Here is a 70432-nt window from a genome sequence, read left to right on the forward strand (position 1 = left end):
AGAATCTATTCTAAAGCAAATGGCACAACATATATTCTTTGATACTGATAATGAAATCCATCATTTAGCTGGTAATATTGGCTATCAGGGTTCAAGATTGGAGTTTGAAATTTTAGGACAGAATTTGAAATGTTACTCTATCACATAATGCAAGATAATTTTATGAAACCAACATAACTTCTCTTACCAGTCATCAGCAAACCCGTTGTTATTAACTGCAGAAACTTGACCCATTTTACTTTCACTTTTAACATTCATGTAATAAGGTACATACCCAGCAAGAAAGTCTTCATAACTGAACAAGAGATTTTAGCCATTTTTAAGTTTCTCCAAGTAGTTTTGATATATTTAGTGATAACTTGATATTGAAAATACTAAAATTCCAAGGAGAAGGCCCCGCTGGGATTCGAACCCAGGATCTCCTGTTTACTAGACAGGCGCTTTGACCAGCTAAGCCACAGGGCCCCCTCTCATAGCCATATTCAGTTATATCATATATAAATGTAACACTTAGGTAAAATGTACCAATTTGCTAGAACTTTACTTGATTTTGTGTCCAAGAAAATGCAATATGTTTTCAAATTTGTACCAAAAGTAAAAGAACCCCCAGCATTTAAAAACCATTTCTTAAATACAAGGTTTAAAATTGGTTTCAAATTAAAAGCGAAATTTCTGTTATGGTGACTATCGCCCCCTAGAGGAAATAATGTATATTGCCATATACTTTAAACGTAAAAATTCATTTTGTCTTCAAATGTTACTTCTGTGTTTTAGATACTTCTCTAGGTATTGGATATAAAACAGCAAGACACAAAAGCTTTCCTCCACTATAGGGTTTTTGTTCTGCAAGGAAAGAAAAGGCAAGTCAAAAAAATTAGCTATCCCAAGCCCAAACAAAGGGAAACATCCAAGACAAACAAGGAATATAAAAACTCATGTCTTTACACTGGATTATAGAGTACATTGCCCATTTCCCAATTTTCTGTTCTGGAGAAATCTCATCATGCTTTCTTCTATTTTAACTGTTTCTCAAGAACGTAGGTCTAGACCCAGACCCAGGCCCAGTACACACTGCTAAAGAGGCCATCCACAGTCACCCTGATTCCATTTATTCCCACCATGCTTTGTGAGACCCCATCTTTTAAGGACAGCTTTGGCTTCAACAGGAGATCTGCTGCTTAATTAAACTTGGAGTTCCACAGCATAGAATATCTTTATTTTTGTCATAGTCTTGTTCTGCTCTTTGGCCCTCTGGGTTAAATCACACTTCTTGTCAAAACTTGCAAAACTGAGTAAAAATGAAGAGAAAGAAATGAGTGAGGAAAAATGTGATTACTATCACAGCAAGCTGTCGGAACCCCTAATTTGGATATGGTGAAGTAGACATCTTGGGCAATCAGTCACAAGACTGTTAACCTGAGGTTTCATTTTGATTTTATGAATGTAGAAAGGGTGGTGGTATGTTTAGAGGAATGCACTTTAGCTTGTTAGTAGATGAGACCAATATTTTGAAATGCTTAAGTACCTGGCTATGCTTTGATGGAGGAGAATGAAGGTGAATGTTTTTATTGAACACCTACAAAATGCAAGCAAGATAATGAAAGAGGAAACATCACTTAGGAGTTCTTGTGAAAGGTTCTTGGTAGATATGCTTCCTTCTGGTCACTGGCTAGCAATTTCTTCTTACTCTAAACCGTATGTAATCTACTTGCTGTTCATTCTTCCTGCTAACTACTATTAACTCCTCCAGTTATTCCTTTCCTTACTTTTCTAATTTGTTCATTGTGTATCACTTTGATTCTATGTAGTTTTGCAAAGTCAAGATGTGTATATATTTAAAATTTGTACAGATGGCACGTGATATATAACATCTCTTAAAAATACAAGTTGTCATTGTAAGCATTATGCATAATGCTTATAGTCATTACCTGAGTTATGAAATGATAGACCCTGTGCATAATACATTAATAACAATAAAATTATTCAAAAAATACATGTTGAGACCAAGTATGGTGGTCACACCTGTGGTCCCGGCTACTTGGGAAGTGAAGTAGGAGGGTCACTGCTCAAGATCATCTTTGGCAAAGGTAGTGTGACACTCCTGAAAAACTAAAAGCAAAAGGACTCAGGGTGTTGTTCAACTAGAATGGTACTGGTTTAGCACATTTGAGGATTCTATACCTCTTATCCTTGAGCCAGGGTGCCTAAATTTATGCCACTCAGCCAGTAATACCTAGGAAGAGCTGATCTTTTAGGCTTAATACATGTTTGGTTTCTGTCCCTTTGTTTCATGTAAAACCAAACTGAGATTAGACTGTACATCAGAGAAAAGCCTGGGCTAGAATGGGATACAAATGAATGTGAATAATTACTATGGGTGCTGAAAAGCACTGGGAAGCTGTCTTGAGCTTGAGCAACAGTACAAGACATCTCAGCTCACTAACAACATTTTGGAAGCTTTGCTGGCACACATTTCAGAATTTATGTAAAGCAGACTGTTAGAGAAGACACTGGGGCTATTTTAGTCCCCAAAAGGGAAGAAACCTTCAGGTTAAAACTTCGAATAAGTGACTATAAACAAAAACAGAAGCTAGCATTTTTGGAACTCTAACGATCCCCAAGGTTGACAACTGATGAGGCCCCACTTATGTGTTCTCCGGGTGTTATATCACAGAACTGGATTCATGCAAGCTCCTTTGGGATGTTTGTTCTTCCAACCTCACAGTGGTCCCCAGGTAGCACCAACTGTCTACTAGTATTTTCTAGCCACCTCAGGCGGTCTCTCCTCTCTGCCCTCCTCACAGTCTGCTTGTTTGAAACTGAAGGTTCTAAAAATAGGTGCTATTCTTCTCAGTCATGGTGACCCTAACTGCTCCCCCTAAAAAAAAAGTCCTCCAACTTTTTTCCAGGTTTAAGTTTATAATTCCTTCCTTCCTTCCTTCTCTCTTCTTCTTTCTTTCCTTCCCCCTTTCTCTCTCTCTTTCTCTCTCTCCTCTCTTTCTCTCTCTCCTTCCACTCTTCCTTTCTTTCTTTCCTTCCTTCCTTCTTTCTCTCTTTCTCTCCTTCCTTCCTTCTCTCTCCTTTCCTTCCTTCCTTCTCCTCTTTCTTTTTCTTTTTTTCTCTCTTTCTCTCCTTCCTTCCTTCCTTTCTCTTTCTCTTCCTTTTTCTTTCTCTCCTTCCTTCCTTCCTTCCTTTCTCTTTCTCTTCCTTTTTCTTTCTCTCCTTCCTTCCTTCCTTTCTTTCTTTCTTTCTTTCTTTCTTTCTTTCTTTCTTTCTTTCTTTCTTTCCTTCCTTCCTTTCTTTCTTTCTTTCTTTCTTTCTTTCTTTCTTTCTTTCTTTCTTTCTTTCCTTTCTTTCTTTCTTTCTTTCTTTCCTTTCTTTCCTTTCTTTCTTTCTTCCTTTCTTCCTTTCTTCTTTCTTCCTTTTCTTTCCTTCTTTCTTAGGCCAGCCCAGAAATGGGTGACTAATAATCTATCCTCTAGAGCTGGGGGTGTGCTCAAGTAGTAGAACACCCAGCTGGCAAGCATCGGCTCTCTGTGATCATCGAAAATGTACTTAAAACACCAAAAGTATTTCTTGTGTTTTAAGAATAATGCTATGTAAATCTAAATCTGCTTTTGAACAGCCATTTTTTTTCACGTTCGTAGTGTTTAAAGGGAAAATCTCAGCTTTCTTGTTTTGTGCCACCTTGAAATCAGAACCTTGTTTTCGCTTTCACTTCATTGCTTACAGTTGGTGCTGGAGTCATGTCACCAGCTCTGGTAAATTGTTGGTTGATTGAATATAAGTGTCGCTCTCTTCTCAAAAAGGAAAAGCTCCAATAGCCTGACGCTACTGCCGTGACTCGGATTCGAACCGAGGTTGCTGCGGCCACAACGCAGAGTACTAACCACTATACGATCACGGCACGCCACCGGGAGCTACCTGTCTCTGGGACCTTCCTTGGCTTACTTCACAAGAACGCGTCCCGTGTCATTCAAAGAACGGCGCTTTGTCTTGTCAATGACCCCACCGCGGCGCTCCAGCCCCCTCCTCCCCTCGGGAGTTTGCAAGTGAAAGGGCACACGAGTTCAATTGTTACAAGGAATTTTCCGAACCTGCCTGGCTGCTGTCTGATTTGGGAACATTTGAAAACTCCCTGCTCTCCTTTCGGGCGCACACTGCGCATGTCTCTTGCTCTGACTTACAAAGTTACATCTTAAACATATCCAATGATTTCTGATCGCTTTCCTTAAAGTATACTAGAATGAACATTTTTAGAATTAGGTTTTTGTATAGTTCTATTACAAATTAAAATGAGCAAATGTCTATGAATTTCATGTCCACATTATGCAGAGATGTGTTGTCAAACAGGGAAACAATCACAGAAATAAAACATTATTTTTGGTTAAAAAAACAAAGAATTTTGGTAGCTTAATGGAGGGCTCGGCGTGTGTGTGTGTGTGTGTGTGTGTGTGTGTGTGTGTGTGTGTGTGATTTTAGCCAAACTGGTTAGAATCTCCAGTGGCTTGGCGTGAATCTGGCATCTCAACACGAGCTAGAAGTGTCTTTGTTTTCAGGACACGGAGGCTGCCTCCTGGCCAAGAGATCTGTGAGGTGCGGATATGGGGCGTCCGGACTCAGAGGCAGAAAGTGCACGACATCTAGGGGCGCCCAGACCTTGAATTTTCCTTCTCTCTCTCCATCTAGGTTGGTATAAAAGATTTGAAAACATTCTGCGGGTTTATCGACACACCTTCTAGGGCTAAGGTGAGGAACGTCCTTTGCCCTCAATTCAGGACCATTTTGTAAATGCGCGTTACCAGGTGAAACTTGATTCTGCTTCAGGCTCTTGCTCATCAGGGAGGCCTTGTCGGACTCCTTCCCTCCCCATAAAATCCTTTCCGTTCTAGGTCGTATTTCTTTAGTTTCTATCCTCTGCTTACTCTTCTCCCCGCCCCTTAGGTCTTGGGGCGTGACTTGGTGGAGCGACTGCTTAAATGCAAAGCCCTGAAAACTAAGAAGAAAAAACAAGGAAACCCTTCAGATCACAGAGAAATGAAATGTTGCAACAAGTAGGAGGATGTAGGCTGCTTCTCTGTCTCATGTCTGTTCGAAACAAATTTCTTTCCTTCTCTGGCTCCATTTAGAAGGCTGCTATAGGGCTGAGGATATAGAGGTGAATGTTAGAGTGCTTGCCTCCCACAGGTAAGGCTCTAGGTTCAGTCCCCAAGCCTCCTGTGAATAAACTCCATGAACTTCTCTTTAAGAGAGAAAAGCTGCATGTTTGGTGTTCCGCAGGCCTAGAAATAACCTTTTGTGCCTATTTTTGAAGGTCTGAGAATTTTCTCTGACACACTCACTACAGTGATTTTGAGAAGGATGAGAGGTTTCAACCCCCCCCCCCCCCCATGGATTTCTATTTTCAAAATGGTGGAGATTCAACGAATGAGACAAAAGATGAATATAGTTGTAAGGGGTATTTTCATTGCCTCTAAAAGAGTGTTTTTTATTTTTTATTTTATTTTTTAAAGCAATAGAAGAACACTTCATGTGGGGGCAATTTTCTGTTCCTACCACGTATGTCATTCAGAATAACTTTATCCAGCTAATGGTGACAGCTATGTGGATATGCCAAAAAGAAACATTAAAGCGTTTCCACTAAGTGAAAAGGTGAACATTCTCAACTGAAGAAAAAACAATTACATGCTGAGGTTGCTAAGATCTATTGGTAAAAATGAATTTTTTCTATCCAAGAAATTGTAAAGAAGGAATGATGGGCTAACTTTGCTGTAGCATCTCACACTGCAAAAGTGAATGGGCACAGTGTATAAAATGTACTTTGTTAATACGGAACAGGCATTAAGTGTCAGGGCCATTTCAGGTACCCACAGATGGCATATTGAAATATATGCCCTGTGAATCAGGGAGTGACTACTGCATTTTCATAATATAATTGTAACAAGTTTAAGAACCTGATTTATAAAAGTAAATGGCAAGTTTGGGTTGTGGTGGGGTAGATCTGTAATCCCAGAACTGCTTAGGCAGGGACAGGAGCAATGTAAATTTGAGGCCAGACTTAGTTATGTAATGAGAGGCTTTCTCACCTTCTAAATCACGCTATTCCCCCCATCAGAAAAAGAAAAAAAGGTAAATAACATTGGATGGTATAATGGAGGTTAGAAATAAAGGAATATGCTATTGGTAGAAATGAATTATAGAAACTGAAGGATGAATAGGGATTAATCAAGGAATGGTTGGCCAAACAATGTGGGCCAAGGAAATAGCAAATGTAAAGTCACTGGAGTACCATATCAAATCAAGCAAGCTAATTCCTGTATACACTTTTTTTTTTTTTTTTGGGTCCGGTCATGAGGCCTGAACTCTGGGCCTGGGCACTGTCCCTCAGCTCTTCAGCTCAAGGCTAGTGCTCTACCTCTTGAGCCACAGTGTCACTTCCGGCTTTTTTCTTTTTGCTTATGTGGTGCTGAGGAATTGAACCCAGGGCCTCAGGCATGCAAGGCAAGCGCTCTACCACTGAGCCACCTTCCCAGCCCCCCTGTATACACTTTGCTGTTCTAGTCTAATTTTGTTGTTCTAGTCTAATACATACTGCTGTGTGCCCCTTAATCTGCTCTGACAGAGACCAGACCAGGTTTTCAGTACCAGGGGACCTGTAGCCTTCTGGCAGCTTTAGATCCTAAGATTCCATTCATCAAGGTTTTTAGTGGTTGCATATAGGGAAGTATGTGCAGAAAGTAAGGTACAAGCTTCAACAAGTAACAATATTTTGTGTACAAGTGGTAGATGACTTCCTCATCTTGGGATCTAGAGCTAAACAGTAAACAGGTCACAATTTGCATAAATCTTAGCATTCCGCCAGGCTCCGTGGCAGTTTAGGGTGGAATTAGCCCACACCCAGTTTAGAAATCCAAATTCCTGTTGAGTCAGGACTGATTGACCTTTCCAGGAAACTCTCAGCAATTTGAGAATATGTTGGGAGAAGGCCTTCCAAGTTCCCAATCCTTTTGGGTCTCACAGCTTGGCTTTTCAGGCTCTCACAAAGTTTCAAACAAAATGTGAAACAGTACTTTCTTTTAAAATATAAATTCAATAGTTCTACTATGAATGTAGTAAGATTAAATTTTTTTTTTTGGGGGGGACGAGTAAAGTACTGGGGTTTGAATTCAGGGCCTGAGCACTATCCCTTAACTATTTCTCTTAAGGCTGATATAAAATTATATTCTTTGGTCATTAGCTAAGTAAGTACCTCATTGTCATAACCACATATATTTCCCATATTGTCATTACTAAGTACTATAATCTTGAATTTTTCTGGCATATAACCTTTACATACTTTTTTATTGAAGTTTTTAATGATTTTTTTTTCCTTTTCCTTGTTGTTTATGTAGTACTGAGGAATTGAACCTTGGGCCTCGTGTATGCAAGGCAAGCACTCTACCACTAAGCCACATTCCCACCCTAAACTTTCACATATTATATTTTATTTTCATTTGTTTTCTACAACCAATGCATGACAGTGACTCCATCTAGCAATAAATATGAAGATGAGCCTATAAAGGGAGAAAAAGCATGTATGCATTTTAAAATGTGTACATAAAAATTTTTTGTGTTGCTAAACATCTCTATTCTAAGGAATCTTTGGTTGCATTTAGTTATTTTCTACTATTGTAAACAGTTCTTGAATAATTAAATCTAATGTTCTTTCTCACTTGCTATCTTTTAATGCAAATATAACGTGGGAGTGTCCTGCTAAAATTTTATCTGTCTTTAACATTTCCACCCAAGTTCTTATACATCTTAGACCAAAACATGAAACCAGGTAGTTAAGAGAAGGAAAATTATATATGGGATCTATGTTAAGGTAGATTATAACCATTGTATAGGTTTGTCTCGTACAAATTTAGGGTCAGACTGAATAAATAGCACCATATTCCCCCCACCCCCCAAGTTAGAACTGGAACAATATGTACAGAGACTGTGGGAATAGATACACTCATGTTATAAATGTAGCACATAAATAGTAGGAATTTAATATCATTTTCATACTTTGTTTAAAGGCTCACTGTCTTTGAAGTTTAGAGTATGATGTAGAGTATGTTCTGGAGCAGGAAATGAAACTTAGTTGGAAGAGTTTTCCTTTCCTGTCCCTTATAATAGTTTCATACTACTTTGCATTATCAGTGCTTGAGGAATCTAAAAGTTTTTCAGTAATAACGTATTAAAACTTTTTAGAAAGCTTTGTAGGTTTTCTCTGAAAACACATCTTGTTTATTTAAATCCTCAGATAGAAGCAATATTATCTATATATGTTAAGTTCAGTCTCACAGACATCATCATAGACAGGACTCAGAGACAGGACTGTGTTGAATCTATGATGTAGATGTGAAAGTTCACTGCTCAGTTCTCCAAGAAAGAACTTGAGGCCCAGTTGAGAGCAACTTTGCAGATAGGTAACAGCTGTTAGTTCTTTCAGTGTTTGGTTCAGCTGCTAAGCTCCATCTCACCATTACCTTGTTCCCCAGGACTGTTTTAGTCAGTGACCCAGCCAAATGGGAACCAGCAAAAAACGAGTCCAGAACATCTTTGCCTGCCAATAGAGTTGAACATATATGGCTGGTCTGTAGCAGTTTTGCATTTTCTGCCCAATCCTTGTCCTACCTTTCATCTCCCAAACTCTGTCTCAGCATCTACTTAAAGAGAACCCAACACGTGTCACTACACGTGTTTTTCCCAAGGTAGATAACCAAGGCATAGGCTCATCATGTATAGCTATCTCCCTCCAAATTGAGACTCGACTGGGTAACAGCAAGTGCCTTCTTTCAAATTAGAATTGAAGTACCTACTTCAAAGGCTACGAAGGTGTAATACATTTTATTCAACTGAATATGCCTTTGCAAAGAAGGAAATAAACCCGTGCATAGAAGACAAAGCCTTCATAAATAGCTTGCAAATTGCTTAAATGTAGCTTGAACTTCTTAAACTTCAGAGATCTGGGTAGTTACTTTCCCTTATCTTACAGAACCCTGTTATGCCTGACCCTCACTATTATTATAATCTTGCATGCCTTTCAATACTGCTAATCTTATCCAGTTGGCTCCAGCTAGAGCTCCCCCACTGGGAAGCTTGCATTTACCCTTTCCTTCCTTCACCTGAAACCAATTCTCTAGGCTGTTTTAACCTGAGGCACTGGGGAACACCTTACCCAAGTGTAACAACTCTTTTCCTGGGGTGTAAGTGGCTCTGAAAAGAGCCTTTGTTTTTTCAGTACTTCTAACCTTGCTACTTATTTAGCCTTGTGGTGGCTCTCGGTCTTCTTGGGCAGCAGCACCGCCTGGATGTTGGGCAGGACGCCACCCTGAGCAATGGTGACTTTGCCCAGCAGCTTGTTAAGCTCCTCGTCGTTGCGGATGGCCAGCTGCAGGTGTCGCGGGATGATGCGGGTCTTCTTGTTGTCGCGGGCCGCGTTGCCAGCCAGCTCGAGGATCTCGGCCGTCAGGTACTCCAGCACGGCCGCCAGGTACACCGGGGCGCCGGCGCCGACGCGCTCGGCATAGTTACCTTTGCGGAGCAGCCGGTGAACTCGGCCCACAGGAAACTGGAGACCAGCTCGGGAGGAGCGGGTCTTTGCCTTGGCGCGAGCCTTGCCGCCCTGCTTACCACGTCCAGACATAATTGACAAGAGTCCACAAGAAGAAACAGCTGCAAAGGTTTAAGGACCGCAGTCTTTATAGCCTTTGTTGGGCGCGAAAAAGAATGCGTGTTATTGGCTAAAGCTTTAGCTTAATTTTAACCAATAGAAATAAGCCTTTGGCCTCTACGCATTTTGATTGGATAAAACGAACCCGCTTTGACTAACCACCAATCGGACAGAGACTTCACCCTATTTACATACAGAGCTCTATGTATAGACTGTGCTTTGTTGGATCTTACTCTTTTTTTGCCCGCGTTCCTTTTCCTGTTCTTAACATTGTTGTTTTTCACCATGCCTGATCCAGCGAAGTCTGCTCCTGCGCCCAAGAAGGGGTCGAAGAAGGCGGTGACCAAGGCGCAGAAGAAGGACGGCAAGAAGCGCAAGCGCAGCCGCAAGGAGAGCTACTCGGTGTACGTGTACAAGGTGCTGAAGCAGGTCCATCCGGACACCGGCATCTCATCCAAGGCCATGGGCATCATGAACTCGTTCGTGAACGACATCTTCGAGCGCATCGCGGGCGAGGCGTCTCGCCTGGCGCACTACAACAAGCGCTCGACCATCACGTCTCGGGAGATCCAGACGGCCGTGCGCCTGCTGCTGCCCGGGGAGCTGGCCAAGCACGCCGTGTCCGAGGGCACCAAGGCCGTCACCAAGTACACTAGCGCCAAGTAAACCTAAGTGATGATGCAAAATGACTAACCCCAAAGGCTCTTTTGAGAGCCACTTACTTTGTCAGTACTAGAGCTGTAAACAAGCATTTGAGTCCTTTTAGGGTATAGAAATTGCACAAGGAGTAGGCTGCTTTTGTGTCTTGGCTCAGGAGGCCGGAAATGCTAATGTCCGGGTGGACACAAGTGTAAAGTTAAAGCAGCTAAGATTTGGGCAGGTATTTTTGAGCAGTGGATTGGATTCCTGTCTGTCACCTTTTCTCCTTTGGTGCTTTAATAGGCCTTTGTCAGTGAAGTTTGTCTTCACTGACTTCGGAAAGTGCATCCCTGTAACCTGCAATTAGTCTCAACTTTCTATAAAGAATGCTGTGTTAAAAAAAAAAAAGGCCTAGAGTAGTGGCTCAAGTGGTAGGGCACAAGCCAAGCAAGCAAGCTGAGTGAGGGTGAGGCCCTGAGCTCAAATGGAAACAAAACAAAGAAAAGCCTTGGGCAAAGGCGTGAAACCCGGCCAAATTAGGACGCTGTTAGGTCTGGGGGATTCTTGGCAGGTGAAAGAATACAGAGTCAGAATGGCAACCAAGGATGCAAAGGTTTATTTGCTTTCTGTTTAGGCGAGGAAAGGGAGCAGACACTAAACACAGGCTTGGTGGGATAACGGGTCAAGGTGGTGGGGCTTGTGGGCTTTGTATCCTGGTAAGACCTGCATGCAGAACAGGGTATGGTTTGGCCTAGAGACAAAAATGTCAAAGTTTTTAGATATTGGAGGTTCTCAGAAAGGAGCAGGTGAGTTAGGAGCCAGGTGTGAGAAAGATAAGCAAGGTTAGGCTGGAAACCACACAGAATTATAGTAGATACCAAATGAAGTTATTTAGGACTGCTTGTTGGCTTTATATGTAGCCATTTTGCTAGTGTGTCCCCGTCTCCCCTACTTCTCTGCAGCCTTCTGGGTCCAGAAGACGCTAGACTGAAAGTCTAGATAAAAGTCTCCAAGAGAGAAACATCTCTCTTATAGAGAAATGGAAACCAAGGATCACAAAGACTCTGTGACCAGTTCAATTTATCTTTAACGTGCTTTAGTTCAGTGATGTCATATGACAAGCATGGAGTTTATAGGACTTTTAATAGTCCTATAAACAGACTTAACCTATACCATTTATGGATTACATTATTATTATTATTTTTTGCCAATCCTGGGACTTGAACTCAGGCCTGGGCACTGTCCCAGAGCTTTTTTTGCTCAAGGCTAGTGCTCTACCAGATGAGCCACAGTACCACTTCTGAGTTTTTTCTATGTGGTACTGAGGAATTGAACCCAGGGCTTCATGTATACTAGGCAAACACTCTACCACTAAGCCACATTCTCAGCCCTATGTTAATATTTTAAGAAATACAGCAACAAATTATTTTTAACACAGTACTTACCAATATACCAAGCAGTGTTCTATATAGGTGTGAATATTGCTATATATCAAATCACAAAGGTAATTTATAATGCTTATTTTCAAATATGGAAAGTAGCCTAGAAATGGGTAGAAGACATTTTATTTTATTTTATTTTGTTTTTTGGGTCTGGTCATGGGACCTGAACTCTGGGCCTGGATGCTGTCCCTGAGTTCCTCAGCTCAAGGCTAGCACTCTACTACTTGAGCCACAGCTCTGGGCCTGGATGCTATCCCTGAGCTCTTCAGCTCAAGGCTAGCAATCTACTACTTGAGCCACAGCGCCACTCCCGGCTTTTTTCTTTTTGCTTATGTGGTGCTGAGGAATCGAACCCAGGGCCTCAGGCATGCAAGGCAAGCGCTCTACCACTGAGCCACCTTCCCAGCCCAGTAGAAGACATTTTAATAGTTACTTTTTGAAGAAAAAAGAGCAAGGAAGGGCATAGGCAATGGGAGAAACACTACTAAATCAGAAGTGAAGAGAGGGAGTGTATAATTTGAGCTTCCTGTAGTTATTTCCTAAGCAGTACAACTTTAACTTACCTGACCATATACCTCTGACTTCATTAAAATATTTTTTTTAATTATAAAGGTGATGTACAGAGGAGTTATAGTTACATAATTTATGTAGAGTACATTTCTTTTTGGATGTCACCCCTTCCTTTGCTCTCTCCCAGTTTTTCTCTCCTGTCTTAACTATAGTTTATTTTCAACATAGTGTGTAATGAATACCACTGCTGCAATTGCTCACCCTGACTTCATTTGTTATATAGAGCAAAATCTATATAACCCGTAGGCTGATCTCACATAAACAGTAGTAGAAATTTGTTCCAGTATAGTACCACTGCCTATTTAAATTTCTTGGGAAAGAATGAGAAGCTTAAGAAAAACACACTTAACATGCTCTCTCTAATAAGAATTCTAGTATTCCATATGCAAGACTTTATTAATTTGGCTAAAATAAAATATACCACACTAATAACAGATTCTACCTGATTTATCATCATTAGATTTATCTTCACCCTTTTTTTTTTTGCTGCCAATCCTGGGGCTTGAACTCAACCTGGGGGCTGTGGCTGTGTCTCTGAGCTTGCCATCCTGCCTTCCTTCCTTCCCTCCTTCCCTCTTTCCTTCTCTCCTTCTTCTGGCATAAGCCACTGGCACTTGGCTGCCTTGGTACTCTAAATGGTCTGCAGCTGTCATCAATTCCAGACTTATAAACAATTTTTTTTCAAACAGATGTATTTTGTTGATTTTACAAATGTATCTTCAGACTTCATTTTGAAAATGAATTTCATTTTGATAGAAAATCTGGGTTAAGTGTAGTTGTAACTTTCACAACGAGATCACCTTTTCCTCATTCTTTTTTTTTTCTCCCCCCCCCCCTTTTCCTCATTCTTACACCTAGGTACCATTTTGTTTCTCTAGATAGCACAGGATTTAACAACTGAAAGTAACCAGAAAATTAAAATTCATGTTTCTTCATATACAGTCAAACTGATTCACAGCTTAATTATTACAAATATTGGAGGCAGAACTGTTACCCTGACATGCTCTTTTCCCCTTTTGGTGCAGCTGGTACCCCCGTTTCCTCCTCCCTCTCACCTTGAAGTAACATTCAATTTGGTCAGCCACCCATAAATGGTACTAGCAGGTCTTCTTATCAACTATTCATGCAGCAGCCATAACTCCTAGCCAACCATAATGAAATCCTCTGCTCTCCTGTCTGCATGAGGTTAACCCCCCACCCCCCCCTCCCAGGACAGGTGCCATTTCTCTTGAGAGAGATGGCCTTGTCAGCCCCTGTGACAATAAACCTCTTTCTCTGTACATGACTGTATCCATGTGGTCTTCTGGGATGGGTGCTTTGAAGAACAAGATTATAGTGCGCCATTCTTTTTCATTATGTCTTTTTTTCCTCTTTAGCCATGCATGTTGATTTGATTTACTTTTGAATTATTAAGCTAAATGTGCTAAATTAATGTCTTAAAAAGCATTTTGTAATGAGTAGCTCATGCTTTAGAACAATGTCTCGGTTTTGGAACCATAGCAGTTTAGCAGGGCAATCAATAGTCCCCTGAATAACATTTGCATGCAATAGTCACTGCTTCATTCTCTCATCCTGTGGGAAGCTACAGTAGCTTTGAAATTTGAACATGGAGTTTTAATTATAATTAATGAATTAGCAATCATTTATTTGGTCAATTGTTCTTGGGTCTAGAAATAAAAGGTAAGAGGTCTAAAGGCATTTTTTTTTAAAAATTTGGATGAGCTGGGAAAACCTATTGACATACTACTTAAAGGAACAAATTTCACAACTCTATCACATAGTATTTTAGGGAAGGGAGAATATTGTTAGAGTTCATCTTTGATCTTACCTGAGCTATGAATAGGACTTGACTTTAGGAATACTGTATAAGTGAACAAAAGGAACTTGTTCACTTTACTCTTATTCTTCTCTGAAGCAGGATTTCTTTGGCTCTGAACTATTATTGGCATCTGAAAGCTTAAAAGCCAGGTTGGTAGAGTAAGATGTATTTCCCCAAAGAAATACAAGACATATTTTATTTAACTAGCAAACTTTTAAAATAAGGCAAAAACAAGTGAGGTTAATTTCAACTTATTACTCTATACAATATATCAAAACTGTTTTGGCATTTAACCCATGAGATTTATTAAATGGATGTTTTCCAAGTTTTCAAAATCTTGCATGGCCTATCAGAATTCTAAAATTCTAAACTTGTGAGGGAATTGATTTGTATTTAGTTCTTAAATTCACAGTTGGAAGTAATTGATCCATGTACTTAAGTTATAGCACATTCAAATGGAATCTAATAATGGAATCCAGCAAGCATTTACAAACGTAAGCAAAATAACTGAACACTCACTTCCTTAGTCACAGGCCACGTTTTTTAATGCTTAATGGCCATTTCCATCTACAGTTGAGTTCAAATCCACTTATCACAAGGTACTAAACACAAGTTGAGATTCCTTATCACAATTGCTAGTTCCTTTCCTACGAGTGACCAGTATACTGGGCATGGAATTTAAAGAAAAATAGGAATAGACATACAGCATGTTGGCAGATTTAACAGTACAACTGTATGCACTCAACAGAAAAACTGAGACAAACCTACCACATGAACAGGAAGCCTTGTATCCCTCCCGGCCTATTTTCCCCAAGCCTCCCATTAAAGGACTGGAGACTCCGCCCTTTGCCTTTGATGCCTTTTCTATTTATAAAGCAAAAAGGACTTTCTCAGTCTGAATTCTCTACCTCAATGGCATTTGTCCCCGTACCACCTCAGGAATTAAGACTGAACTTGTATTAAAGAACCTAGGCTACAAGCCTCACCTAACTACAGTAAGCCTTGGTGTTAACACCCAAGTAATTGGCCATAAGTCACTGTTGGCAGCCATTGTAGCTCTTTCCTTGACAGAATGGGGGGGCCCTGAAAAGGACCTTTTTGGTTGCTTACAAGATTCCCAAAGAGAAATTAGCCGCCGAAGCCGTACAGGGTGCGCCCTTGCCGCTTCAGCGCGTAGACCACGTCCATGGCGGTGACAGTCTTGCGCTTGGCGTGCTCGGTGTAGGTGACAGCGTCACGGATCACGTTCTCCAGGAACACTTTCAGCACCCCACGGGTCTCCTCGTAGATCAAGCCAGAGATCCGCTTGACTCCACCACGTCGGGCCAAGCGCCTGATAGCCGGCTTAGTAATACCTTGAATGTTGTCGCGCAGAACCTTCCGGTGGCGCTTAGCACCTCCTTTCCCCAAGCCTTTTCCCCCTTTGCCACGACCAGACATCTTTAGAGAACGAAAAGCGAAGAGCAAGTGTCTGGAAGCCGGTAGCAGCTTCCTCTTATATAGGTAGTCTCTGCGGACCGGAGTGAAGACTGCTAGAGCTGCGGCGGGAAGTCTTTGTATGCTGGGGGAGGGGCCCTAAAAGGGAAAGAAGCCTGCTGCGCGGAATTAACTTCTTCCAGTTTTTTAAAATTAAGATCCAAAGCTGTTGTCTTTTCTCATTTAATGTGATTTCTGCCCCAACCACCGTCATTGAACAGAAATGTAATATTATTGGAGAATATTCTGCACATATTCACATGCTTATTTAGCTGTTTTGTTTTTAAAAGTATTAAGGACAGGACGTTGAGACCAGAAATATGTCCAAATAGATCTCATTGTAATTCTTTTCGTTTTCCCAGTTGTGATATTTTCCCACAATTGTTTAACCTAGTATAAAATGTACATTTTGTAAGTTGAGTCAAGTCCTTATGTCACATAAAACAGTTAAGACAGGCCTACTGCTGCACATTTGTAGCCCCAGCATTCAGAAGGCAGAGGCTTGGAAGAAGGCCAGGCTGGGCAACAGTCAATTTGTTCTTCCCTTGTTAATCTGCCTTATAATTATTTGGCTCAGTCAAAAACCCTAGGCTGGTAGAATAAAACGTTATCCTTTTCCACACTGGCTGTTTTGTCACTCATTCTTGAAATTCATAGTGCTTTAAAAAACACAAAGTGGGGCTGGGAAGGTGGCTCAGTGGTAGAGCGCTTGCCTTGCATGCATGAGGCCCTGGGTTTGATTCCTCAGCACCACATAAGCAAAAAGAAAAAAACCGGAAGTGGTGCTGTGGCTCAGGTGGTAGAGCCCTAGCCTTAGAGCTGAAGAGCTGAGGGACAGCGCCCAGGCCGAGTTCAGGCCCCACGACCGGACACCCCCCCACACACAAAAAAAGTATAAACAATGTGATGAATTAAGGCTCTCCGAACTCTTAGGCTTTGTCCAGGTCAAGCTATTTCACTTAACTGCTGTTATGCTTGCAGAATATATCCGATATTGATACTTGCATTTAGATTTATTGAGCTAAATTGGAAGACATTAAGGACAGAGCAATTTATCAACCACCTACCAAAATAAACTAGGATCATTATAGTTAGTATATACCAGTTGCACTAGGATGCCAAGTAGCTGTACTCAGTACAAGAAACAGGAAGATGTGGACAACTGTTTAACTATTAAGCTGACACTGCAGGGAGGAATCGCAAACACTTCATTGTGTATGTCCTACTTAGTGGCTGGGCATTTGAACGATCCTGTTAAATGTTTCCACAGCAGCTTAGTGGCTAATCTCCAGAATTCACTGGAGCTTTCTCTTCTAAATATCCCACTTGAGCTTCAGAGCTTTTCAGCCAGTACTTTTTGGCCTACCGCACACTAGACAATTGTTGGACTCTTTTAAGAGAAAAGATAGGTGGCCCTGAAAAGAGCCTTTGGTTTCTTGTTATGGTTGCAAATAAATTTGCTCATTTGCCCTTAGCCTTGTGGTGGCTCTCGGTCTTCTTGGGCAGCAGCACGGCCTGGATGTTGGGCAGGACGCCGCCCTGGGCAATGGTGACTTTGCCCAGCAGTTTGTTGAGCTCCTCGTCGTTGCGGATGGCCAGCTGCAGGTGTCGCGGGATGATGCGGGTCTTCTTGTTGTCGCGGGCTGCGTTGCCCGCCAGCTCGAGGATCTCGGCCGTCAGGTACTCCAGCACGGCCGCCAGATACACCGGGGCGCCGGCGCCGACGCGCTCGGCATAGTTGCCCTTGCGGAGCAGCCGGTGAACTCGGCCAACGGGGAACTGGAGACCGGCCCGGGAGGAGCGGGTCTTGGCCTTGGCACGAGCCTTGCCACCCTGCTTGCCACGTCCAGACATAGTAATGACTGAATGCACTACACCAAGCCCGCAGAGACAGCTGTCTTTATATTCATTGCTGGGCGCGAAAAAGAATACGTGTTATTGGTTGAGACTTTATCTTCGTTTTAACCAATGGAAACATAATCTTGGGAGATACACATTTTGATTGGCTCTGAAAAAACATCGTCAGAGACAGGCCTCACTCGACCTTATTTGCAATTCTATAAATACACGGTACGTTGCTGCGATGTGTTCCGCAATCTCTTCCACCATGCCTGAGCCAGCTAGATCTGCTCCGGCCCCAAAGAAGGGCTCCAAGAAGGCGGTGACCAAGGCGCAGAAGAAGGATGGCAAGAAGCGCAAGCGCAGCCGCAAGGAGAGCTACTCGGTGTACGTGTACAAGGTGCTGAAGCAGGTCCACCCGGACACCGGCATCTCGTCCAAGGCCATGGGCATCATGAACTCGTTCGTGAACGACATCTTCGAGCGCATCGCGGGCGAGGCGTCTCGCCTGGCGCACTACAACAAGCGCTCGACCATCACGTCTCGGGAGATCCAGACGGCCGTGCGCCTGCTGCTGCCCGGGGAGCTGGCCAAGCACGCCGTGTCCGAGGGCACCAAGGCCGTCACCAAGTACACCAGCTCCAAGTAAGCCTCGACTTCGTACCCCAAAGGCTCTTTTCAGAGCCACCTATCTTCTCAAGAGAGAGCGGGCCTTCTTGTGGTTTCCTTTTCACAGCGTCCTTTACTTAAACTTCCAGAGCGTCTTTTTAACACTTAGAAGTATGTATGTCCAGTACTGATGACTTTGTTGCATCAGCAATAACTAAAATCACCTGTTGGAATAAGTGGGTTGCTAGGTGAAGCTCCAGTGCGGAGGTTGCGCGGGCAGTTTGAAATTTCCGCGCCAACCGCCATCCCGCGCCCTGATTGGTTGCTGCGATCCGGAAGCGTAGGAAGTGGGTGGTGTCGGGGGACGGATTCCAGGCCTCGGCGGGTCGGCGGCACTCGCTGCCCGAGGAAAGCGTCCAACACTTGTATTTCATATTCCCTTTATTTAGGACTTTAACTCACCTAGGAATGGATTTGGTTCTTTTAGAAATTCTCATTGGAGAGAAAGCAATTCAAGGGACCTGGTTTTGAGTTTGAAACTAATAAGCAATTTCTAACTAGGACAGTTTTTCCTTTATCTGTATGATCCAATTACAAAATAACTTCAGCCCCACAGCTGAAAGGAATTTATTCCAGACCTTACGAGACAACCAGTCACTACATTTCGAGGTTATAACTTTGCGAGGTTATGTGTCTGTGGTAAAGCAAAACAACATTTATATAGCGTTTGCAATCTTCCTTTGATTTTTGTTTTAAAAGGCAGTCTTCTAAGCCAGGGGCTCAGGTCTGTAATCCTACCTACTTAGGAGGCTCATTAAATTGATCAAATGAGGTACCAGAGTTTAGTAATATTGGTAGTCAAGCAGAACACATTTCTGAGTCACAGGAGGAAATCCATTAAGAGTTTCATTAAATGGATCAAATGAGGTACCAGAGTTTAGTAATATTGGCAGTCAAGCAGAACACATTTCTGAGTCAAGAGATTGCATGGAAGGAAACAAATCGATTGTCTATTAAAAGACGAACCGACGAAGGTGGGATTCGAACCCACGCGTGCAGAGCACAATGGATTAGCAGTCCATCGCCTTAACCACTCGGCCACCTCGTCTTCATGTAATTGTGCTAATGTGCGTCTCAATTCATAGTCAATATGCACTCTAGCACCCAGGTTGAAGATGTAGAGATGACTGATCTCCACACAAGTGAGTACCTAGAGTGCGGGGAGAACGTTTATTTTGTTGTTTTCTTTTTCGGTACTTTTGTAAGGGGTCGCGACCGCATCCATCATTGCTTGAAGAACGCTCCCGGCCCTGCCAGGTGCGTCTCCGGAAGCGCTGTGGCTGGCGGGGGTGGAGCCACACCCAGACCCCGCTGTTAGTACTTTGCTGACACCTTCTGGCCACGGGCGAGAATGTCGAGCAAGACCGCGCTCCGGAGCGCGCGGCTCCCAAACTGGTCCATGCGTGGGTCCATCTGGCCTCAATTTGTGGCTAATAAAACAATATGGAGGAAAAAATGTGGATCTGCGTAAGGCAGTAACTATTCAGTGCTACTTTTAATTTAATGAAATAGCAGAGAATGAATTCCTCAATTCGTGAGACTTATTCCAGATCACGGGCCCTGGAGGAATCATAAGTTCAGAGTTCATGTATCTCCCAACGTGATTTTCTAGAGAATTTACTGAACTTGCACTCGCTTTTCCAAAAACATGCGGTGCTAAAAATATTAAAATTACAATCTAGAAAACGAGTAGGGAAACAGGGGGAGGGTAAATTGCTGTGCGGCTGCTTCATTTGACTATTTTTGCTTGGTTTGTTTCACAGGATTAATAAAATACACAGATGAATGAACATGAGTAGGAATTCTAGGTGAGTAATAATGCTTGGGAAGAGAAGGTGAAACTTGAAAAGCAAGTTTTCCAGAGATGGGAAAGAGAGACAGGATGAGGAAAAGTGCTGAGCAAAGGTGAGCAGGCCGGTGCTGTCTAGAACAGTGGTGAGCAGGCAGTGTTTAGATAAATTAGCTGATCAATAAATATGCTTAATAAACCTGAAAGTGGTATAAGAGATGGTCAGGTAGGTTTCTCTCCAGAAGTTCAGGCCAACCAACCATGTGATAAACAACAGGGAACAGGAGGAATGATGATGGTGATGATGACAATGATGATGATATCCTAGTTGTATAAAGAAGTTAGTCTCACAAATCAGGATATGAGTACAATGCATCTTGATCAATTTCACCCCATCATTCTCTTCCATTTCCCCATCCCATCCTTACTCAAGGTACATAGTTCAATTTTTACATAATGTACATTATATATGACTGTATAAATTTTGAAGCAACAGATACCGGTTGCATCTATGTCAAGACACTTTTAGATAAATTAACATTCCTTTGCTTGCTTTTGTGAATTTAAGAGTCACAAAACTAATTCTTTTCTTCCTTGAAAGAGGCCTTAGACTGTACGGTTTGTTTTATGACCTGCCTGCCTGACTCATGTCATCATGAAGGATCTGTCTGTTTTGTCTTCCAAAAAGTAATCTTTTTCATACATGGGATGGAGGATGGGCATTCTTGTTTTTTCTTGCTTTAATCTGGATGAATTATTTAGCACACTCTGTTTCTAAGTTTTAAGCTTTTTTTCTTTTAAAGGTAACCATTTTAAAGATTCAACTACTTAGAAAATATATGCAAAGCAAAATAGTGATCCTTTCTGCTCCAATTTGGTAGAAGTAAAGATTTTCTGCCATTTGGTGGTGGTGTTGTGATTTTATTTATTTATTTATTTTTGAGACAAGGGGTCACTGTGTTGCACAGGCTGGCCTGGGACTACTCAGAGATCCTCCTACTTCATGTTCTACAGTACTGGAACTACAGGCAAATACCACCACACCAGCTCCTATTTTGTTTTTTGTTATCCCTGTCTTAAACAACACATCTCCAAATACTGTGCTATGCCAAAGATCTCTAGCTGTCCATTGTTTTTTTTTTTTTTCCTCCCAAGAAATGGAAATTTAGCTGGGCATTTGTCAAATGGTGCCTGTCTATAATCCTAGCTATTCAGGAGGCTGAGACATGAAGATGGCAGTTCAAAGCCAGCCTGGGAAAAACTGGAAGTAGAGCTGTGGTTCAAAGTAGCTCAAAGCTGTTGGTCAAAGTACTAGCCTGGAGCAGAAAAGCTCAGGGACAGTGCCCAGGCCCTGAGTACAAGCCCTAGGACTGCCCCTCTCTACTCCAACCTCCCCCCCCCCAAAAAAAAGAAATGGAAATTATCTGATATCATAGCTATTCACAAAAAGATCATGCTCAGCTTTCTTTAATAGTAAGGTTGGTCAAAGCATAACAGAAAGTATATGTGAACTTTCCAGGTAATCTCACTGGTAGTTGACCTCCTGAGTAGTTAGGATTATAGGCCTGAGCCACTAGTGCCTGGCTAACAGTACACTTCTGTTTCCTCTGTGTCTTTTTGTGTTGTTTTTTAAAATTTTTATTTACTTATTTTTTTGCTAGTCCTGGGGCTTGAACTCAGGGCTTGAGCACTGTCTCTATTGCTTCTTTTTGCTCAAGGCTAGCACTCTACCACTTGAGCCACAGCACCACTTCTGGCTTTTTCTGTTTATGTGGTACTGAGGAATTGAACCTAGGGCTTCATGTATGCTAGGCAAGCACTCTAGCACCAAACCACATTTCAACCCTTTTTGTGTGTTTTTGATAGCTCATTAAAAAAAAAAAAATCATTGTACCAGTTTGTTTATCCACTCACCTATTTAAGTACATCTTGATTACTTCCAAGTTGTGGCAAATAATTAATACACATGTGATAAACATTTGAGTACAAGTTTTTATGTGGACATGGGTTTTCAACTTTTGGGTATATACTAAGAAGTGCTATTGCTGAAGTTTTTCCACACTTATTGTAATTATTCTATTATTTTTTCATTTCTATGTTTTCAATTTCAAGAGATTTTGTACAATGTTCTTGCTGTGTTGTTTAAAAACACATGTAGCAACTTTCCTGAGGCTTTGCCCATTCACTTCCTTCTATGATGCTTTTCTGGTTTGTTTTCATCTCGGTTGCTAAAATGTACTTCAGGTGTTTAGTCACCTTCCATTGCTAGTCCATAATTATAAATTAAGCTATAAAAATAACTGGACACAGACTATTAGTCTAGTTCACTGACTTTGGATTTCATTGTGCTATTGGCTGTAAGATCTTTAAATATCAAAATACTCAATGCATCCCTTTTAGGATCCTACATTTCCTTGAAGAAGGAAGGATCAATCTCCTGCCTAGATGGCATAAAACATAAAACTGACCGTTTGAATTCTGAGAAATTCTTAAAGGAAAGAAGTTCCTTTTGAATCTTAAGACTGAATAATATGTCATCTACTGCAAATTATAAAATTATATTACAAATAATTCATATTACAACAACTTACATCTTCATGCTCAATGGGCTTTCAAAGTTGAGAATAAGTGACAAAGTTGCACCCTTTCAGAGTACCAAGATGAGCAGGCAAGTTGAGCCTCAGCGGTACCCATGAATCAGGAAGAAGGGGCACTGTTCTGAAATGTCTTAGTTAGCATGAGCATTATCTTCACATTTTCTTCCCCCTCAAATTCCGGTTTCAACAATTGTGTTAACAATTCACCAGAGTGTTTCAACGATTCTGAAGTTAAAGTATTTCCTGTGACAGAGGAGACAGTACCCTGAAGTTTCTAGGACACGGAGAGGAAAAACCTTAAGCTTCCAGGTTCACTTTATGATAGTCTAAGTTCTGCTTAAGTGCTAGAAACTCAGGGGACACAGTACTCATTGAATATTAATTTATTTAATCACGCAGTGTTTGTAGCAGTAAATGCTGAGGGAGAAGTCACAATTCGAATTGAAAGAATTAAAGTCTTTACTCACAATTGGAATTCTAAGAATCTCAAATTTCAGCAGTTGTAGCAGTAATCTTCTCCCCTCCTCTCCCAACACTCAGAAAAGGTACGCGTGCAGAGCTGGGAAGGGACGGAGTGGGAGGAGAGCTGTAGAGAGTAGGAGAAAACATAGTGGGCTCGTCCGGGATTTGAACCCGGGACCTCTCGCACCCGAAGCGAGAATCATACCCCTAGACCAACGAGCCGCCTGCCAAATGGGAAGACCCTCAAGTAATATAAGAGTAATGATCATTTTTGTTCGGGGATTTTTTTTTTTTTTTTTTTCCCCCAGACACTACTTAATACTTCGTGAACCCTGTACTTAGAATGGTTGGTTCTGCAGATAGTCCGTTGTTGGTTTAAATTATTGTGTTGTCATTCACGGATCAAGATTGGTAATAGGAAAGTTTTTCCTTTGTTTTCCTTTGTTAAGCTGTAAATAATCTAACTCATTTTCATTTAACAAAATTTCCTCAGAAGGAATATCCCTAATCCCAGAAAATTTCTACTGATAGGATTTAGATTTCTTAACATTATCCCTCTACTCCAGAGGTACCTAGAAGTTAGTATTTGGTTATTTGGTTAGCTTTTCTTATTTAAAAGTTTCCTGAATTTACCAACATTCCTGGTTAACATCAACATTGTCACAGTAGGCTATTAGCTGACACACTTAAACTACATTTTAAATTTATGCTAAGATCTGTGTATTTTAATTTATCTTTACTAAATTCAACGCCTTAAAAAAGTGAAGTTCATTTCATTCTTCAATTATTCAATTATTACTTGAAGAATGCCTGCTTATTTATCACCAGAATGGAATTCTTTTGCAAGCACAAGTAGAAATAATTACTTTCTTGAACATGTGTGAAGAAAAACTAATTCTTTATGAGACAATAGAACTAAGCTAAATTAGGGTTTTGACATGAGGTCACTGGGCAAGTAATTTTGGAGTTATTACTGTTGTCTATATCCTGTCCACTTTATTATGTTAGAATGAGATTCTTGTAGTTCAAGAGTTTGCTTTGTACTTTGAAAATTAAAAAAAAAACAAAACAATACTTGATACTTCTGAAATACACACACAGGAGTAGTAATAATTGGGCTCAGACTCAGTAATCCACTCCCATGAACATGTATTCTTTTCCTCAAGAAGTATATAGTCCTAGGACTATAACTTAGAAGAAGTTATAGTCCTAGGACTATAACTTAGATTTAAATCACAAGTTAAATACTTCACTTAAATACTTCAGTGTGGAAAAGAATTGTTCAGCCTAAATCCAAAGATTTTTCAAAGAATCAGTCCATGATACACAGCTTGGAACACTTTTATTTTGAAACCAACTGATAGATGAGTAATTTCTGAATTTAACCCAAGGGTCTTGGAGTTTACACACTTTACAGTTTATTTCTTTAGTACTCTTTCATTTGCATATTCATAAGAAAACTCTTAGGAGGATTTCTCAGCAGGCAGGAATGAAGATCTGTAATGAACTAGGAAACTGCTGCTTGTGCTGAAGATATGGGCCTCTAGATGCTATTTTTACAGTGTTAGATCAGTGTAGAATTCCCTGCTTAGTTTTAGCAGAGATTTTGCTTATAAAAACAGTAACGATGAACTGTTATTGGGAGTACAATTCTGTTTTAGAAGATCTCATTGAAATTGATCTCTTTAATTTGGCTTTTTAACATGTATGTTTGAGGTACATGACATGATGCTTTGATAAACGTAGTAAAATGCTTGTTATTGTCAGGCTGTTTAGTATATCCATTATTTCACAGTTATTGTTTTGTGTGTGTGTGTGTGTGTGTGTGTGTGTGTGTGTGTGTGTGTGTATATCCTTAAGGATTGAACTTATATAACTAAGAATTTCTTGTCTCAAGAGCAGGTCTTGATCCTTATAATCTATATAAGTTTCCCTGAATAATTGGTAAGTCTATGGGAGCATGACATTAATCAGTTTGGTGAGTAGTTAACTAGGTGTTCTCTCCATTTATACCTTTCTCTCTCTTGTATAAAGGATGTTTAGGAAAGCCTGTTCCTTGAGTCACCTTCTCATTCTTATTCTCTACTTTTTGTTACAAGTTTACAATGGAAAGATAAAATACTATTATTAAAGTACAGGTATTTGGTAACAATGAGCTGATAATTTACACAATTATGAAATTATGAGTACATTATAAAAGTATGATGAGTCTCTCTTCTTCCTAAAATCAAGCCCGTAGAATAGGGCTCTTGGAGAAAGAAAGTGTGCTTTGCCCTGTGTATACTCTAATTCACTTACACTGTAAAGTGGTCTGAGGTGCTTCTACCTAACCTTCCTTCTGCCCTTCACTCAGGAACACAATTGAATTAATTGTTCTCTTATTAATTATTCTCTCAGCCTTGGCTTCCACAGGTATCTGACATAATAACATTGAATCTGGTCCTTGTATTATTAGTTTCGCAAAACTCAAACCAGCATTCTCTTAGAGGATACTACTAATTTATGATAGACTTTTTTGGAAGGATAAAAATATAGCTAAATGATAAACCTTTAGTTAATAAAGGAGTTAGAGTAAGAAATAGCTTTCCCAGCTTTTCTGTGAGTATATCAACATCTGACCAGATGGACATTTCGTCTGATCAACACAATGGGACTTAGACTGGCATAACCAAGTTCTAGAAATACTTTAATATTTATAATCATGGAATCATGTTTTAAGGTGGAACCTATATAGAAGGAGAACATGAAATCTGCCCAATAAAAGACAAGGAAACAGGTCATGAGAATAAGAGTACGTAGAGTGGCTCTGATTTCTGGGCTGGAATTGTTTGTAAACCTGGAGCTATGAAGGTAGAGGACTTGCTTGTGATGTTTATACAGATGGAAAGCTATGTACCCACTGCTCCAGCCCATGAGACTCTGAAAGATCACATCCCGGAGAGTCAAGAGGGAGAGGAAAAGCCATTTAATTATTTGCTTAGATGGTAACATATAACAATATGGATAAGATATTTCAATCCGAGAGCTGTTTCTGCTTCTGACTGCTGTGATGTAGTGTAGCAGGTTTGAGCTTATCAGAGAATTAGAGATCCAAAAGAGGAGCAGATAGGGAAGAACTTGCCATGCAGCCTTTGGTTTGAGCTTTTCCCACAGGGTGGTTCTGGGACTGATGGTGATGGCCTGGATCATGCTGAGGAGACAGGTGGTGCAGATGGAAAGCCCTTGAGCCACTCTTCCCAGATAAACTACAATTTTACAACCCACATCACCTAGAAAATTTAGGTAATTAAGGTCTGTGGCTACAAATAAGTCTCTGCTACAAATAAGTAATGTGTTTGAGAAAACCAAGTGAATAAGGACTATGTCTGAGGGTTTTTTCTCAGGGCCCATGGAAAAAATATATACAGTTCTCACAAGAACAAAGATGTTCCCCATAATTCCTTGTCCAGCCAGAGACAGCAGAAGTACTTTCTGGATGAAGTTACTCCAAATCATCTTCTGATTTCATGGACAGTACTAGGTAAATCATTTTGAAAAACACAAATAAGTAAACACAGGATATTTTAGGTCTCTGAATTTTCTCTGTGTTTAGTGAAAGAAAAGTTTTTGAAATATGAAAATTGTATGGTTGTTTGCTAGCACGGACATGACTACATATTTTTTCTTCTGATTTTATTGCTTCCACTGACAAAGAAGTGATGATAAGTGCAATTTGGACCTGAATTTCATGCTCATACATCACCTACCTTTCCAAAAGTTCTCTTTTTGTCCTTCATATCTAAAATTTACATGACTATGCCTCTGGTCCAGGCACAGTGTATCAGACACACTCTTACATAAGGCTCCTTCATAGAGTAAGATGGAGAGGTTTCTACCTGGCTGTATAACACCAAATTCACTGTTTCAGTGCATTTTGAACCCCTTTATTTTTGCCTTACTCTTTTATTAAGAGATACAACTTTGTCTCCTATACCTTCTTGGCTTGGATAGAAATTTTGAACTCATCATTTTATAAATTCTGTAAAATCCCTTTGTATAGATGGATACTTATGGATATTTTCAAGTAGCCAAAAAAGGGCCTCTTTTGCTAGTATTTGTGTTTAGGAATAGTGAACACTGAATGTATTTTTTTTTCTTATTGGAATTCCCAAAGAGCAAATATAACTGGAGGATCAGGTCCCAAAATGGAACTCCTGAGTAACAAAGTCAAATACTTAGGTAATTTTAATGACATCTAACAAATTGTTGTCCCACTTTCTAAAACTGGAATATGTATAGAAACAGTCTACTCTCAAAAATGCTACAATTATATCTTTTTTTTGTGGTACTGGAGTTTTTATTCAAGACTTGTGTCTTACCCTTGATCCATGCCTCCAGCTATTTTTTTGCTACAATAAAATTTCAGATATATTCTCATGTTTTTGCCCAGGAGGCCAATCTTTCTACCATTGACTCACCCTATATGGCTGGGATTATATACTTGCCATCGCATGCAATTTATTAGGTGAAGTAGGATTTTCCTCTAATGTATTTGCCTATGCTGGCCTCAGATTAAATGCCTTTCTTAAATGCACCAGAATGGAGACTGAGATTTCTGTGTCAGCTCCAGGCTGCAGAGGGGTCATCAGGATTTTGGTTTGAGAATAAACTCTTCTATGTTTAAGCTACTTTGACATGGTTTTCTTTTGTATAGAAAAACTTATTTATTGGAAGATAAACAGGCATTTTCTCAATGTCTTCCTGTACCAGGGAGCATGCCAACATTCAGCCAGGTGTCCTTCTCTGTGGGTCAATACAATGGGCTCAGAATCAAATACCAAGCAGCAGAAAGTGTTGATTATGTCATATCATGGAGTTGCTCTCTAAGAAGGAGCTTAAAAGTAGTGAGATAAAGCCGGGCGCTGGTGGCTCACGCCTGTAATCCTAGCTACTCAGGAGGCTGAGATATGAGGATCACTATGAGGATCACGGTTCAAAGCCAGCCCGGGCAGGAGAGACTGTGAGACTCCTATCTCCAATAAACCACCAGAAAACCGGAAGTGGTGCTGTAGCTCAAGTGGTAGAGCGCTCGCCTTGAGCTGAAGAGCTGAGGGACAGCGCCCAGGCCCAGAGTTCAAGCCCCACGACCGACAAAAAAAAAAAAAAAAAAAGTAGTGAGATAAAACAATCTGACCAATGTAATTAGTGAAGTTAACTTATATGTGTGATTATAATGTTATATGTGAGTAAATACACATTTAAGTTGTTTACAGTTTGGGCCTATTACAAAATTGCTACTCTGAGTATTTGTGTTGAAAAAAATAGTATTACACGTAAGTGCAGGGAGATTTTAAGGATGAGACAGAATATTTTTGGTTTTTGTTTAAGACTAGGACTTGAATTCTTGATCTGATGCTTTTGCTCATTGGCTGGTGTGAGACCACGTAAGACATAACTACAACTCCCAGAATAAATACAATAAATGAGAAACCTAGCAAGATAGCAGGAAAACAAAAGATAACCACTAGAAGCTATAATTTACCAACAATTCAGTAAAATTTTTGGATGTTAGTTCTGAAGTCATGATATGCATTGAAATGGAAGCTGAAGAAAAATGAATTTCACTTAAAAACTCGAACATCCCTTCTTTCTATACCATATAAGAAAGCAAAGTGGGCATCTTATGCCATGTCTAATGATACTGGGGCTTTGTGATGACACTAGGTCCTGAATGCAGTGACAAAAGACACTTAAGCATTTCATAAGTGTTGACTTCTTTATACAGTCCCCTTCATTTTTCGGGCCCTTAGCATCTAACTTTAGACAGGTACAAGGGTAAAGACATTATTATGTCTTATAGATCCCCTAATCAACTCCCTTGCTTATTCAAGGAGAGATTAATATTTACACTACTGAGGAAAATTTATGCAGAACTTGTAAGGAAATCAAGGAAATGTTAGGTCTACTCACCTTGGTAGCTGTGAGGCAAACAGGTCTGGGTTAGTCCTTCTGGACAGAAGCCTTTCTGTTCCACTTATACTGTCAAGGTATATAGAACTCCTGACTGCCATAAACTACCACTAAAACTTCAGTTTTAATCTTGTTTATCTCTCAAGAAGAAGGAAACCCTCTGTAGAATCTCAGTCCCTGAAGTACAACATTTCTTCTCCCTCTCCAATTACTACATTTGCTTGTCTCTGAAGTTATCTCGGCCTTAATTAAGTTTTAATTATTTTCATAGAAGGATGTTCACTGAGAAAGTGAACAATAATGTTTCTATATCTAGAGATTTGTATTTCTCCAGACCTGTCTTCTTCTTCCAAAAATTCCAAGTTAGTATGGGGACCACCTTCTGACACATAAAAAATTCACTTCCTTTTTTCTTTCTCTCTTTTTCTTTTCTTTTTCTTTCTTTTCTTCCTGCCTGTTCTGGGGCTTGAACTAAGGGCCTGGGCATGGTCCCTAAGGGTTTATTTATTTATTAAAAATTTTTTTTTTCCTTCAGGCCAGTGTTTACCACTTGAGCCTTAGCCTTAGCTCTACTTCTGGCTCTTTTGGTGCTTGATTGGAGACAAGAATCTCATATACTTTCTTTCCCTGGCTGGCTTCAAACCATGATTCTCAGATCTCAGTCTCCTGAGCAGCTATGATTACAAGTGTGAGCAACTGGAGCCTGACTCCTTTACTTTCTTAATTCAGAAATATAATAAGTGTTGGTTATCACTGGGGATTATACTTTTTGAGGAAGACTCAATCATGGACTTGCGCAGGCTGTGATTCGCCTTGTTCTACCTATATACATTAACAGTTCAGGGTTCTTGATAGCTGTTTTAGTTCTTGTATAAACAACAACAACAACAACAACAACAACAAAAAGAGATTTAAAACTGGATCCAGGATTCAGTTGCTCACACCTGTAATCCTAGCTACTCAGGAGGCTGAGTTCTGAGGATCATGTCCATGAGACTGTTATCTCCAAATAATTGCCCAAGAGCTGGAAGTGGAGCTGTGGCTCAAGTGGTAGATTGCTATCTTTAAGCCTTGGCCCTGAGTTCCAGTTCCAGAACTGGCACACACACACACACACACACACACACACACACACACACACACACACACACACACACACAAACAACAACAACAACAATAACAACAACAACAACAACCACAACAAATCAAGCTAGATGGATCCACTCCTCCCCTTCAAAAGACTTAATCTGTCATGAAATTCAAAGACAATTCTTCCATTTACCTATATCCAAGTGTAATCCTTCTTTTCTTTATTCTACGGATGAGTTCCTTTCTACTCTCTGACTCAAAAGAACATACATAAATATGGGCACAGGACTGAGAGTGAGAATCACATCAGTTTTGCAGAAGTGATGGTAGCACTGGGTACTAGGTTGGTTCCTGGTCACTGCCCTTCCCACTGTTTCCTGAGTTTTTGTGTGCCTGGCATGCAAAAGAGGCTGTGAATATTTGTGCCATAAATGAAAGAATACCTATTTCCTGATAATGAATGACAAAATTAAAGAGAGAATAAGTTGTATATAATTGAAAACTAGAAATAAATATTAAACAATTCCTTTTTTTTTTTTTTTTTTGCCAGTCATGGGGCTTGAACTCTGGGCCAGGGTGCTGTCCCTGAGCTCTTCAGCTCAAGGCAAGCACTCTACCACTTGAGCCACAGCACCACTTTGGTTTTCTGGTGGTTAATTGGAAATAAAGAGTCTCATGGACTTTCCTGCCCTGTCTGGCTTTGAACCATGATCCTCAGATCTCAGCCTGAGTAGCTAGGATTACAGGTGTGAGCCACCAGTGCCCCACTGAATTCCCCCTTTTTTCAACAATAGAAAATATAGAAAGATATAAAGTGAAGTTTGATCTACTATGTTTTATTAACTTGCCTAGTTATTCTCAAATTTCATAGTTTCCCAGATATTTCACCAGAGATTCTTCATAAATATAATATCAAATTATAGGTATTTCACTGCATTTGAATCCCATTACTATAGCACTGATTCAAGTTACATATTATGTCATTCCATACAAATACATTTAAACTCATCATTGCTTAACAAATCCCATAAAATCCCTTTCTATATGTGGATATTTACAGATATTTCAAATAATTAAAATGGATTTCTTGTGTTAATATTTAAGATTTTGTATTTAGGGAATAATGAACTATTTTTGCTATTGTAACTGTGAAAGAGTAAGTTTATCTGTAGGATCGGATTTAAGAAGAGATCCCTAGGCAAAAAGAAGTAGGGGCACTTGTAATTCTGACAAAATTGACCAAATTGTTTTCATGCTCCCTGCTACTGAGTGTCATATTATAAAACAAGATTCACAAATACAGAATTAAAATCACTTCTTTAGGGTAGGCAACAGTAGAATGAGATCTTTCACTCTGGTTTGCTAAGATGTCTGTGTCAGCGCAGGACTATAGGTCACCAGATCCTTATCTGAGTAAACTCTTAAATACTTTGACTCTATTTTATTTTACACAAAGTATACCAGTACTAAGAGTTCTTTCAAACTTAACAAGAATAAATTTAAGGAGACAAACATGCTCTCCATGTCTTTCTCTTCCACTGAGCATACAAATCTTTACCCATATGGCCATCTCTGTGAATTAGTACAACTGGGCTGAAGATGGCATAACCAAGAGTCAGAAATTCTCGAGTATTTAACATGAAGTTATTCTTTAGGGAAAAACTAAAAAAGACAGATAAAAGACAATCTATCCAATAAAAGAAAAGAAAACAGAACATCAGAAGGAGAACACTTTCAGCAGCTTTCATCTCAGGGGGAGTTTTGTAGAGAAACTTGGAATTGTGAAGGTATAGAACATGCTGGTGGTGCTTGTAGAGAAGAAATACCATGTAGCCGCTGGCTGCACCCATGATACCCTGAAACACAGCATCTCTCAAGACCATGAAAGTAAGAAAAATCCATCTCCTTATTAAGTTGTCAGGTAGAAAATAGCAATTATAATAAGTATTGTTAGGTTGTGATATGTTCAGACTTTTACTTGTGACAGAATAGAGCAAGTTAATGCATACTAAGGAATTGAGTATCCAAAAGAAGAAAATAAATGGGAAGATATGCCATGCAGACCTTGGCTTGAACCTTTTCCACTTGGAGGCATTAGGACTGACCGAGATGGCTTGAATCACTGTGAGGTGACTGCTGGTACAGACAGAAAGGCCATGGGCCATTCTTTCTAGGAAAACAATAATCTTACAGCCTATATCATCTAGGAAATTTTGCATACCAAAAGCTGCTATTGTTTTTGGCATCCCTTTTGAAAGAAGTGTTATGATATTTGCCAAAGCCAAATGGATGAGAATAGGGTATATATATTTTTTCTCAGTGGGTTTTTGGAAACACCACATGTAATTCACAAAAACAAGAATGTTCCCCACAATGCCAAATGCAGTTTCAAAGAGGAAAATTATCCCCTTAATGGATTTCAAAACCATTTCTTACTTAATAGGTAGACAATCTTAGATCCAACAGGTACCTTTTTGAAAACCTCTATTCCCTTTTCTGTGACACTTTTCGTCACTTTTTTCAATTAAGGTACTTGACAATTCACACTTAAAAATAAAAATTTTCATTGCAATGTTTTTGAGCTCTATACTAGCAAAATCAACCTACTTATTCACTTTGTTACATAATTCAATCTCAACATGGCAGGCCTAAACCAAAAAGTCCATCACCCAGAATTTTCTGTTTGTCATTCCATTTCATCATATTGTTATCATTCCAACAAAGCCTTGAGCTCAGGTTTAAAGTCTCTGCCCTTCTCATACCTCATGTAGAGACATTTGTGAAATCTTCTTGCATCAACGTCTTTAACATCTCTTAAAGCTAACTATAGTTTATTTTTCATACTACCTCTTATTTTGTTTACCTCTTATCTTGATCAGTATAAGAATGTTCATGTTTGTATTTGGCTTCAAAGTTTTAAATCTTTGGTACCTATACCTTAATATTTCTGTATTTCTTACTTATAACTATATGTGTGATTGAACTGCTCATAAATATCTTGTAGTTACCCGGTAGTTTCTCAGTGTCAAGTCAAAATGTAGAACCTTCCCAAATACGATGTAGCAAGATATTCAGGAAGATGTCTCTAGTCTGAAAAAAAAAATCAGATATCCTAGTTTGTTGTCAGGGATTGTGTCTTAAGAGAAGAACCCTTGAATGTCCCTTTGGAAGGAATTTAGGAGATACTGAATTCCCACTGAATGACTTTAGGGCTCTAAGGAAAGCCTGGATCACCTTTGGATTAACTGATGTTTATCAAGGTGGGCTTGGGGAAAATGATGAAGTGTGTGTTATGTACTGTCATGTGATGACTGTACACTGTGAATTGTGAATTCAGAGTGTTAGCTGTATGCAGTGATGTAGGTTGAACATCATTGATAAGACAAGGGATCACACATAATGGCATTTTACAGATGCTATATGGCTTTGGGAGGAGCAATTGTTTCCATTTATTTTGCAGCCTGTTTTATTAGGTCCTTTTCTCCAACCTGATTGTTAATCACACTACTTTGATCTTTCTCAATCCAAGCTGATTTTCAGAATTCAGACCTGGACAGAATTTTACTATTTCATATCTAAGAACTCAAATTTCCTTCCCTCCTCCTCCTCCTCCTCCTCCTCCTCCTCCTCCTCCTCCTCCTCCTCCTCCTCCTCCTCCTCCTCCTCCTCCTCCTCCTCCTCCTCCTCCTCCTCCTCCTCCTCCTCCTCCTCCTCCTCCTCCTCCTCCTCCTCCTCCTCCTCCTCCTCCTCCTCCTCCTCCTCCTCCTCCTCCTCCTCCTCCTCCTTATAATCATCATCAAACTAAGGGGCAAAAATAAAATAAATCATTATGCTTGGCCCAATCTATGCGGTTTGCTTATGTTTTGTATACTTGATACGTTTTCTGTTAGCTTTCACTCTTTACTAAATGATGCAGGATTTTTTTTTTATCCTGTTAAGGTTTCAGATAGTATTAAGTGGATAAACCAAGGTTTGCTCTCAGGTTTGGGACCAGATAGTATTATGACTCTGTGAATATTAGTATTAGTATTACCTTCTAACCCCTGACAAATAGGGTAATTTTCATCTATACTAATGTATGCAGTAGGCATAATGAATATGTTTCAAGTATTAATGGCAAACACATCAGTATCCCCTAATAATATTTATTATATATTTAGTCAGGGATTTGAATCTCTTGAAAATGACTGCAGTCAATACTTAACCAATGTTTGAATGGACTTATCAAATATTTTTCTGTTTGTATTTTTCTTTTTGTCTAGACTGGCCCATTTTTCCTGCCCTATCTTCCTATTGCCAGACTCGAAAGCTCTAAGTCATATTTTGAACCCAATTCTGAGAAATCTAATAAGTGACTTCTTTTTCTTTGTGACTGAAGTAAAAAATGTCAGAGAATAGAGAGTGACTGATCTATATTGTCTCAGCAAATGTTACTTTAAAAGCATTTTGAAGCCTGTAGCCAGTGGCTCATGCCTGTAATCCTAGTTACTCAGGAGGTTGAGATCAGAGGATTGTGGTTCAAAGCCAGTCTGGGCAGGAAAGTCTGTGAGACTCTTATCTCCAATAAACCAGCAGAAAATCGGAAGTGGTGCTGTGGCTCAAGTGGTAGAGTACTAGCCTTGAGCTGAAGAGCTCAGGGACAACGCCCAGGCCCCGACAGGGGTTCAGGCCCCATGACTGACAAAAACAAACAATAAAAGCATTTTGCATTCAGCAAGATGGATACTACCCCATCCTGCTCTAATACCCAACAGCTGAGGTAGGCACATGCATCCACAAGGTCCAGTGTTCTCACACAGAAAATATAAGATTATTTCTCCTGCCGGGCGCTGGTGGCTCACGCCTGTAATCCTAGCTATTCAGGAGGCTGAGATCTGAGGATCGCGGTTCAAAGCCAGCCCGGGCAGGAGAGACCGTGAGACTCCTATCTCCAATAAACCACCAGAAAACCGGAAGTGGCGCTGTAGCTCAAGTGGTAGAGTGCTCGCCTTGAGCTGAAGAGCTGAGGGACAGCGCTCAGGCCCAGAGTTCAAGCCCCACGACCGACAAAAAAAAAAAAAAAAAAAAAAAAAAAGATTATTTCTCCTTGCCTCATAATAATAAGATACAATTGAAATGATTTAGTTTACAATACTTCATGGACTGGCACTTTCATAGAAGGAATTATCAAAAGAGCAAATATAAAATTCACTCTTACTAGTGTTGAAAAGTCCTTCCATTAAGTAAAAATATAACAAATAAGAATATAATAAGTGAAGCTGACTTATAAGTACGGTGTCATATTGTGTGTTGGGATAGGGAGATTTTTAAGGATGAATACTAAATGAAAACCTTCAAATTCATCCTATGGTGCACTCAGAAAATAGCAACATAATGTAAGAGACAATATTGGTCCATATTTGAAATGTAAAAATGCTTCAAAAATGACCTGTACAAATATTATCAGTGTCAATGATGCTGATAGGGTAAAAATATGAAGGTGAAAGTGGAGGCTGGAAAAAAATGGCATTTTTGTCTTGGACTTTTATTTGCCTGTGTTTGTTTCTGAGAGAGTTTCTCTGTGTAGCCCAGCTTGACCTCCAATGTGCAATCTGGAGGCTGAGGCTCTTGAGATTACTAATATGTACCACCATGTCTATCTGGAAGACAGAATTTTTGAAAGAACACAAAAATTTCCGTGTTTTACAATTCCTTTTGAAAAGCAAGGAGGTCACTTCATGCAAAGCTCTGTGAGTTGTCAGGTGAAGAGCCCCAAAAGGTGCCTACACATTTCTACAGAATGATTTCCTAGACTAGTTGCTTCCATCTATCTGTATGGCCTCAAATATTCTGTGTAAAGTTTAAGAGAAGAGGGAAAACCCTAAAGATCTTAGACTCTTTCATCTATCTACTACTCCTTGGCTAACTCAAAGAGAGATCTATGCTTTTGCTAAAAATCTACATAGCATATGCTAACCAAGTAATTGTGTAGTCTACTCACCTTGATATAGCTGTGGTGCAGAGGAGCTCGGGTTATTTCTTCTGGTAAGGGAAGTTTCTCAGGACTTATTTATACCTTTAGGATTTGTAGAGTTCTTCAATACTATCAAGTATCACCAACATTTCAGTTTTAATTGCTGTCATCCTGTCAGGGAGAAGGAAATCCTCTGGAGAACCTCTGTCCCTGGAACCTTTCCCCTTTCACAATTAGTACATTAGTTTGACTCAGAAGTTATCTTAGGCTTAATTAGGAGTTACATATTTCAATGGGAGATATGTGAAATGAAAAAGTGAACAACAAACTAGGCATCTGTATCTAGAGATACCCCTTTCTCCTGGACATTTTTCACCCTCCAGAGTTCCAAGCTGTGATGGGACCATCTTTCAAGACATAAAATAATCCTCCCCTCCACCTCCTTCTTTCCTCTCTCTTTGCCCTTCCCATCCCCCCTCCTTTTCTTTCTTTCTTCCTACTTTTCTTCTTCTTTTTTTTTTCTTTTTTGGTGATACTGGAGCTTGAATTTATTTATTAGGGAGGTGTGATAGCATTTGAACCAGACCATTTATTGCTTTAGTTATTTATTATTTAGGAATAGATTTTGTCTTTTTTGCCCAGGGCTAGCTTCAGATGCTGATTCATATCTACGAATTCTGTGTGGCTAAGATTACAGGTATCTACTACCACTCTTAGCCACCATTTCCCCCCCCCCTTTTTTTTTTTTTGGGTCCAGTCATGGGGCCTGGACTCTGGGCCTGGGCGCTGTCTCTCAGCTCTTCAGCTCAAGGCTAGCGCTCTACCACTTGAGCCACAGTGCCACTTCCAGCTTTTTTCTTTTTGCTTATGTGGTGCTGAGGAATTGAACCCAGGGCCTCATGCATGCAAGGCAAGTGCTCTACCACTGAGCCACCTTCCCAGCCCCAGACCATTTTCCTTTCTGGGGCAGGAAAACTTTGAAACTAAGTTACCTAGAATACTCTGATCTTCAAGCAAGCCACAGTGACATGAACAAAAGAAACTCATTAATGTCCTAGGGTATGACATAATAATAGTAACTGCAAGTCTATATGGACATGGTAAAATCAAACCAAAAAGAGCAGCCATTTACTATTGTTTATTAGACAGGAAAACCACCGAAGTATATCCATGACCATTAGGGAAATATAGAAGAGCTGTTTGTCAAAACACAGTGTCAATTCCTCTGCATCAGTTTTTATTTGATTGATTGATTGATTTTTGCCAGTCCAGGGGCTTGGACTCAGGGCCTGGACACTGTCTCTGAGTTTCTTTTGGTCCAGGCTAGCACTCTACCACTTGAGCCACAGAGCCACTTCTGTTTATGTGGTACTGAGGAATTGAACCCAGGGTTTCATGCATGCTAGGCAAACACTCTATCACTAAGCCACATCCCCAGCCTCCATATCTGTTAATATTTTGTACCATAAAATCAGGAAAGTGGTGACATATTTTTAAAAGCAACTTGATCAAACACCTAATTACAGAGCTACTCAACTCAAATAAATAATCTGGTTCCAATTTATAAAAAAATTAACAAATTCTTCACCAGAACCTTCCTAGTAAGCAGGAAGTCCTGAGTTCAACCTCAGTATTGGCAATGAATGTGTGTGTGCATATGGTGTGAAAATATCACAAATTAGCAAAAATGACAACTATCATTACTGTCTTTCTACTAGAAAGCTGGGAGATAAATGGGTTTTCTTATTCTTATGGTTCAAGTAATGCCATGTTTCAAAGTGGATTAGTCACAAGAAAGGGAATTTTGATTTTTTTTGCCATATTTTCTAACTTGTAAATGACTTAGATTTATATTTTAACAAAAATTAATGAGAAATTAATATTTGGTATAACATGTGACTTGAGGCCATTGTTTATTAGTTCTTTTATACTGCCTGATACTATCAGTTTCTTCATCTTTTAGAAATTTATAAGACATGGGCTGGGAAGGTGGCTCAGTGGTAGAGCGCTTGCTTTGCATGACTGAGGCCCAGGGTTCGATTCCTCAGCACCACATAAGCATAAAGCAAAAAGACTTAAGTGGCACTGTGGCTCAAATGGTAGAGTGCTAGCCTTGAGCTGACAGCGCCCAGGTCCAGAGTTCAGGCCCCACGACCGGACCAAAAAAAAAAAAACCAATAAATTTACAAGACACTCTGGCTGATGGCAAGACCTGAACTGCTGTAAGAAGACTGTTAGTTGTTAGGTTTTTAAAAAAGAGGTAGCTGAGTAAGAACAGCACCACGCACGTCGTATTCAGGTAAGGTGTAGGTTTATTTATTGGAACTGCTGGGACCAGGCAAGGTTGACACTCCATGTGGCTGGCAAAAGGGAGCGTCTGGCCCTGGGTTAGGCCTTATATAGGGTGGGGGGGGGGGGGCGGGGAAAGGTGTGTCAAGGTAAAGGGAAATGGGACCAGGTAAGAGGTGGGACCAGGTGGGAGAAAGGTGTGGCCACATCAGATTCAGATGTGACCTCAGCGGATGCAGATGTGACCTCTTCCAGGTGTCCCAGTTGCCTAGGTAACGCAGGTACTGGGCCGGGTCTGCTCGCCATCCAGGAATGGACCTTACATTAGTGAAGACTGGTAAACAGCATTCTGAAAGCCTCTATTGTCTAGAACTTTCCCAAATAAAAAAGCAACTATTGTATTTGGCATTCCATTTGAAATAATTACAACATTTGTAGAGGCCAAAAATACGAGAATAATGTGTATAGATTTTTTCCCATCACCTCCAAAAAATATATATATATAATTCACAAAAATGCTCTCCACAGTGATGAGTATAGTTTGGAAGATAATTCCATTTGCAAGATTTAAAACCATTTCTACTTTACTGGCAGAAAACATGTGGATCGAGCTAAAATCTTTTTGAATAAGGAACCAATAATGATGATATATATCTGCACACAATTTCATATGGTGATTCTCTGGAAAGTAAGAAGGAATCATGACATAGACACTGTTACAGCATTTTGCCCTCTGTGGAGCTTTAGCTTATTCTAGAAAGTCCCAAATGCCAAGCTGGGTGCCAGTGGCTCATGCCTGTAATCCTAGCTACTCAGGAGGCTGAGATCTAAGGATCAAAGCCAGCCAGGGCAGGAATTTCCACAAGACTATTATCTTCAATAAATCACTAGAAAACCAGAAGTGGTGCTGTGTAGAGTGCTCACCTTGAGCTGAAGAGCTGAGGGACAGTGCCCAAGCCCAGAATTCAAGCCCCATGACCGACACCCCCCCCCCAAAAAAGTCCCAAATGCCATTCTTTGTGTTTATATCGGTCTTGGGGTTAGAACTCAAGGCTTGGGCACTCTTCCTGAGCTTTTATACTCAAGGCTAGCACTCTACCATTTGTGTCGCAGCTCCACTTCTGGGTTTTTAGGTAGTTAATTGGAGATAGGAGTGTCATGGGCTTTTTTGCCCTGGCTGGCTTTGAACTTCCATCTCAGCCTCCCAAGTAGCAAGGACTATAGGCACAAGTCAACAGCATTCAGCAACAAGTTTTTCTTTTTTAAATTTTATTTATTGTAAAGAAACTGTACAGAGGCGTTACAGTACACGAGTAAGGGAATGAGTATATATAGTTTGTCCAGCGTTGTTACCCCTTTCCCCTGTTGCTCTCCTACCTCTCTTACTCCTCCCGCCCGCAAAATTGTAAAGTTGAATTCCAATATGCCGTCTTGTGGGTATCATTGTTGCAATGTGTCATCCTGTGTCCTTGTTTCAGCATTTAGTTATTCTCCTTGCCCTCCCCAAATTAGACAAATGTATATACAAGATGCAGGATACCAAAATCAAGTACAGTGACAGCAGGGGATATATACCATATGCAGAAGAACACACAAAGGAAACAAAAAAAAAATCACACAGTACGTTTAAAACAATAAGGAAAGACCTTGTGTCCATATCTTGGGGTTCATTTCACTTAGCATCATCTTATATGGTCATATGTAATAGCTTTTGAGCTTTTTCTGCTCATCTGATAAAATTATCCTAGACATATACTAGTTATTGAAAATGAGGGAAACCATAGGACCTATATTTCTTTGGGTCTTGCTTACTTCACTTAATATGATTTTTTCCATCTTTCCATTTCCTAATAAATGGGATGGTGTCATTCTGATGGAAGCATAGAATTCATAGATATGTATGTATATATATATATATATATATACACATATACCACATTTTCTTTTTTTTTATACATTTTTTATTGTAAAAATAGTGACAGAGGGGTTACAGTTACATGAGTAAGGTAATGAGTACATTTCCTATCGAGCATTGTTACCTCTTCTTTGTTTTTCTCCTACCATCCCTCCTTGCCTTCCCCCCTTTCCAACTCCTCCCTTCCCCCCACAAGTTGTGAAGTTTGTTTTCAACACAGTGTCTTATACATCTCATTGTTAGAACGTGTCAACCTGTATCCCTACTTAAGCATTTAGTTTTTTCCATTCCCCTCCCCAAATTAGAAAACTTAAATCACATTTTCTTGATCCATTCATCTACTGAGGGGCATCTGTTTTGATTTCATATCTTTGCTATGGTGAGTAATGCTGTGATAAACATAGTTGCAGCAACAAGTTTTGAATGGATATTCTTTAAAAAAAATCCCTTTCCTGTTCTCCCCTCCCTCCTCCCATTCTTCCATGTGAAGATACTCAAGAATTCTTTTCAGTTTTTTTTTTTTTTTTTTTTTTTTTTTTTTTTTTTTGGGTCCGGTCGTGGGGCCTGAACTCTGGGCCTGGGCGCTGTCCCTCAGCTCTTCAGCTCAAGGCTAGCGCTCTACCACTATGAGCCACAGCGCCACTTCCGGCTTTTTTCTTTTTGCTTATGTGGTGCTGAGGAATCGAACCCAGGGCCTCGAGCATGCAAGGCAAGCGCTCTACCACTGAGCCACCTTCCCAGCCCTCTTTTCAGTTTTAATCAAGGATACCATGCTTCTCTCCTTACTTCAGTGATCACAGGAATTAATTAACTTTCAGAACAGCAAGATAAAACTCTGGAGATGAAGACTGGTACATTGGGGCATTAGCAAACCCAAGGCAAGTTTAGTGGATCTGTCCCCAAATCACACCTCTAAGCACATAATCCAGAAGCTCAAAGTCCTTGGTTTTTTTCCTTTAAAAATCTATACTCCTCACTTGAGAGTAAGAGTATAGTTTTTGAGATAGAAATTCATTGCTGTCTCCATTTTGCCTGGAAAATAGATAAACCTTTATTTCTTTTTCTCAGAAACTCTGTTCTCATTATTTATGAACTGGCATCATAGAATCCAGAGAACTAAATTCAAAATAATTACTGCAAAGGTATATTAATTAAAATAACAAGGTACTACAGTATATAGACCAATGGATAAGAATAGGCCTACAAATAAACCCAAGTGTAAATGGTCAGTTAATTTTATGGGGACCTTAGAGAGACCGTAGGATTATATCTGGGCACAGGAAGGATGAATATATGGTTTGTGTGTGGAGAAAGCTTGACACCAGGGAAAAACTTCGGTGTGTGTGTGTGTGTGTGTGTGTGTGTGTGTGTGTGTGTGTGTGTGTGTTTGCCTTCTTTTATGTTTGAGTAAAAACCCTGGAGTGTTTGACCTTGTACAGTGATCCTAGTGCCTGTGTGTACTTACAGCTTTCTGATACCTGTCACCCACACTTTGCCATGTGTACTTTGATGTGTAAAGAAAATTGCTTCAAGCTAACATACAGTCACTGACCCATGAGATGGATAGAGAACAGAGGGGATTCTGTTGAATCTCTGGTTGAACTCATTCTTCACTTTCATGGCAGTACAAATATATAATCATATATATATATGTATATAAATATTGCTGCATACGTAATTTTTTCTGCCATCATAATGTCTGCTGGATGGAAACATGATTTTCCACAAGAAGTCCAGGAATTCCTTTTTTCTTTGGTTTAATCCCTTTTGTTGCTATTTTTGACTTCCTCTAACCCTTTGTCTTGTATATAAGTTTATCTGATTTGGGGAGGGGACAGGAAGCACAGAAATGGTGGGATATAAGGTGAACCAATTCAGCAGTAATACTCACTAGATACCATGTTGGAAATGAACTATACAATTTGTGGGGGAGGGAAGTTAGGAGGGGAAAAACTGGGAGAAAGTAAGGGAGGAGGTGACAGTGTCCAAATGGAAATGTACTCATTACCTGACTGTAACCCCTCTGTTCATCATCTTTACAATAAAATTTTAAAAGATTAACCAAAAAAAGGTCAGGAATACAAAATGGGGAAAGGACAGTTTCTTCAATAAATGGTGTTAAGAAAACTTGGCATTGACATACAAAAAAAATGAAGTCAGACACCTACCTCACACCTCCTCACACATAAATGGACACCTACTTCATACATAAATCAACTCAAAATATTGATTATTGTTAAATGCTCATTACATGTTAAATATTGAAACATGAGATCTGAAATCTAAAACTAATAGAAGAATGAAAACAGAACAGCTCCTCAAAATCAGCCTTGGCAATGATAAATTTAAAGAAGACAATAAAAGCTTAGGCATTAAAGCACACATAGTGTTGCATCTAATTCTCCCCAGAAAGAGAGCCAATTCATAATGTGAAACAACATGGGAGAAAAATATTTTCAAACTATACCTCATAATTATTAATACTTATATATACAACTATTTAGCAAAATAAATCTTATTAAAAAATGGGCAAAGAACCTAAAGACATTTTACAAAGAAGATCTACAAATGGCCAAGCAGTATAGAGTTTTAAAAAATTCAGTACAACTACTTGAAGATAATTAAACAATTTACTTTTTTAGGTTAGTTGTGGGCTTGAATTCAGGGCCAAGGCACGGTCCCTGAACACTTTTGGTCAAGGCTAGCATACTACCACTTGGAGGTACAGCTACACTTTTGGTTTTTCTGATTGTTAATTGGAGATAAGAGTCTCACATAGTTCATACCTGTAATCCTAGCTACTCAGGAGGCTGAGATCTGAGGATTGTGGTTCAAAGCCAGACCCGGCAGGAAAGTCCATGAGGCTCTTATCTCCAATAAACCAGCACAAAACCGGAAGTGGTACTGTGGCTCAAAAAGTAGAGTGCTCGCCTTGAGCTGAAGAGCTGAGGGACAGCGCCCAGATACAGAATTCAAGCCCCATGACTGACCAAAAAAAAAAAAAAGAGTCTCACAGACTTTCTTTCCTGGGCAGGCTTCCAACAGTGACCCTCAGATCTAAGCCTCCTGAGTAGCTAGGATTACAGGCATGAGCCACAGCTCCTGGCTATAATAAAACAATTTTAAAAATGAATATTTCTAATAATGTTAGCATTACTAATGATCACAGAAATGCAAATCAGAACCACAGAAGGTTTTACTTCATATTTGTGCCTGTGATAAAATGATTTAAAAAATGGTTTGGTGAGGTTATAGAGAAAAAGAAACCCTTGTACCTTGTTGAGGGAATGTAAGTTAGTACAGCTTTTATGGGGGAAACATACTAGGAATTCATACAAAATTAAAGGTAGAGCTATACAATCTAGAGTACACAACTAAATAAAAGAAAGTCAGGATCTTTGAAATATTAATACCAAGTTCAAGATTGAGAAACAATTCAAGTGTCAACTGATGAAAGACTAAGCAGTTATGCAATTAATATTATTCATCCTTAGACACAAAGAGCTCTGACATTTGCAACAGCATGTATGATGCTGGATATCATAATGCTAAGATAAATGGACCATTTGTGAAAGGAAAATACTTCATTATCTTCCCTATATAGAATAGAACTTTGGTTAGCAGGAGTTGGGGAAATTATAGTGAGATGTTGGTCAAAGGATACAAAGTTGTAATTAAATACAATGAGTATTCTAGAGATAGAATATGCAGTGTTATGATAATAGTTAATACTGTATTGCATATTGGAAATTCATTAAGAATAGATTCAGATGCTGTTAGCACATGTATCAAATAATAACTGTGTGAAGACAAGAGTGTATTAATTTAGCTTGAGTAGAGAACTCACTTTATAGTACATTTATGTATCAAAACATAATTTAATTATATATAAATAAAGTTAAGGTTAATTATATTTCAGGATAATTTATTGATTTATTGCTGTACCAGGCTTGAACTGAGGGTTGTAAGCTCTCAGTTACTTTTTTTTTTCTCATAGCTGGCACTTTACCATTTGAGTAAGTCTTCCAATCCAGCTTTTTTGCTGGTTAGTTGGAAATAATCTCACAGACTTTTTTCCTAGGGCTGATTTCAGTCTGCAATCTTAAAATCTTTGCATTGTGGGGCTGGGAAGGTGGCTCAGTGGTAGAGCGCTTGCCTTGCATGCATGAGGCCCTAGGTTCCGATTCCTCAGCACCACATAGGCAAATAGAAAAAAGCTGGAAGTGGTGCTGTGGTTCAAGTGGTAGAGTGCTAGCCTTGAGCTGAAGAGCTGAGGGACAGTGCCCAGGCCCAGAGTTCAGGCTCCACGACCGGACCCCCCCCCCCAAAAAAAAAAAATCTTCGCATTGTAAAGTGCTAGGATGTATAGGCATGAGACACCATTGCCCAGATCTGCTTTTAATTTTTTAATTGCAAGACAAACAAATAAAAAACAACAAGGAACATAAACAGTGCTGAATAGAAAGGTCAGCTAATTTTGCTTAATCTCTTATTCTCCTATTGCATGAGAATAAGTTTCTTACAGACACATTTAGATTTTCAGAGACCAGTGCTGGGCCCATTGCTGTCCCTCTAGAAAGTTTCCAAACTCAGAAGCTCAGGAGATGACTTATGGGAACAAATAGAGTTCTGGCTTCCCTTCCATTAACTGCTTTCTACAACACCAAGTCTCAGAAAATACAGAGAGGAACCACTCCCTCTTTGCTTATAGAAACCCTTTTTCTGCTTTAAACTCATTTGTTAGGGGAGATCTGCAGCCAGCAGAAGGACATAGCTTTAATCAAACACAGCTGAAAAGATTTTGTGCTCCTTCTAGATGAACCTGAGATGTAATGGACTGTGGTCTCCCCAGAGCATTGATGAGCTGAGATTGTTTCTGGGGATTTGAGAGGCAGTGGGAGTTTCTTCCACTTTCTCTAATCTCCTTGGAAATGTCCACACTTCTGCCTTCAGGACTGGTGGTCACATGGGCTGTGAATCCAGCCCACATTTGCATCCAACAGAGGAGAGAATACTCAGGCTTTTGACTGGAGCAAAGACTTAGAGTGTTCCTGTGCAGGCCATGTCATGAGTGCCTTGAAGTGGAAACTGTGTTCTCCAAAGGTGCAGTCTCTTGGCCTGTGAAATTTACAGTAGAGCTGTAAGTGCCAGAGATGCCCCAGCTATACATTGGAGCACCATCTGGAGCATTGTTTTCAAAAACAAGATAGCATCCTTTGTAAAAGAATAGTTTTCTCCCTGTATGTATTCCTAGGTATTTTCTGAGGACTACGGTTTTGGATGTGCTTCTAATCAGCATACTGTGTTTCTCATGATCAATTTCTTTAATGCTTTTGAAACCAAACATCATCTGACTGTATATACAGGTCTAAGTGAGACAGTTTGAAATGGACAAAGAAACAAAGATGACACATTTCAGGCATGTGGATTTTTTTCTTTTCCCTCATGAAAAAAAATGTTTCTGAGTCATGTAAATGCTCATAGTTCTTCCTTAGAAGGTGACTGATCTCATTCTTTGCTCCCCCCCTTTCCTTTCCTCTACTCCCATGGAGATGATGATAACTACAAATTAGACATAAATCCCATGGTAAAGTATCCATCTCTATCTTGTGATTAACTTGGATTTAGAATGTACAGCAGAAATATATTCTTAGCTTTGTATAAAGGAATTTACTCATGATAAGTGTCAAACACTTGCTAGCAGAATCCTTTGTGTTGCAGTGGTTTTTTCTTGTCAGTAATGGGGTTTAAACTCAGGGTCTGGGAGCCATTCCTGAGCTCTTTTGCTCAAGGCTACCACTTTGAACCACAGTGCCACTTCCAATTTTCTGGTGGTTAATTGGAGGTTAGAGTCTCACAGACTTTTTGCCTGGGGTTGGCTTTGAATCTCACGTCTTAGATCTCAGCCTCCACAGTCACTAGAATTAGAGGCATGACCCACCAGCTCCCAGCTGCTGCTTCTTCCTTTTGTTTTTATTTTTTTTTTCTACTGATCATCTGTCTTTGGTCCTATAAACCAACTCAGATAAAGGATAGTTTCTAACATTTTTCTTCCTCATTTTTCTTTTATTGTCATTGTTCTTTAGGGAGCTCCTGGTACATACTTAGAAGGAACTAAATAACTTGCCTGAGATTATGAGCACTGAAGCTTATTTGATGGCACATTAATGCAAGAAACGGGGAAGTGGAGTGGTGGCTCAAGGGATAGAGTGTTTGCCTAGAGGTGAAGAGTGCAGAGACAGCTCCCAGGTCCAAAGTTCAAACCACACGACTGACCAAAAAAAAAAAAAAAAAAAAAAAAAAGAAAGAAAGCAAGCAAGAAAGAAAAAAGAAACAGTTTGATTAAAAGTGTGGGTTTGGGGAAAATTAAACTACTTATTTGAGGGAGCAGAAATATTTTCTTCCACTTAGGCAAGGAATGGGAATTTAGGCAAGGGATGGGAATTGGTAGTGGGTAAGGATCTGTTCTGCCGATATCCTGGACTCTGAATCTATGTCAGATTTTTCTAGAACTAGATTTCTTAAAAAAAAAAGAAATCCATGAAAATAAAGTCTTGATTAATTTAATGATTTGCTGAGGTAGAATATTAGGACAAGCAATTCTTAATGCATTACACCTTTGGCTCATGGAAGAATCGATGTAGAAAGTTAATTTTGCACTTTTCAGTGAACATTCCAGTATTTAGTGACATGTGCATCCCTGATGATCAGGATAAAGGGGCAGAGACAAGCATACCCAAGGACTATAAATACATTGATCTTTATTATTGTACAGTCATGTTTCATGACAGAACTTAGGTAGATGGAGGAGATTAAATTTGTCCAATAAAAACAAAGAAAACAGACCATGAGAATGAGAGTACTTAGAACCACTCTGATTTCTGGGCTGGAATTGTTTTCATATTTGGAGCTATGAAGGTAGAGGACTCGCTTGTAATGTTTATACAGATAGAAAACCATGTACCCACTGCTCCAGCCCATGAGACTCTGAAAGATCACATCCCGGAGAGCCATGAGGGAGAGGCAAAGCCACCTAAACACATGGCTAGATTGATACATATGACAATACCCAACATAGACTTCTGTTCTGGAGCTGTTCATGCTATTGGATGCTGTCATGAAGTAGAGCAAATAGGAGCTTATCAGAGCATTCAAGACCCAAAAGAAGAGGAGATAGGGAAGAACTTGCCATGCAGTCTGTGGTTTGAGCTTTCTCCACTGGGTGGTTCTGGGACTGATGGTAATGACCTGGACCATGGTGAGGAGACAGGTGGTGCAGACAGAAAGGCCTCGAGCTAGTTTTTCCATATAAAGCACAGTTTTGCAACCAACATCACTTAGGAAGTTTATAAAACAAAGATCTGTAGTTAATATACTTTTGATCCCTACGTTATAAATAATTATTGTATTTGAGAAAATCAAGTGAATGAGGATAATGTATATGGGTTTTTGTTTCTCATGACCCATAATTAAAGTATATACATATTTCACAAGTACAAGGGTGTTTCCCAAAATTCCAGGACCAGTAAGCATATAGAGGATTATCCTTTGGATGAGGTTACTCCAAATCATCGGATTTCATGCACAGGACCAGGAAAAGCCTTTTGAGAAGCACAAACAAGTAAAAATGGCATATTTCAGGTTTATTGATTTTCCCTGTTTACATAGTAAAAGCAATGGTTTATGAATTATGTAAATGTACAAGTTTATTTCCTGGAAGGTGCCTAATCTTTCTTTCCTCATTTCCTTCTTCCATCCTTCCTCCTTTCTTCTCTCCTTTATTCCCTCATCTCTTTCCTTCCTTTCTTTCTTACTTTCCTTCCTTTCTCTTCCCTCTTCTCCCCACCCCTTCCCCCTTCTCTCTGTCCTTAGTCTTGAACTCAGGGCCTAGGTGATGTCTTTGAGCTTTTTACCTCATGGCTGCCACTCAACCACTTGAAACACAACTCCACTTCTACTTCCATCTTTTTTTTTTTTTTAATGGTTAATTGGAGGTAAGTTTCTCATGGACTTTCCTATGTAGGCTGTCTTGGAACAGTGATCCTCAGACCTCAACTTCCCCAGTAGCTAGGATTACAGGCATGAGTTACCAGTGGCCAGCAGTTTCTTCCTTTCTTGATTCCTGTGACTTGGAGATCATGATGACTACAATTGAGACACAAACTCATGTTCATACATTCCCCTGATTTTTCCTTCTTTGTACTCCTTTGTGAATTCACATTTTCTGCAATCATTTTTTTCTTCAATGAAAAGTAAAATCAAGAAATATTATGTAATTTCCAATCTGTACTCCTTAGCAATACTAGCTTAAATGCTTCCTTCTCTTTCACTTGTTATACCCAGAAAATATCATTATGGATTTTTTCCTGTCAGTCTCGGGGCTTGAATTCAAGGCCTGGACACTGTACCTGAGCACCTGTTGCTCAAGGCCAGCATTCTACCATTTGAGCCACAGCATTACTTCCAGCTTTTTCTGTGTATGTGGTACTGAGGAATCAAACCCAGTACATGGTAGGCAACCACTGTACCCTTAAGCCACATTCCCAACCAGTACGATGTTTGTTTGTTTGTGTTTTGATACTTGTCCTTCCCCAGATTAGCAGGAACCTCAGGCAGTATGATTGGATACCAAGCAGAAGAAAATTAGAAAACACTGTAGACATAGATAGAAAAAAGGGGACTGGGAAGGTGGCTCAGTGGTATAGCTCTTGCTTTGCATGCATGAGGCCCTAGGTTTGATTCCTCAGCACCACATAATCAAAAAAAAAAAAGCTGGAAGTAGCGCTGTGGCTCAAGTGGTAGAGCACTAGCCTTGAGCTGAAGAGCTGAGGGATAGCGCCTAGGCCCAGAGTTCAGGCCCCATGACTGGACCACCATCCTCCCCCCCCCCCCAAAAAAAAGGAGAGACCAGAGGATTCAAGGCTGTACTTAGGCCCAAAATTCCCACAAGCAAGCATATTTGTTTACACAAGAAAGGTTACCATCCATACATGCAAAAATAAAGTATCTATATTAATATTACAATCAGAGCTAAAACAGAGTTTGTGAGAGACACTGGTTCCCTTATTTTTTTTGAGACAGGAGAGTGTAGGCCAGGGGAAGTCCAGATACATTTAGCCCAAGGTTAAATTGTGGGTAGGGATGGGAGGGGTGATGACAGTCCAGTCTCTAACCCCCTCCAAAGCTGCCTGTTTTAACCCTCCCATAGCCACTTCTCAGGGTTCTGAGTGCTGTCAAGGTGGCTTGTCTATACCAAATTGCTCCAACCTCTTAAGCCTTTTACAGGTTTCATAGTTCAGCTTCAGAGTTCCCTTTTATTTATTTGGAAAGATCATTACTTTTAGTTTTGTTAGAGTTAACACACATTGAATGTTAGAGAGAAACACTGAAAGACACCAAGGGGCCAACAAAATATCCCCAAGATTGTGGTTACTGGTCCCCCCAAAAAGCTAAAACCAAGATAGCCATCCTGAAAGTTTCCAGTTATCACTATTTTTTTAATCTTGTTTAATTTTCTTTGTGCTGTTCCAACTGGTTTTGAATTTTTTGAGAATTGTCACTTATATTAAAACAACATAATCCTATAAACAGTTTACATCCTAAATGATTTTTTTCAACAAATAATCTATGGCTGTTGGATTTTGTAAAATTTTCATTTTTAATTTTTTCTTTCTTGATTTATTTTGTCAGCATTATAGCTGTAATATTTGTTACTTTGTGAAAAAGACAAGCTAGCTGATTCATTTTTTTTGGGGTACACCTACTACAAGTGTGGGGACAGGTAGAATAAAAGCTGTTGCTACAGCTGTATAAGCCGTATCTAGCAATACAAGATGGTCATCACAACTTGGAGGGAGATCACATTTAGTTTTCCCGAAACTTCTCTAACAGAGTGCTTGAATAATCTTTTTTTTTTTTTAAACGCATGATATACATTTGGTTTTATAAAAGAAAGACCAGAGAGCACCAAGTATTTTTCTTTAGAGAAAGTGAGTTTTGTTACAGAACAGTTGCTATGATCATCTATACAACTAAAGCATAAACATTTATATTAGAGTATAAATCAAGGTTTATAATTAATTTATTTTTTTAAGATTTTATCTTCATGTTCAGTAGTTTTATCCTTAGTTACATTTTTGTATCCTTTACTGCTAACAAGTTTAATTAAATTTTGTGATAGGATATTTTGTACAGAGGAACTTTTCTTAATACAAAAGGAAGTTTCACTTATGATATTAACTGCTAATTGAAGCCAAATATTTGGAGTACCAGTACATTTTGATTTAGGAACCAAATATACAGTAACATGCATTTTTGTAAGAATACTGTCTTGCATATAACAGTTTTGTAATTTGGAGCAATAATATTTTCCTTTATCGTTGAGGGAAGCCATAGGCTTGACTACATCTAATTGGATATTATCTCTTTTAGATTGATTAGTTGTATTTGTCCAAGGACCCTTAGATTTGTTTTGGCCAAATATTTTAACTCCATCTTTAAACCAATGAATAGTTGCCACTTTTGAATTATTGCACATCACAGAACAATTTAAGTACAATATACCTAACACAGGAACCCCCCAAACAGAGGCTTGCATCATGCATGAGGCACTAGCAGTATGAATAAGTGCCATCATTATTAAAAACAAAGATACTGCGTTAATTTTATGTCCATTGTCTTTTAAACACCTGCTAACTTTTTGGGAAAGCTTTTTTATCTGTCTCCAGGTGGGAATGGTCGCCATTTTGGTTGGTGCTGTTTTACTGGTGCCTTTAGTCACCTTCATCCTCTTGAAGGACTCCTCCAAAGGTTTTTGTGTGTCAGATGATTTTGTTTTTATTTTTGGGTTTTGGTTTTTGGGTTGGCAGCTAAACATCTGTTGAGCCTGTGGAGACACAAGCATAACCATGGCCCCATTCTTTAACAGTTCCGAGTTTCCAGTGACTGTCAGTATCATCCTTCCACCATATAGGTTGACATGAAATTTTTAATTAAAAAAATCCTTTTAATGTTTATTTACTACTGATGTATTGGATAGAAAAATCAAATTTTTAAAATTTCCAGTATATGTCATTTTTATTTGCTCTTTGAAGGTCTAGTGACCTATATACCTTTTACCTCTTTGTGTTTAATTAACTGATATTTGAGCATATGGTTGTAACCTATCACTACAGCTTGACCTTTGAGAATTGTATAGTATTTCTGTAAGTTTATACTTTAGCACTAGTAGAAGCAGGCGATTTAATAGCACAGTGAACACTTATCACAGTAAAAAGAAAGAAGTTGAGTGATTACATGATTAGAAGTTTTTCTGGTTAAAGATGTGGTTATATATTGAAAATCTGTAATGAGATTAATAGAAACATCTCTTTTTGAACAGTTTGATGACAGTAAATAGTTCATTTTGCTGAGTAGACTTATAAAGGGAGTAATTCTTTTTATTTTTGCATCTGAACAAGTTATTTTTTCTTTTTTGTTTTTGTCTACAAATAGGTGTCTCTGAAATAGGATAATTAAAAAATACATCTTGTATATTTTAGAAATGAGAACACCTTACCTTTGGGATAGCGACATCTTAGATGTCCTAGGTATTTAGAAAGAGGTAGTTTGCCATAATATTTTTTGGTAACTATTTTTAATCTCTTTGTATGACATAAGAATAGTAATGCATAAGGAGAAACTCTTTGAACTCCCCCCCCCCCAAAAGTCCTGAGGATGAGAACTTTTTCTGCAGCTCTGTAAAAGGTTTAACATATTTTTTTCAGGCAAAGTCAACAGTATGTCATCTATATGATGAGTAATATTTGTATTTGGAAAGGAGTCCCACACAGATTGTAAAACAGATTCTATATAATACTGTTCTATTATAGGGTTACCAAACATTTTTTGAGGCAGCACTTTTCATTGATAGAGTTTTATAGGGTTTTAAAATTTATACATGGAAATGTAAAGGTGAAATTTTCTTATCTTGTTTTGTTAAAGGAGTAGTGAAATACAATCATTTAAATCAGTTACTATGAATTTTTAATCTTTAGGTAGCAGAACACCAAGTAATTACTTTCTATTATTTTAGCTTCTTTGACATAGATTCATTTCTTATTTGGTTGCTGGCTACAACAGTACAGATAATAGTAAAAAAGCAAGTAATTTCAGGAAATATCAACACTAGAAAATATCACCATATAAAACAGAAATGCTTTAGTTTTCATACCATGAGGATAGTTTATATGCATTAAAATATTAGATCAGCTTGAATATGTTCACACACACATACATGTATATGTAATTCTGAACAAAAGCTTTAAGGTGCACTTAGGTTTTAAAATTGAAGACCATCCCTAGGTTTATCAGCATTCCACTGGAAAATGCCATTTTTGCCCATTATATAATAAAGTCATATGATTATTGTGAGAAAAACAAACACTAAGCAACACAGTGCACAAGACAAAACACAAAGCACAAAACTTTCACCAGATAAATAGAATTTAAAAACCAACCTCTTAATGGGATAACTTCTCCCTGTTTATAGGCCTTTTCATTTCAGAAGACCAGATTATTTCCCTCCATTGCTACATTTGCAGCAATTTTTGTGGCGGAAATCTTCCCTTGTTACCCTGGCAGACCTGAACTGTGTTCTAGCGTGCATTTTCCAGATCATGAACTCTTTTTAAATTTTAATATATTTTTTTACTGTAAAGGTACTGTACAGAGGGGTTCCATTTACATGAGTAAGTTACATGAGTAAATTTCCCCTCCAGCATTGTTACCCCCTCCTTTGATTTTCCCCCAACCACCTCTTCCCTCATCACCTCCCCTTTGGCTCGGAATTGCTCGTGCCCCATGTTGGGCAACACATGTTGCTAACCCCAACCTGAGGCAGAGCAATGGGATACGGGGAGCAAGTAAATTAGGAAACGCTGTAGACATAGACAGATGGAAAAAGTTGGGAGACCAGAGTTCCAAGGCTCTGCTGCAGAGAGAGAGAGCATGAGTTTACAGGGCCTGAGTCTACGCATGCAAGCATATTTATTTGAGTTTACACGTTAGAATGCCATGCATACATGCAAAAAGTGAAGCATCTATATTAATATTACAATCAGAGCTAAAACAGAGTTTGTGAGAGATACTGGTTCCCTTATGTTTTTTGGCACAGGAATCTTCATGGAAAGTCCAGACATGGTGTCCATCCACATGTTTAACCCAATGGTTAAGTTGTCAAGGTGTCTGGCAGAGCTGCCAGCACAAGGAAAAGGTGTGTGTGTGTGTGTGTGTGTGTGTGTGTGTGTGTGTGCGCGTGCGTGCGTGTGTGTGTGTGTGTGTGTGTGTGTGTGTGTGTGTGTGTGGTGGTGGTGGTGGGGCAATTCAATCCAGTTTCTAACCCTCTCCAGAGCTGCCTGTTATAACCATTCATGGCCAGCTCTCAGCTTTCTGAGTGCTGTCAAGGTGGCTTTCCAACTGCTGGAACCTTTTCAAATTTTCACAGGTTAGTTTCAGAGTTGCCTACAATGCTGTACACATTCATCCTTCAAGTGAGGAAAAAAATCTGTTACCTGCCATCATCCTCCGCTATACAGTGAGAACACCTTGGAAATGTTGCTTTTGAGTCTAGTTATATATGTTTCCTAACATGCTTGAAAAAAAGCTTACAAATAAATGATAACTTGAAGCATATGATTCAATAACTTGACTGTAAACTAAGCCCATCAATGTATCAGCTAAACAATTTGTGATGGTATTTGGGTTGGTTTATATTTCATTACAAATGTTAAAACTGAATGGCCTGGAGAAGTCAATGCACTTGGATTTCAATTTCAGTGTCTCCTCACATGTAGAGATGACGTGAACACACAGGTTTCTACAGATACAGGGAATGACATGACTATCCTTAAAAAAAGGTATAAATCATAGTTAAATCTTACCATACTTCTATATTGCTGTGGCTGTGATTGTACTTAAAAAATGTATATCTTGGTTCTCTGACCTATCAATAATACACTTTACAATAAGGAAGAGTATCTGTTCTCTTGCTGAGAATCACACATGGGTTGAAAAAGCCATACACCTATATCTGCTCTCAAAACTGTTTCAGATTAAAAAAACTGTTTCAGATAGACATTGATGTGTATATTTTAATGGCATTTTATAAGCTTCTAATCTCCTTCTACCTTAAGACTTCTTGTAGAGAGAAAAACAGAGGTTACTAGATAGCAGATAGGAATGAATGGGTCTTCCTCTACCTGGGTTCTATGCCTTTCCTATTCTACAATTGGTCAAAAATATGTCAGACCCTTCTCTCTCACCACCTGCCCCTGACCAGCTCTGCCTCCACAGCTTCCCCAAGGTAACCCAATCTTCAGTACTGGATCACTTACCTACATAGATGTTGCAGCTGACTCAACTTGGAAATTGTGATTACGTGGTAAGGGTCAGGTTGTATTTATCCTTCCTTAGACTCAGTGTTCATAACCAATTCCATTGCTGTCAAGATGTCACTGTCATGAGTTTTATCTTCACCAGGGGAAAAGTGCTCCTTCTGCACCTCTCCATCCCTGAGGCACAATTCTGCTGTCTTCTTGCTACAGTGTAATTTGCTGAAGCTAGAAACTTCTGGGTAAATTATAGCGAATGTGTAATAATGAGTCACGGTAATGATGAAGAGTTCCCTAAAGGGTCCAAGTTTCTTAAACTTGATTTGACTCTTTTCCCATATCCTCCATTCATCACCAAAACCAGGAAGTAATGTTAAAGAAACATCTGGGAATCCACAGAGGTCACTTTCTGAAGAGACAATTTAAGTATTCCAAATTTCCTCTAAGTTTACATGTGCCAATTTAATGTCATATAACATTTCCTTGGTTTATGATTTTAGTTGTAGAATTCTTGTGTTGGATCTATTTTGATTTACTCTTTTTGTATGTGGTAGTACTGAGGCTTGAACTTAGGACTTCATGCTCTTGCTTGGGAAAGTCTTGTCTGGTGATTTAGTACATGAGCCACACCATGATTTTATCTGTTAAATTGAGACTAAGCAACCTCCAGGACATTTGTTTTTCTACAGATTTTTCCATTGAGAATTGCTCAAGTAATTTAGTTTTCTCTGTTCCCAAGTATTGTTGATGACTGGGCTAAATAACAGCACAGTTCAGAAGTCTCTATAATTTTTATGCAACAGTTGTGATTTAGATTACAGTTGTGACTACCATCAAAAAATTAGTGGCCGGGCGCTGTGGCTCAGGCCTGTAATCCTAGCTACTCAGGAGGCTGAGATCTGAGGATCATGGTTCAAAGCCAGCCTGTGCAGGAAAGTCCATAAAACTCATATCTCCAATAAAAACCATCAGAAAACCAGAAGTGGTGCTGTAGCTCAAGTGGTAGAGTGCTCGCCTTGACCTTGAGCTAAAGAGCTGAGGGACAGCTCTCAGGCAAAGTTCAAGCCCCATGACTGACCAAAAAAAAAAATTAATGAAGTAAGAATTTAGGAAAGAAATAATGGTGTGATTTCTGTAGATGTATTGGAGGGTGGAGTTATGGTTCTAGTGGCTTTCTGTTACCTGGGTTCTTAAGATCCTATGACTACTCATTGGGCTCAAACTGTGTTTCCAGGTCTCAGCAGGACTGAGTGGTCTTTTGATCCTTTTCAAATTTAGGATCCCAGAATATGGTTTTGGAAATTTTGTAAGTTTATTCCATGGGAAACATATGTTCAACAGTACAAAAAGAGGACCATTTATCCATCACTCAACTTTGATCATTGACCAGTTGAAAATCCTGTTCAACTATCTTTTCCTGCTTCTCCATAGCAATCCAGATTATTTTAAAGGAAGTCAGTACGTCATTTTGTACCAATATTACAAATAATCTAAGACTCTCTGCTAATCAAGACCACTAAAATTAACAACAACTATGCATACATCATTGTGCTACAATAACAATTCTTTAATCACACTTAATATCCAGCAGGTCTTCAGTAGAACTTGTTTAATTTTACTGGATTATCTCCTGTTATTTGCTTATATATAATTTATTTGATAGAATGCCCCAATAAAATCCAACAGTATGTTCTTTTTAAACATTTGGTCTCTTACCATCTGTACAATTCTTTCTCCTTTAAAAATATCATGCTAATGTCAATTGTGGTGTTACATGCTTGTGATCCCTGCTACTAAGAAGGGAGGTGAACAACAGGAGGACCACAATGTGAGGCTACTCTAGAGAATAAGGTAATGAGCCTCAATCTTCATAAGTTGGTCATGGTGGTTCATACTTGAAAACCAGCTATGTGGCAAGCATATTTAGGAGGATCATAGTATGAGACAGGCACTAAAAAAGGATTTTGTGGCCTGGTTCAAGTGGTAGTAAGTATGGGGCTAGTAAGTATAGGGTTCCACCTTCAAATACACATGCATACACACACACACACACACACACACACACACGGAGTCAAACAACTTAATATCTGAGGAAATCAGGGTAATTTTTACAATTGATTTTGTACATGTAAATTAAATCTGTGAAAGTATTTCATAACTTAGTACCTTTTTGGAATATAAGGGACAAGCATAATATGTGTAATTGTTCAGATATTTTTAATATAAAATGTTTTTTTCTATACAAAAATGATTGTTTTCCCTTTCAAACTCTTTGTGAATTATTTTTATTATTCTCAATTACCATTTGGACTACTGTTATTCAGACATCCAAATTTGCAGTTTAGATTTTTTTTTTTTGCCCAAGGATTCATACTATTAAAATGAATCTTCATTTTTCCAACTCATTTTCACTATCACCATGGCTACATTAAACTCAAAATACTCACAAATAGAATTTCTCCCTCTATTTTTAATTGTGTTTCATATTATCCGTATTATTTTCATAATATGATTTCAAAAGCTTGGGGCTTATGCTTAATGTGTCTGCCCTCCCCCAACCCCATATAGGCATACTTTTTCAAGATGTTTTTATTCTTGGCCCAATTTCTATTTCCATAATGTCTGTCATTATTTTTTCATTTTTAATTATTTATTTTTTTGGGTACAGTCGTGGAGCCTGAACTCGGAGCCTGGGCGCTGTCCCTCAACTCTTCAGCTCAAGGCTAGAGCTCTACCACTTGAGCCACAGCACCACTTTTGGCTTTTTTCTATTTGCTTATGTCATGCTGAGGAATCGAACCCATGGCTTCATGCATGCAAGCCAAGCGCTCTACCACTGAGCCACCTTCCCAGTCCATGTCTGTTATTTTGCATAAAATTCCTTCCTCTGTCATTTTGTTGAGTATAATAGGCTTGTTTCTCTATTTCTTACTTTGATATCTTTGACTGCCATATTGTATCACTTTCTGAGATGTCCTTGTAAACTGCAGTTTCTGTGATTTTAATGCTTACAAATATTCCATGGGGTTTTGTAATTCTCAATTATCATGTTAAACCAATTATATTCTGTCTTGCGATAGAATCTAATATTAGAAGCTAATGCCAAAGACACCTAGGAACAAGTGTGGTAGGAAAAGTGATATTATTAACGACCTGCTGTCAGCCAGGGTGACCACAGGACCCACACTGTTGTTTGACTTTGGGTGAAATAATGATTTCTTTTTTGGGGGGGTGGGGTCCAGTCGTGTGGCCTGAAATCTGGGTCTGGGCGCTGTCCCTCAGCTCTTCAGCTCAAGGCTAGCACTCTACCATTTGAGCCACAGCGCCACTTCTGGCTTTTTTTCTTTTTGCTTATGTGGTGCTGAGGAATCGAACCCAGGGCCTCAGGCATGCAAGGCAAGCTCTCTATCACTGAGCCACCTTCCCAGCCCCCTGAAATAATGATTTCTTAATTTACTTGTGCCTTTTTCCTACTCAAGCTGGGCAAATAATTGGACTATTTTGATCTTTTCCAGTTCAAGCTGATTTCCAGACTTCAGTGTTAGATAAATTCACTTTTCCACATCTAGGAAGTCAGCTCTCAAATCTCATCTAATAACATGACAAATTATGGACCGTTTCTCTCAAATAAGGCAAACTAGGATTCATTCTCCAGGATTTGATAAGCTTTTCTCCTGTGTGTTGTACTAAATATGAAGGGAACTCTTACCTAATTTTGTCTTGAATGTCTCTGTTAGTATGTATTATGTAAACATAAGATAGCACCTAATATTTGAACCAGACACCACAATGATCCTAGGAACATCTTTTACTAATGCCAGACATTCACTTTCTTTTCTTACACATGGGGAAATTAATGCATGGCTTTAGACCTTAATGGAAGCACTACAGGCTTCTGACTACCATATAATGATTTACACTACAAGACTCAGTAATGTGTTCAGCAGTTTTATATATTAAATCTGGAATACCTAATCATTAAAATAGTTTGTCAGCTATTAGACTTGCTTAAAATGACTGCAATCTCTATTCCTCAATGACTTGCTGCATTTGTCAAAGATTTTCTTGCTTATGTTTTCCTTGTAGTTTCCCAGTGAAATGCATTTTTAGCCTCTCTCACATGCTCCACATTCTATGGCTCTGAATCAGATTTGAAATAACCTTCTGAAGCATCTAATATATCAGTCTTTCATTCTGACTGAGTGAAACATAAGTATTGTTCAAGATTGCTTTTTGGAACAGTATAGAGGAAACTATTTCAAAATACAAGCTTTGCATTCAAATGGATGCATAATGCCCCATCTAGATCTCCTCTCCCACCCATAACAGGTTGTTCACATGAGTGCTTCCATCTCAGATCCCATTTTCTTAAAGAAAATATGAGATCAGTATCTCTTGCTACAAATCCTGGGATAAATATAAAGTGAGTTACATAAAATCAAGGCAACAAACAGCCTGGAAGTAACTGAAGTCTGTGAAGACAAATTATATTACCATTTCTAGGAATAGGGCTTCCAATAAATGGGATATAAAAAATTAAGTTGACATGCATGTGTAGTACAATATTGTGTGTGAAGACAGGAAGGTTTTCAGAATGGATGCAGAATATCACCTTCAAATCAAATGTTATGCATTAATGCCTTAGTTTTATATTGAAAACCCCCCCACAAAAGATGGCCCATTGGAAGCATGCAACATGCTAAAAATTAGTCACAAGGAATTTTATGAAAGCTAATAATGGTGATAGTGATACTCTATATGAAAATGGGAGCTGAAGAAGACTTGAGATTTTCCTAGAAATCTAAACAGGTCTTTTACATTTCTAATTGCTAATTGTGAGGAACTTAATTAGCATCAGGTCTACTCACCTTGGTAGTTGTGGTGCAGACAAAGTGGGCTCATCTTTCTGTTAAAGGCAGGCTCCCCAGGCCTCATATTTGTACTTTCAGAAGTTGCAAAGTTCTTAGTATCATAAGGTGTCAACAAGACTTCAATATTCACAGTTGTCTCCCTGTCAGGAGAAAGAAACCCTCTGCAGAATCTCAGTCTCTGAAGTACAAAGTACAACTTTCCCTTTCTGGACATAATTACTACATTTGATTAATAGGCTTAGGAGATAGTTCAAGCTTAATTAGAGCTAATTATCTTAATACTAACTGATGTTCAACTAACCATGAGAGAGTATACTGATTTTCATATTATATCTTCTCTGTCCAGTCTGTTATGTGTGTAAAAGTTTTAATTATAGTGAAATTATAAGTTAAGACTGCCACACCCAGCCTTCATCCTTTCAATTTTTAATTTATATTTTCCATGCTTAATCATGTCATCTTTATTATCCAACATTTCTATGTCAATTTGTATATAATTTCTAGGAGTCTATACTCCTTCTTTGGAGTTAATTACCGTAGCCCTCTTTAAGGCCTCATATTTTATTTTACTCTCTCTGCTAGATAGAAGGAATAATCTTTCACAGGAAAACCATCTGTTTAGTATGTTCCTCATTTTCAAGAAAGTCACATTTATATAATAGAATAGATTGATAAACATACTAGAGTATGAAAGAAGAACATTTATAATTTACTCAAAATTTGTATGGATATGATATAATCAAATAAGTAACCATTGTTGCTACTGAAGTAAAATATAAATATATACAGATCCATAAAACTGATAATATAGTAGATAGACTGAGGTTGTAGAACAGTGGTACAGTGTGTAGTATGTACAAGGTCATGAGTTCAATCCCCAGCAACCTCTCTTCTATGGGAAAAAAGTCACCAAGTATAAATATGGGAAAGTTGCTTCAGTGTTTAATAATGAAGTAAAAGTTTTTCTCTATCAATATTTTATTTATCACTATTTTGGACTGTGAATACATAAGTACAGTAGCACCACAAAATTTTAAAACAATGAGAACTATGCATTGTACACAAATAAGAATCTTGGTTCTGTTTATGAAAATAAATACTTCAGTTAAGAATCGAAATGATTTGTGGATATGGAAAAATAGAAGCTGGATTATTAGTCAGTATAAAAGCATTAACAAAGACATCATAAAGGAAACATCAGATTTACTGAATATTAATGTTTCATTTAGTTGTTTAAATTTGTGTTTCAATGTACAACAAATCAGAAAATATATGAGCAAAAGATTGATTTCTCCTTGCTATGACTTCTTCAACCTAATTACTCTCACAAGAGACAAGCACTATTTTGTTCTTTTATTTTCTTATCGAGCTTCTTAATATAACAAACATAATTCTAAACATAATATTACCTTTCATTTATCAATACAATTAATCTAGCATAACTTTAAAATTAGTTGTATAGTTCTTAGCTATCATGATATACCAAGGTATTTTGTATTAGAGCATTCCTTTACAAGATCTCGAACATTTCCTTAGATCGGTCAATATACTTGAATCTTTATATGAACAGATAACATCAATAGATGTTGATACCATGCTTTTAAAACAATACTGAACTCTATGCTACTAATAAGAGCTGAGGAATGGATCCTTTCCCAGTGGCTATTCTCTCTTATTGAGATGGTCAACACTCAGCCAGATGTCCACCTCTGGGAATGAGTACAAAGGGACTGAAAAGTGCATAACCAAGGGACAGAAATTCTTGAACAGCCAGCGTTGTGGAATCATTCTCTAAAGACAAAGTTAGATATAAAGAAAGAAAACAATCTGTCCAATAAAAGAAAAGAAAACAAAGCATCAGAAATAAAACATTTTGAGTAGCTTTCATTTCAGGGGGAGTTTTGCAGAGAAAGTTGGAGTTCTGAAGGTAGAGAACACGCTGGTGGTGCTTGTGGAGAAGAAATACCATGTAGCCACTGGCCAGACCCATGATACCCTGAAACACAGCATCCCTCAAGACCATGAGGGTAAGAAAACTCCATCTCATTATCAAGTTGTCTGGTACAAAATAGCAATAGGTGTCCCTTACACTAGTTTGTGATATGTTCATACTGCTGATATTTTTTATGTGGAATAGTAAGTTCATGCTTATCAAGGAATTGAGAATCCAAAAGAACAGCAATGGGAGAAGGATGTGCCATCCAGATCGAAGCTTTAGCTTTCTCCACACAGAGTCTCTGGGGCTGATGATGATGGCCTGGACCAGGGTGAGGAGACTGCTGGTGCAGATGGAAAGTCCTCGAGCCATTCTTGTGAAGTAAACAATGATCTTACAGCCTATTTCATCAAAGAAGTTTCCCATATCTAAGGCTATTGTCTTTGGTATTCCTTTTAAGAGAAGGATCATAATGTTTGTAAAAGTCAAGTGGATAAATACAAGGTGTATAGATTTCTTCTGTGTGCCTTCAAACATGAATATGTAATTCACCAAAACAAACATGTTCCCCACAAAGCCAAGTCCAGTCACAAAGAAAAAGGTAGCTCCCTTAACAAGAGTCAAAACCATGTCTTCTTTTGTAGGTAGAGAAATTTGCTTTGAAGAAAACACCAGTAAATATTGATACATATCTGCAAAAATTATTTCATACCAATAGTGTTTGTATGGAGTGGAGAGAGAGTCACAATATATATAATGGTGCATCATTAGTCCAACGAATTATTCCTTTCCTTTGGCACTGTTTTTGGGCCATTCTATGTAGTCTAAAATATCTTCCTGACAGTAAAATTTTTAAAAATCTAAATTTTCTCTCTAGATCTTCTAAGTCCACAATAGCATAACCATATCATTTGTTTAAACTTTTACACACGTATGTCCTATCAGTCTTGAACTGAACTTCAAATTATTCCTTACGGTTTTTATTTCATTCTTTCATATTGCTACCATCCAGAGTCAAAATTACATGAGCTTATGTTCTACCTGTTTTCCTTTCTAACAGACCACATACAGATTCTTGTGCAACCCAGTTACTTCAAGACTTTAATGTTGCTTAAATTATCATATTGTAACTTTCATTATGTTTTTATTTTGTACACTATTATTTTCTACTTGTATCTCTTGTGAGTACAGTTTCACCATTTGTATTTCCTTCAAAGCTTTATATCTTTGATATCTCTACTTTAATATTCCTGTACTTCTAAAATCCTAACTGATTGTGTGATCAAACAGATATTTCTGTATGAAATCAATAGTCCTCAATATCAGGTCAAACTACATTATGATTCTGGGGAAGATCGAACACTTAAAGTTGACTCAGTTATAAACATCCAGGAAGAAGTTTTGATCTGAAAAGAAATTATATAACTCACTGGCCAGAGACAGTATCCTAGAGAAACATAGGAGGGTTTTAAAGGTTGAAGTTTCCAGAGTGACCTTGAGGGCCTTTAGGTGACCTTGGATGTGTTTTGGATATATCGATATTTCTCAAGCTAGATTATCTAGATGGGTATTAAATTTATCTTATGTATTATCATGACTTGAGAGCATTATTGGTATGGGAAAAGACCAGTGAATTAAGAGTAATGGTATCATTTTAAACTGCTCCATGACCTTGCTAAAAACAATGATTTCAGTTTACTTCGTAGGCTACTTTTTGTGAGTGATTCCTCTCAGTTTGATGAACAATCAGGCTGCATGTTCTATGAGTCCAAAGTCATCTTCGTATTTCAGGCTTAGAGGACTTGCTTTTTCATATCTGAAAGCTCAATTCTTATTTGTTCCCTGGAAAATTTATGTACAAGTATGGACAAGTTCTGGATAATAAAATAAAGGAAGACATTTGAACTAATCTGTTGGTTTTGAACTTTAAAAAATAAACTTTGGGCCTTTCTGGAAAGGAAACAATTACCCTTCCCTTCTTTCAAAAATAAGAGGATAGCTAGGTTTCTTTTCTACTGAAAATGGAATATTGCTTAATAGAAGGATAATTGTACATTATCTCAGGTTATATCAACTTCAAGCATGGAAAACTAATAGCTGGAATTCTCAAGAGCACAATAGTAATTTTTAAATTGCAATTCTGGTTTATATTTCTCATTATCAAGCAAACATAGAAAAATGAATAAAATTGAGAACAAATGTATTATGAAATTAAATTTTGGGGGTGGAAAGTTTTTCTGGGGAATTAGCAACCGAACAGAAAACACAAATTTGACTCATATATAAATGCATCCAAAATTTAAGTACATTGAAAAGGAAGTGATGCTGATACAATTCAAATCAATGCAAGTCAAACTGGAAGCTAAAGAAAAAATAATTTTTCATAGAACATGGAACAAATGATTCTTTGGAGAGGGAAAAGAGGCAACTTTATCGAAAGATCTAGTACAGAGCACTGTTATGATTAATATTTGATCCTGAACATAGGCAAACAATTGATTCAATATTTCTAGAATCATCTTTCTAGAAACTGGCCTCCTTTGCATTTCTGACCTCAGAGATTTGCTTTGTAAGCTTTAGAGGAAGAAGAAGAATGAAAGTCTTAAGGCTCTCAGAGCCTCTTAGCAACACTCTAGTTTAGTCAAAGAGAAATTAGTATTCATGTTTCTGATGGCAATTTGAATGGCACATTATGAATAAATCAAAGAATTATCAGGATTACTCACCTAGTAGCTGTGGTGCAGTGAAAGCATAGGCCGGTTCTCTGGCAAGCTGAGGCCTCCCAGGTCCTATTTGTACCACCCTGATGTGTGAAGCTCTTGGCTTTCCTAAACTATCAGACTTTAATTTTTCAGTTGTGTCCATGTCAGAGAGAAGCAAACTCTGTAGCATCTCAGTCCCTAAAGTACAACTTTTTCTCTCCCTCTGCAATTAATACATATCATTGTCTCAGAAGTTATCTTTGGCTAATTGAGACTTAATTATTTTAATAGAAGGAGGAAGTAAAGTGAAAACAAACAGCAAATCATGTGTTTAGAGCTTGTGTCGAGTGTCTTCAAACTTGTTTTCATCTTCCCCAAGTTGCAAGCTTTGGAGCAGAGTGAGACTAGCTTCTGAGATAGAATAAGTCACTTCCTTTTCTTCCTTAAGTCCTTCTCTAAACACAGAACATAATCAGAATAGCATTTCTGGGGCTGGGAAGTTGGCTCACTGGTAGAGTGCTTGCCTCACATGCATGAGGCCCTGGGTTCGATTCCTCAGTACCATATAAGCAGAAAAAAGCCGGAAGTGGTGCTGTGGCTCAAGTGGTAGGGTGCTAGCTAGCCTTGAGCTGAAGAGCTGAGGAACAGTGCCCAGCCCCAGAGTTCAGCCCCCATGACCAACAAAAAAGAAAAAAGAAAAAGAATAGCATTTCTTTTCCAGGAGTGGGAGCAGCACTGGGCTGTTTTGAAGGCAAATTCATGGTCATTGGTCATTTGTGTATCTTGGCCACCAAAGAAACAAAAAATACTGTGCATAGATGAAAGAACACTCCTTGGTGATATGTCCATGATGTGGTTTTGAATAGGGAAATACAGACACAGAGAGACTGAATAAGTTGGACTTGGCATCTTAAAGTAAACAGAAATTGAAAAGTGGCAATAATTAATTTTACCTGGTGCATTGAGTAGCATTTCTTTCTTTTTAGAGTAGTTGTTTAGGAAAATTATAAATTATTTTCCTCTTTTGTTTATATCTATGCTATATCTATGGATATATATGCACAGTATGTGTTTATGCATGTGTGTATGTATAAAAGTTATCATTCTGTTGTTGTTTTAATAAATCAGGGATGTTTTTCCAAAGGTCCTGAAAGTCTCTTTAGAACTGTAATCCTCATGGAAGATTGTGCTCAATTGCCCAGTTTTTGCCTGAAGGAAAGAGCTTCGCTTTACTGGGTACTTTATTTCTAATTGTCAAATCATCCTTGTCAAAAGATGTGATGGTATTTTTTTTCTTTTTCTTTTTCTTTTTTATGTCAGTCGTGAGGCCTGAACTCTGGGCCAGGGTGCTGTTCCTCAGTTCTTCAGCTTAAGGCTAGCTCTCTACCACTTGAGACACAGCGTCACTTCTGGTTTTCTCTGCTTATGTGATGCTGAGGAATCGAACCCAGGGCATCATGGATGCAAGGAAAGCACTCTACCACCAAGCCACCTTCCCAGCTTGTTTTTTTTTTTTTTTCTTTTTCTTTTTTTAAAATAAAGGCAATGAACTAAGTGGAATAGTCACCCAAATCACTAGAGAAATTTAGGATGAACTAAGTGCAACAAATAATAAAGCTAATACTCTTAGTTTAGAATGAGGAGTTATTTTGCTTGAGAACATGTGTTTCATATAATTGTAATCTTTTGGTATGTTTTCTTTGATAATTGTTAAATAATAATTAGCTATTTTTCAAAAATAAATTTTCTCTTTGTCTTTTACTATAGGTTTTCTAGGTTGGGTGGAGAAGTTTTTAAATGATCCTTTTAGTGATCTTTCCTCAACACATACAAAGAGAAGGAGCATCTGATATAGTTATGCTCCTCTTTGTGGCTGAATAATTCTATATACAACAACCCAGGTTTTCTTTATCTGTTCATTGGTTGAAGGACACCTAGGCTAATTCCTTAGTAAATAGTGCTACTATAAACTTCGGTGTGAACACATATGGATTGGATGTTGACTTCATTCCTTCAGGCATATGTCCAAAAATTTAAAGCCAGGTGCTGGTGGCTCATGCTATAATCCTAGCTACTCAGGAGACTAAGTTCTGAAGACCACTGTCCAAAGCTAGCCCAGGCAGGGAAGTCTGTGAGATTCCATTTTTTTTTTGTGGGTCCAGTCGTGGGGCCTGAACTCTAGGCCTGGGCATTGTCCCTCAGCTCTTCAGCTCAAGGCTAGTGCTCTACCACTTGAGCCACAGTGCCCCTTCTGGCTGTTTTTCTTTTTTCTTATGTGGTCCTGAGGAATCGAACCCAGGGTCTCAGGCATGCAAGGCAAGCGCTCTACCACTGAGCCACCTTCCCAGCCCCCAATCTGGGGGGCTCTTATCTTCAATTAACCACCAGAAAACTGGAAGTGGTGCTGTGTACAAATGGTAGAATGCTCACCTTGAGCTGAAGAGCTCAGGGACAGTGCCTAGGTGCAGAGTTCAAGTCCCATGACTGACTGCCCACCAAAAAAGAATAAAAATTAATTGCTTAATATTTGTATTATCTTTAAGTAGTTGTACAAAGGAATTGCCATTTAACAAAGCAGCTTATGAATACAAATGCATCTTGACTGATGTCACCCCTTTCACCATTTTCTCAAGTTGTTTTTAATTTTTTGAGGAATCTCCATAATGATTACACTAATCCCAGTAATAGTTTATGAGCGATCCTTTTATCCTTCATACTCATCAGCAATTTGTTGTTTGTTTTTTAGATAATAGTGATTCTTACCATGGTGAAATTTAGAATTCAGTGGTTAATTGTTCTTCATAGAACTGTTTAAGAAGTTTATGTTTTTGATCAATTTAATGAGGTCACTTCCATCTCAAAATTAACTCATTTCTTTAGATTTTCCTTTATATTGAACCTCTTTTATTGGAAGGTATGTTAAAAATATTTCCCAATCACCCACTGAATTTTGGTGGTATTTGTTTTGCTGTCTCCCCCTTTTTTTCTAATTATATAATTATATTGATTTTGGTTTTCTCCATCACCCCTTTCTTGATGTTCTGTTTTGTTTTGTTTTTGGGTTAGATTGGAAATTTTGTTTTCAGAGAATCAACTCTATTGTGTAATTTAGTCCAATTTCATGAATTTCTGCTCTGACCTTTGGTATTTCTGTCTACTGATTTTGATTTGTTCTTGTTTTTCTAAGCACATGAGGCACATCAAGGGATATCTACTTGAAGTATACTTTTTTAATGGAGGCATTCATTTTCCTATTTGGCATTGTCCCAGTGCTATCCCCAAAGATCACAGTAATTTATGATTTCATTTCTATTTTATTCTAGCCATTTTCTGATTCCCTTAATTATTCACTGATCATTCAAAAATGTTTTATATATTTTACATATGTTTGCATAGTTATCTTGCTGCTGGATTCTAGCTATATTCTTTTGCAGTCTGGTGAAGTTCTGTGGTTCATACCTATGGTCCCAGTTAGTTGGAAGTTAGGTTTTGGAAAACTGTGGTGGGGTATTCTATGCAAATTTTAGTGAGAGCCAATCTCATTCAATAAGCTGTGCTTTGTGCTGCAAGTGTGCACTCACAGCTAAATGGGAGGCCAAATGTAGATGGATGGCTATCTGAGGCTAGACATAGGGTTGGAGAGGGGATGAAAGATTTTAAAGAAAAAAGGGCTGAGTGTAATTATAAAACCAATTTGGTATTAACACTTGAAAGGCCTGAGGTCAATGGAATAGAATGGAAGACCCAGAAATGAACCCACAGATCTATAGCCATCTAATCTTTGATAAGGGAGCCAACGACAGGATGGAAGAAAGACAGACTCTTCAAGAAATGGTGCTGGCAGAACTAGCTACAGACGTGTAGAAAACTGCAGTTAGATTCCCATGTATCACTCTCCACCAGAATCAATTCCAAATGCATCAAAGACCCTAATGTAAGACCAGCTACCCTGACAATACTACAGGAAGGGATAGGGGAAACACTAGGGCTTCTTGGCCCAGATTGAACCTTGCTAAGTAAAGATCCAGAAACACAACCAATCAAAGAATAGCTGTAAAAATGGGATTGCATTAAACTGAAGAGTTTCTGCTGGGCAAAGGGCATACCTATCAGGATAAATACAAAGCTTATAGATTGGGAGGTCTTTACTTGCTATACATCAGACAAGGGCCTCCTATCTAAAATATTATTAGAGCTCAAAAATTAAACCCCTAAAACAAACCCTCAATCAACAACCTATCAATAACTGGGCTAAAGACTTAAAGAGAGACTTCTCTGAAGAAAAAATTAGAATGGCCAATAGACATATGAAGAAAAGTCAACATCTCTGGCCATAAAAATGCAAATGAAAACAACATTGAGATTCCACTTCACCCCAGTTAGAATGGCCATTATTAGAGAAAACTAATAATAACAGATGCTGGCTGGGATGTGGCCAGAGGGAATGTTAGTACACTGTTGGTGGGAATGTAAACTTGTTCAACCACTCTGAAAAGCAGTATGAGGTTCCTCCAAAGTCTAAACATATAGCTTCCCTATGACCCAGCAATCCCAGTCCTGGGCACTTACTAAAGTGACCACAAACCAGCCCTCACCAATGCCAGTGGCATAACCATGTTCATTGTAGCATTATTTACCATAGTTAGGATATGGAATAAACCCAGATGAATGTTGTATATATACACAATGGAATATATGCTTCTATCAGAAAGTAAGACCTTGTCGCATTTGTAAGGAAATGGAAGGCGTTGGAAAAAATTATATTAAGTGATGAAAGCTAAATCCAAAGGAGCATGGGCTGCATGGTTTCACTCATTTGTTATAAGTTGAATATGATCATAAACCTACAAGTTAATCCAATGGATAGTAAAAGACAAATAATTTTGCTTGGACATGATTAATTAACCAGCACTCTAAGCATTGCACAGTGACAACAAAGGACGATATTCTTAGGTGAGGATCACAATGGCTTAATAGCTATGTCTATATGATCATATAATATGATGGTAATCAAAATGAATTCCAAGAAATGGAAACAAGAGGAGTGTTTTCTTTCTTTTTCCTTTCTTCCTTTTCCTTTGGTTTATTGCCTGTTGTGACTGTTTTTTTTTCTTTATATATATATATATATATATATATATATATATATATATATATTTTTTTTTTTTTTAACCGGTCGTGGGGCCTGAACTCTGAGCCTGGGTACTGTCCCTCAGCTCTTCAGCTCAAGGCTAGCACTCTACCACTTGAGCCACAGCGCCACTTCCGGCTTTTTTCTTTTTGCTTATGTGGTGCTCGGGAATCGAACCCAGGACCTCAGGCATGGAAGGCAATTGCTCTACCACTGAGCCACATTCCCAGCCCTGTTGTGACTGTTTTTTAATTTCTGTACCCTTTGTCTTGCATATAAGTTTATTTGATTTGGGGGAGGGAAGGGAAATCATAGCAATGGCGGGACAAAGGGTGAACCAATTCAACAGTGATACTCACTGTTGGAACTCACTATGTTGGAAATGAAGTTTACAACTTGGAGGTAAGGTGGAGATGGGGAAAGTGGGAGAAGATGAGGGAGGGGATAACACTGCTTAAAAAGATATATACTCATTACCTTAGTTATGAAGGAGTAGCCCCTTTGTACAACATATTAAAAGTGACAATAAAACTATTTTTCAAAAACAAAAATATAATGCTAAACCTAAAAGAATCATACCCACATGTTTTGTGGTTCACCAAAGACATATTGAGCACTGAGTAATATAAAAGCAGTAATCAATGGTATCTTTAGACACATTTTTGTTTCATTCATATTCATTTTCATTTATTTGTTTCATATGCTTTGAATGTACAAAACTGGAAATCTGTGACAGAAATTAAATTCTAATTATGACTTCATTAACCTAATTTCTTTCAATTTTTTGCTATTTTTATATTGTTGATGAGTTTCATAATGTAATAGTAGAAAATTAAATATATGATTCTATTTTAAAAATACTATTAATCTCATGTAGCTTTTAAATTATGGAAGAATCTGTATACTATTATATATCAACATAATTTGAATTTTCCATCTTTCACAGGATCAAGAAAATTCGCTTCTACAAGTGTGCATGCTTTAAAACATTAGCAACAATGTCTGTTTACTGGAGATTTAGGTTATATTTTAAAAACACCATTGGTGCTGGGCATGCTGACATATTACAGTGAATACCAGTTGTACAGGATGCAGAGACAGGTGGATGACTAGGTGAGGCCAGACTAGACACATATAGCGTCAAGACTCAGCATATTGCATGAGAATAAGTTTCTTACAGACACATTTAGATTTTCAGAGACCAGTGCTGGGCCCATTGCTGTCCC

General features: G+C 38.7%; 9 protein-coding genes and 4 non-coding genes across 13 annotated transcripts; 2 read left to right on the forward strand and 11 right to left on the reverse strand.

The window, feature by feature from the left end:
- Window positions 1-391: 391 nt before the first annotated feature.
- Trnat-agu (transfer RNA threonine (anticodon AGU)) lies at window positions 392-465 on the reverse strand. Its single transcript has one exon. It is a non-coding gene; the product is annotated as a tRNA-Thr (tRNA).
- Window positions 466-3835: 3370 nt separating this feature from the next.
- Trnah-gug (transfer RNA histidin (anticodon GUG)) lies at window positions 3836-3907 on the reverse strand. Its single transcript has one exon. It is a non-coding gene; the product is annotated as a tRNA-His (tRNA).
- A 5379-nt stretch (window positions 3908-9286) lies between these two features.
- Window positions 9287-9677, reverse strand: H2ac12 (H2A clustered histone 12). Its single transcript, XM_070023443.1, has one exon. The coding sequence runs from the start codon at window positions 9671-9673 to the stop codon at window positions 9287-9289; it is 387 nt and encodes a 128-aa protein (XP_069879544.1). The 5' UTR covers window positions 9674-9677.
- Window positions 9678-9957: 280 nt separating this feature from the next.
- On the forward strand, window positions 9958-10395 carry LOC138827830 (histone H2B type 1-H). The gene has a single exon (XM_070023444.1). The coding sequence runs from the start codon at window positions 9986-9988 to the stop codon at window positions 10364-10366; it is 381 nt and encodes a 126-aa protein (XP_069879545.1). The 5' UTR covers window positions 9958-9985; the 3' UTR covers window positions 10367-10395.
- A 4068-nt stretch (window positions 10396-14463) lies between these two features.
- H4c9 (H4 clustered histone 9) lies at window positions 14464-16530 on the reverse strand. The gene has a single exon (XM_070024390.1). The coding sequence runs from the start codon at window positions 15608-15610 to the stop codon at window positions 15299-15301; it is 312 nt and encodes a 103-aa protein (XP_069880491.1). The 5' UTR covers window positions 15611-16530; the 3' UTR covers window positions 14464-15298.
- Window positions 16531-16658: 128 nt separating this feature from the next.
- Window positions 16659-17860, reverse strand: LOC138828351 (histone H2A type 1). Its single transcript, XM_070024388.1, has one exon. It carries the CDS (start codon window positions 17498-17500, stop codon window positions 17108-17110), a length of 393 nt encoding a protein of 130 aa, XP_069880489.1. The 5' UTR covers window positions 17501-17860; the 3' UTR covers window positions 16659-17107.
- On the forward strand, window positions 17748-18141 carry LOC138828352 (histone H2B type 1-C/E/F/G/I-like). The gene has a single exon (XM_070024389.1). It carries the CDS (start codon window positions 17754-17756, stop codon window positions 18132-18134), a length of 381 nt encoding a protein of 126 aa, XP_069880490.1. The 5' UTR covers window positions 17748-17753; the 3' UTR covers window positions 18135-18141.
- A 979-nt stretch (window positions 18142-19120) lies between these two features.
- On the reverse strand, window positions 19121-19202 carry Trnas-gcu (transfer RNA serine (anticodon GCU)). The gene has a single exon. It is a non-coding gene; the product is annotated as a tRNA-Ser (tRNA).
- Window positions 19203-23152: 3950 nt separating this feature from the next.
- Trnap-cgg (transfer RNA proline (anticodon CGG)) lies at window positions 23153-23224 on the reverse strand. Its single transcript has one exon. It is a non-coding gene; the product is annotated as a tRNA-Pro (tRNA).
- A 2385-nt stretch (window positions 23225-25609) lies between these two features.
- On the reverse strand, window positions 25610-26537 carry LOC138827831 (putative vomeronasal receptor-like protein 4). Its single transcript, XM_070023445.1, has one exon. The coding sequence runs from the start codon at window positions 26495-26497 to the stop codon at window positions 25610-25612; it is 888 nt and encodes a 295-aa protein (XP_069879546.1). The 5' UTR covers window positions 26498-26537.
- Window positions 26538-31539: 5002 nt separating this feature from the next.
- LOC138827652 (putative vomeronasal receptor-like protein 4) lies at window positions 31540-32493 on the reverse strand. The gene has a single exon (XM_070023274.1). The coding sequence runs from the start codon at window positions 32467-32469 to the stop codon at window positions 31540-31542; it is 930 nt and encodes a 309-aa protein (XP_069879375.1). The 5' UTR covers window positions 32470-32493.
- A 14367-nt stretch (window positions 32494-46860) lies between these two features.
- Window positions 46861-47794, reverse strand: LOC138827653 (putative vomeronasal receptor-like protein 4). The gene has a single exon (XM_070023276.1). It carries the CDS (start codon window positions 47767-47769, stop codon window positions 46861-46863), a length of 909 nt encoding a protein of 302 aa, XP_069879377.1. The 5' UTR covers window positions 47770-47794.
- Window positions 47795-61121: 13327 nt separating this feature from the next.
- On the reverse strand, window positions 61122-62024 carry LOC138827832 (vomeronasal type-1 receptor 51-like). The gene has a single exon (XM_070023447.1). The coding sequence runs from the start codon at window positions 62001-62003 to the stop codon at window positions 61122-61124; it is 882 nt and encodes a 293-aa protein (XP_069879548.1). The 5' UTR covers window positions 62004-62024.
- Between the last annotated feature and the right edge of the window lie 8408 nt (window positions 62025-70432).

Source organism: Dipodomys merriami, unplaced genomic scaffold (assembly GCF_024711535.1).
Source record: "Dipodomys merriami isolate MVZ:Mamm:240054 unplaced genomic scaffold, mDipMer1.0.p SCAF_16, whole genome shotgun sequence".
NCBI lineage: Eukaryota > Metazoa > Chordata > Mammalia > Rodentia > Heteromyidae > Dipodomys > Dipodomys merriami.

What these genes read in the sequence shown, in the direction of transcription:
- LOC138827831 (XM_070023445.1), bottom strand. Translation starts at nt 26,497, where the DNA reads ATGATTTGGAGTAACTTCATCCAGAAAGTACTTCTGCTGTCTCTGGCT.
- H2ac12 (XM_070023443.1), bottom strand. Translation starts at nt 9,673, where the DNA reads ATGTCTGGACGTGGTAAGCAGGGCGGCAAGGCTCGCGCCAAGGCAAAG.
- LOC138827832 (XM_070023447.1), bottom strand. Translation starts at nt 62,003, where the DNA reads ATGGTTTTGACTCTTGTTAAGGGAGCTACCTTTTTCTTTGTGACTGGA.
- LOC138827652 (XM_070023274.1), bottom strand. Translation starts at nt 32,469, where the DNA reads ATGGTTTTGAAATCCATTAAGGGGATAATTTTCCTCTTTGAAACTGCA.
- LOC138828352 (XM_070024389.1), top strand. Translation starts at nt 17,754, where the DNA reads ATGCCTGAGCCAGCTAGATCTGCTCCGGCCCCAAAGAAGGGCTCCAAG.
- LOC138827653 (XM_070023276.1), bottom strand. Translation starts at nt 47,769, where the DNA reads ATGATTTGGAGTAACCTCATCCAAAGGATAATCCTCTATATGCTTACT.
- H4c9 (XM_070024390.1), bottom strand. Translation starts at nt 15,610, where the DNA reads ATGTCTGGTCGTGGCAAAGGGGGAAAAGGCTTGGGGAAAGGAGGTGCT.
- LOC138828351 (XM_070024388.1), bottom strand. Translation starts at nt 17,500, where the DNA reads ATGTCTGGACGTGGCAAGCAGGGTGGCAAGGCTCGTGCCAAGGCCAAG.
- LOC138827830 (XM_070023444.1), top strand. Translation starts at nt 9,986, where the DNA reads ATGCCTGATCCAGCGAAGTCTGCTCCTGCGCCCAAGAAGGGGTCGAAG.